This window comes from Catharus ustulatus, chromosome 12 (assembly GCF_009819885.2).
Source record: "Catharus ustulatus isolate bCatUst1 chromosome 12, bCatUst1.pri.v2, whole genome shotgun sequence".
In the NCBI taxonomy this organism is placed as follows: Eukaryota; Metazoa; Chordata; class Aves; order Passeriformes; family Turdidae; genus Catharus; species Catharus ustulatus.
This window is the reverse complement of record NC_046232.1, coordinates 9818022-9890110: the sequence shown is the minus strand read 5'-3', so window position 1 is coordinate 9890110 and position 72089 is coordinate 9818022. Positions and strand designations below refer to the sequence as shown.

At 39.9% G+C, this 72089-nt stretch overlaps 1 long non-coding RNA gene across 1 annotated transcript; it reads right to left on the bottom strand.

Annotated features, from left to right (window-relative positions):
• Positions 1 to 16876: 16876 nt before the first annotated feature.
• LOC117002190 lies at positions 16877 to 68487 on the bottom strand. Its single transcript, XR_004419229.1, has 3 exons — positions 68453 to 68487; positions 66371 to 66505; positions 16877 to 17045 (listed from the first exon to the last, which is right to left on the bottom strand). It is a non-coding gene; the product is annotated as an uncharacterized LOC117002190 (long non-coding RNA).
• Between the last annotated feature and the right edge of the window lie 3602 nt (positions 68488 to 72089).

Genomic DNA, 72089 nt, shown 5'->3' with positions numbered 1-72089 from the left:
ATGGATCTATGCCTTAGCACAGCTTCTAGAAAGATCTGCTCCCTGCTCTTCCCAGGCACAGAGCTCAGCAGCCCTGGTGCAAAGTTTCCCTTTTCCCAGTCACCAGAGACTTGAGCTGCCCACCATGGCTTCTAAATACCCTGGAGAATGGCTTAGACACTCCATTAGAAAACTCCCCCAGGACTGGGAGGTGTTTCTCACCAGGTGCCACAGATTTATGTATGCCCATAAGGGGGGCATGTGTTGGATTCCAGAAACCTGGCTTTTGAGCTTTTTGTGATTTCTGGCACTAATTGGTATGCCAACCAAACAGGTTGAGGAAGGCTTTTCTGGACTTGAATTTGTTAAACAAATGGTGTCCAGGCCATTTTTTGAGAAACACTTTGAGACTGGGACAAACCACTCATTAAGTGATGCAAGATCACCCAGCACTGTTACAGTCATGACCCTGATCTGCACTCACATGGGAGGGACTCCTCCCCTCCCTGTATCCATCCACTCCAGAAGTTTGGGGAGAAGTTGTCAGAGAAGGCACAGGAGTTGAGTACCCCAGCCCACTCTTCATCCATTACTGTTTGCCAGGGCTGCTCATGGAGCAGGGGATGGGGCACATGCTGTCCCTGAGATTCCTTTTCTGTACAACATTGCAGTTGCATTGAGACACACACAACTAGCATCATCACTAGTCCCTTACTAAAAACTCTTCATTCTCAGGCAACTCTGACTCCTTTCCTCACCAGCAGCCCCACACAGCACTGACTCCTTCCCTGTGCACATTCCTTCTTCCTTCTGCACAACTGGCCAACCCCAAGCAGTCCCTTACCTACTCCCTAACCCTGTCTGTCCCCCACACAGCAGCCTCTCACCTTGTCTGTCCGTCCTTGCACAACCACACGTCCCTTCCTCCTCCCAGCACATCCAGCAGCCTCCAACTCCCACTAGCAGCTGAGCAGGTACCCCACTGTTTTATAACCCCGATCCTCAGGGGCCAGACAAGGCTGTTTCCACTCCTGGGTAATCAGTACAGCTGTAGTTCATTGGGAATTACAATAATTTCATTGGGAAGGATTGGTTCCTGCACTATCCTTACCAACCATGTTCCCACAGCCCAACACACCTGCAGAAACCCCTCCTGCTGCTCTTTACTTTCCTGGTGAGGTTCATGTCCATCCTATGCCCTTCCCAGGATCTATGTCCTTGCTCCCACTGCCTGTGCACCCCCTCCTTGCCCTTCATTTTCCCCAGCAGTCCCAGCTCAGCCATGCCAGCCTCCTGCCATCCTTGCCAGCTCTGTTCTGCTCCCCTGGCCCTACTGGCAGCTTCCCAGGGGGTGCAGGAAGTCCTGGACTCTAGCTGGGGCTACATGAAGGTGGACCATACTGTTATATATGTCAGAGGACAAGCAAATTTGGGATTGTGTCATCCTATTTTATATCTTCAGTCTGCTTTTTTTATTTCTGCTTACAAATGCAATGCACTTACTGACATCAGCTAGCTGATGATTTTATTAACTTGACTGGACAGAACCTGTGCACACTTAATGACAGAATCCAAATAATGTTTTATTTCAGGAATCATGTAAAGTCATACCCCTGCTTGCTGGTCTCAAATTACATAATTTAAAATTCATCAGCACTCCTATCCCAGCTCATACTCTAGCAATTACAAAGTCATGGTCATGCTCTTCTAATTACATTGCTTATGTCAGGGAACAATAAATTCATTTGTTTTGAGTAATTTATTGTTCAAACATTATCAAACTCTTCATATCAAAACTAACTACAACAATTTGTATACATTTAGTCCTGACACTTCAGATATTGACCAGTCTTCTTTTTTTTTCAATATCTTTGACTTTGATCCTAATAGATCTGCTAATAGAATTATGTCCCCCCTTCAGTGGGACAGGATCTTGTGTTTCAGTCTAGATAACTGGGAAATAAAATGTTCCACAAAGAATATTCCATAAAAACCCTTGTAGCCCATTTTTTAATGAAGAATTACCTTCTTGGAGCCAGACACTTTTCCAACCAGCTACTTATTTTAAAAATAATCATAACAAAAATAATAATTCTTGTGGTTTATCAGCCAAATCTTCAGCGAGCAATATTAACGTATCCATGGGCAACTTTCATGCTCTCTTCATTAAGGAAGTATTGCATTAAGGGATGTGCCAGCCACAATAACAGTGTGCAGGCAGAGGGGTGTGATTGAAGTTATGCTCTCACAAGCACAAGCTGGGCAAAACATTGAAGGAATTTCAGGGTAAATGAGTTACAAGAGTCTGATTTTTTAAAAAATACTGTTTTGGGGAAAGAGTCTCTGGCTGCCTTTGTGTTGTCCCCAGACTGCAGAGCAGAATTTTCAGATGGTGACTGACCTCAGGCACATGCACTTCAGGCAGTTTGCTCTCACACAGACTGCAGTGCAGAGATGAACCTCCTTGACTGTGGAAGTTATCTCATTTTCCCTCTCTGCCCACCCTTCCCTGGGCACTTACATTGTTCTTACAGGATCCTGTGGTGTATCAGATATCTTGAGTAAAGGTGGCAACACAATGCTTTTACAGAAGTATTTCGCTGTAAATTCTCCCACAAACCAAACTTTCTCTTGATTATCAGCTTTTTAAACTCAGGAAATACAGAAAAATCAAAACTCCAAGTCCCAATCTCAGTGAGGACTCTCCTTACCCTGTATCTCTGTCCTCCTGCTTGACCTACTTGCATTTCAGTCTGTCAGACTCAAGCAGTTTGTAATGTTCTGACCTGACTTAGCTGTCCTGAAATTCATTTTGATCATGTTACCTCTTGGATTAAGAAGCTTCATCGACCTTTTTCTTTTTCTTTTTTTTTTTTTTTTCCTTTTTTGAGAGCAGGGATATAATTTAAAAGTTTTGCTGTTATGTTCAAGGTACTTCAGGCCTCTCATCCATGTTATTTATAGGAACAGATCAATGCCTATGTTCCATCTTGGAGTTTGTGCTCAGTCTTAGATTACTGTCTGCCTTGATCCCTTATCATTCTCTGGTAAAATTTAAGCATTTTTCATTTTGCCTCTTGTACATTCTAATTCTTGCCAGGAACCTAAACCAACAACCACTGTACATCAAAAAAATCTTAACAGTAGACATGTTCTTAATTCTTTTGCTGAACTGGGACAAGTGTCTGTGAAGCCCATGATCCCCCTCAGTGAGCTCCAGGCCAGCAGAAGTGCTGCTGTGGAGTGGAGCAGCTCCTGGGATTCAACATTGCAATGCAGGTTTCAGAGATTTACTTTGGATAAATTATGCTGGTCCCATGGATTTAATGCTCATCAGCATTTGGAGTGAATAAGGCACATTTCTAGGTCACATTTTCAGTCCAGTTTCATTGGAATGAAATCAGAGTTCACTCCAAGGCCATCCCCCAGGGATCAACAGGGACACTCAGGAGGTTCCTCTCCTGAGCCAAACTGAAACATTAATGCAGATGCACTTCTGAGCTCACCAGTGCAGGCAAGAACCATTACTATTTCCTTTTCCTGTTTTCCCAAATTTACTCCATGCAGGGGAAGGTTTCAGAAGTGATTATTATCCTGTTAACTCCACACAGAACTGGGCTCTTGGGCTCACAGGCTGTTTTTAACACACATAAGGCAATGCCAGAGAGACAGTCCCCAGTTACAGATTGGTAAAGCACTTAGCACAAAATGGAATGACAAGGCTTTCTCTAGGATCTTCCTTCAATGACCACTATTTATAACTAATAGACACTGCAGAATTGGCTCTTTGGCTACACCATTAGAGAGAGGAACTTCAGCTCATGTAACATGTCCTAGTTTAGGGGAAATGAAGTCATGCAGATATGGCAATTAATAACAGCAATGTTAATGTTAATCTTTGCAGAACTACCCAGTAATATCTGGCCCACCATAGATTTTGATCAGCTTGACACTGACTTTCCACTTATCCCCAAATATTTAATTACTGTTGGATATGTTCACAGTGTTGTCAAAACACAGAACTCCAATTCCCCATGCACATGCCTGGGACTGAATCTTAATCTCACAGATGTGTAAATTAGAAGAAAATATAAAGATTCTATTACTGCTGCATCTTCATCAATATCAACCAATTAACTGCCTGAAGGAGAAACATAAGCACCTGCAGTCAGAAAGGAGGAGAGAAGAGCATATTTATTCTATTACCAGAACAAATGATGAGTGAAATAAAGCTAGAACAGAAGAAACACTTTTAAAATTACACTTGCTTTTTTCTTCCTTACTGAATAGCAATATATGCCATCAAGGCATCAGTTTTTCCAATTGTTATGTTTTGGTTTTGTCAGAAAAATGTGAATATTACTGCTGGAGGATTTATCTGGCACGAGCACAATCACTTTTTGCTACCTCCTAGGCTCCTGACTGCTAAAGTAATATGGGTTTGTTCAGTAAAGTGTGTATTTCTGTATATTCAATAGATGTACATCATGACTCAGAGAGGAATACCTTGCTATTTAGTTATGTAACATATACAGAGGGTACAATCATTTTCAAAACCTCTTCAGGTTCCTAATGAGAAATGTGATATAATTTGGTCTTTTGAGCAAATAACAGTGAATTGCAATAGTGGGCAGCTCTCTAATCCCCTCTATTACTGGGCAGTTTCTCTGCTTTTTTTGGACCCATCTGACAGAGGAAGGATAAGCATAAATCTGCTAAAGAAGGAGATGACATTTATAGATTACTCAGAGGAAACTCTGATTGTGGTCCTTCCTCTATTCTCTGAGAGATTTTGCTCATCCTGTATCCAGCACACTGAGCTGGTTCTTGTGCAGTTTCAATAGCAGATTAGCATATGCCTTTCCAACATCCTTCCCTGTCCTTTTCCTCCTTGCTTCAGGGTTAAGCCTCATTTATTAATGCTAGTATCAGCTATGACAGTGATTGTGAATCCCACAGTTTTGGGGGCTCCAGATTGAGACACTTCCAAGAGCCCGAACTCTCTGAAACAATAATAATTGTATTTGTCCTCAGCTATCACAGCTTTATAAATGCCTCAGAGTGGAAAGCCAAAAACTGAAACAGATCAAGTCAATAGTCATTTTTTAAAAGATCTTCCTGTAATTTCTTAGGTCAAATCAAAAAATCATTTCTCAGATAGAACTTATTGGAATTGATATAAAGACTGACTGTACAAAAATCAATAAGAGACAAATTCACAAATCATGTATCCAGTAAAGAGCAAGTTCTTTAAAGTGTGAAGTTTTAATTGGACCCTCAAATGATGAGTAGTAATCTTGGAAGAAGTTACAAAGCTATTGGGAATAACATGATAGCAGAAACTCACTACAATTTCAGGTGCCAGAACACCTACCCCATACTACAAGCACGAGGGAGGGAGGATGAATCACTTTAAGACTAAGACTGATGAGAAGGAAGTGACATTTCCCTGTGATTCATCCCTCATTGAATTCTATTGAGTGGTGTGCTTCTCACTCAGAATGTCTTCAGCTCTGAGAAGGAAATTATTTGAAGAGAATCATTCTACTCTCCAGTTTTCATGAGAGTTCAGCAAAGTCACCTGGGAGAACTGGAACCTGGCCATGCTGCTCTGTTACCTGCTGGCAGCTGCTGATGGTGAGTGCATATTTAAGCACAGTATTTGCATAAACACATAACTGGGTGATGTGTGTGTATAGATGTGTACACACACACAGATCAATAAGCAAATAAAGGATTTCCAAAATGTGCAGCACAATCCGCACTGCAGAAATTGTTAAGAATTGTTCCAACTCTCCATTCTGAAATGTGAGATTTATGGTGCTCTAAATCCCATTTATATTTTTATCTGAATCAGCCTGCTCATCCCTTGCTGCTTTGCCTTCCCAAATCAAATTCAGTCAGTTCTCCCTAGCTCTGTCTGAATGTTTCCTGTGATTGAGTGATGTTATTTCTAGAAAAAACACTCAAATCAATTTAATGCAAATTCCTTTTCACGTCCTGGTTGACCCATCAGGACATCGACAATAATAGATTGAAGTAGTTACTTCCTGAGGCAGATGACTCATTGAGTGCTTAGTAATCAATTTTCATCGGTGTGACTGCATAATCTGTCTTTGGGGTTCTGTTACATGTCGTGACTAGAATGCCACAGAATCCTGGATTGCCTGATACAGAAAATGAATGGTGAGCCAGCAGCCATCAGCCATTTTAAATTGCACAAATCACCCCAACAGAGCCACATGGAGCACAGAAAGGCTCTGGCTGTTCTCATGCACACCAGAGAAAGGCAGGAGTAAATCCAGGAGAGCCAGTGGTGGTGCATGAGATGCAATCCACAGCAGCTGAGGTCAGAATTTGATCCTTTGGGTATCAGCCAGTTTAACATTTTTCTGAAATCAGAAGCAACTCACTGCATTCAAGCCTTTTCTCATCTCTGCAAAAATCTGCTTCATTGCTCCTAGACTGAGAGGGATGTAATCAAAACAAAGGGAATGAGTTTGGATCTACTATAGAAAGGATGTCAATTCATTTAGGAAAACTTAGGGTAACTGGGGATTTAGATCACCTAATTAAACACATGATGGGTCTACACTCACACCATTGCAATGTTTCATAGCATCCAAGCTGCATCCCATACAGGAGATGGCAGATGATGATACTGCATTGTAATGACTGCATAATTTATAATGCTCCTGGAAGATCAGCAGGAATGTGTTTTTCCAGCGCAATGGCAAACTCCACACTCTTTTCCCATAAGGTGTCCTGCAAGAACATATTCCTGCATCTGGGTGTAGGGCTAAGCAAGCTGACATCAGAGCTGCTCCCTCAGAGCTGTAGGGTGAGCGATGATTGGGAGTCTCACGCTGTGCTGTTACCACTGGGTTCAGATTCCTTCATAATTACACTGTGTGGGGAACAAAACCAGGGCAGAGAGCACCTGGCAGAGTCTGTGCACCATTTCAAGGCAGGAACTTTAATTCTCAAGATTCATATCAGTTTGACAACTTGTTTGGCTTTGTTATACACTCCTCATTCTCTCTGGTGTGTCCTTGAAAAGCAACACTTGAAAGATTTAATATTTGTTGACATTGTAGCTTTCTGACAAGGGAACATTGCTCTTTCTAACAAATTCTGTGTTCATGACGAGCACACAAGCCTGTGAAGAAAGCTGAGGGGCAAACTCCATAAAGTTTGGAGGCATGGCTTGCAGTGGAGCAGCCACCAGCATCCTTCAAGAAACATGACAAATTCAACCAGAGAATGAGGGAAAGTTCTGAGTTCAGTCTGGTCCCTAAGCTGTGAAATAAGTCTGTTCTTTGGTAGGAAAAAGTCTGATTTCCTGTTTCAGTTTAGATTTCAGTTTAGACCCCTCTGCAGTGGCAGAACAGAATTACTGCAGCAGAAGCACCCGGGGATGGATCCTGCTGCTCCCTGCGCTCCATGGCTGGGGCAGGGTTCCACATCGAGCTAGGGGAATACCAGCAGCTGTTTGCTAACTAAGAACAGATTCAGCAGGGCCTCAGGGCTCATCTCTTCAGCACTAACACACAATTAGATGGCTTGGACCCGGCTCCCATTCGGCTCACAATGGCTCTGTAATGACCTTAGCAACAATAACTCTTTCCAATCAGGAGCTGAAAGAGAGAGGGGAATTCTGGTAGCAGAGCTGTAAATGAGCAAAGCCACAAACAGCTGCTCCCTGGAAGGATGCTCCAAGGCCTCTCACTGCTGCCAGCCAGTTCTGCTCATTCCATGTCCTTGTATATATTCTCCCTAATATACAAAAACTTACAGTAGTCATGACCCAGTCAGTGGTAATTTAGGTGTCCAAGTGAACGTGTAGTCGCAGCATGATCTCAGGAGTGAGCTCTGATATTCACATCACATAACTGGATGACTGGTAATTATCAATGCACTGACTAAGACAAAAGACAGCCTTTCCTTAGGGAAAAGCACATACAGAGGTTCTGGAAGGCAGAGCCACATGTACACCTAACAATAGCACCTGTCTTTGCTCTAAGTACAGCTCCTTTTGATCATGGTTATTATCTCCACAGGTAGCTGCTCTTTTGCCTTCATGATTATCCATAGTGTACCACTAAAATACATTCTCAAACAGAAAGGTTTTTGAGACTGTTGCTACAATAAAAGAAAGTCTAAACAAAAAGCACAAATACATGCTGGGAAGAGAATGGATTAAGGGCAGGCCTGAGGAGAAGGACTTAGGGATGTTGGTTGACCAGAAGCTCAACGTGACCTGCAGCCCCAACCTGTCCTGGGCTGCATTCAGAGCACGGTGAGCTGCAGGGGAGGGAGGGGATTCTGCCCCTCTGCCCTGTGAGACCCCACCTGCAATGCTGCACCCAGCTCTGGTGTCACCTCATAAGAAGATCATGGAGCTATTTGGACTGTAAGAAACAGTCAAAGTTTGCTGATCACAATCCATAGACTGAAAATTAGCTGGCAGACAAGCAAGAAAATGTTAAAAAATAAAAAAATGCACTATCAGAAAATAAAGATCATTTACTGAAATATTTGCAAACCAGAAATACTCTATTCAGAATAATTTATAACAAATATGTTTCCTATCTTTACTTTTTGAGTATAATAACTTATTGTAATTGATGTGAATAATTTTAGTTCTGCATTCACATAATTCATCTCTGCAGTAACACATCAGCTAAAAAGCAGCATTAAGCACAAAGTCCCATGAATGTAACCATAGCTGCAGTGGAGTGGAATACAATTAACCTTTACATAGTTCAGATGTGCAAAGGTTATGACACTTGTCACTTACAAAGTACTCCTGGCTGGTCCTGGGAAATTGGGTTTCCTGTAGGTACCAGGGTGATTATTCTGAACCTGCATATATACACCCATACATCTTGTTCAATATCATTTCCAAGAGCAGCACTTCATGGGGTGATCATTAGCAGACGTAAGCAAACATCACAGAGCTGTTTTAAATACATTCCCTCCTGGGGCTCCCCTCTCCTTCTCCCTTGGCACTTTGAGGAGGGCTCTCATGTGCCCCAGCCCAGGGCTCTGTGTGGTTGATGCATTCTCCTCCCCAGGAGCCTGTGGGGAAGGCAGAGCCCTGGGGGTGCACACACAGGGATTCTCCCCCAGCCCCAGGGCAGGGTGCAGGACCCTGCAGCCCTGAGTGACTGAGACTCAGCCACTGCCCCAGGGTGCCCATGGTACTGGAACCTTGGTTAGTGCAAGATCACTTGGGGCACTAATAATAGTCCAGCAACTTTAACAAGAATGTCATGCTTAGATGTATTTTTAGATGTATTTTGGGCTTTTTAGATGATTACAGATCTTAGTCAACCTTCAGTACACACAGATTGAGAATGTTCTCTTGAAAGCCCATCCAAATGTTTGAAAGGAGATGGATTTTACCTTTTTTTTTTTTTTTTAAGTATTCCACATAGAGCAAGCAAGGTTCAGAGAAGACATCATCTGTCTAGAGGGATACTGATGGCAGAAAGAATCTGATCCATTAGGACAAGGTCTTGAAGAAAAAGTTTGTTTCGTTTGTTTAGTCACAAGCTAAATATGAAAATTAGTTCTATAATGACAACCAAATGACATCATATTCACCATCACTGCAGATGGAAAAGCCAAAAGAAGAAAGAAAAAAAAAATCTTTATCAGTGACAAATCACCTTTTTAAAAGTTTTTTAAAGGAGAGAAGGCTTATTACAGAGAACAGCTGAAAGTAAAATTCTTGCAAACAGCACAGACATTGTTTAAAGGCTTGATATTAGATTCTGAGTAAATTTATATCTGCTGGTAAAAAGGACTACCAAACTAAGCTAACAGATTATATGGGGAAAAAAAAAAAAAGAAAAAAAAAAGAGCTAAATTCTGTGACCTTAAATCTAAAACTTTCCAGGATCAGAGGATACTCACCTAAAAGCAACTAAGAGAATGACTCTCTGCAGCATCAGTTACTGCCCCCACCCAAACCCTGTCCTGCTGCTGCAAGCGCTGGGCTCTACTTGCTGGGACACAAAAGTGCATTGCTGGGCTCTCTCTTATCAAAACAACAGGGAAAAGGGGTACAGGTTACTGGGGACATTGCAGTTGGAATGAAAGGAACATTTTTTTTTACAATTAGGACAATTAGCTGCTGGAATAATTTCCCTGGGGAAGGGGTAGATTCCCAACACTGGATACTTTTAAGACCTAGCTGAAGAGGGTGCTGGGTTATCTTGCCCAGACCATGGTTTTGCCAGGAAAGGCTGAAGCAGATGATCCCTGACATCCCCTTCTAACCTGGTATCTCTGATTCTCTGCATCTTTCTCCTTGGCTGCACTGCACATCTGCCCTGAGTGGGACCTTCACACAGCACTGCAGAATGGGACAGAACACACTTCTGCTGCTCTGGCAAAGGCTGTGCACCTGGAGAAGTGCACAGGCACTGATATTTGCTCACTTTTAGGATGGTGATGGTAAATTGCTACAATCAGAACAGTTGGTAACAGCAATTCTTATTTATCATTAGCAGTCTAAGCAAAAGTCAAATACCAAATGGACACAGGAACCAAAAAACCCAGTCAAGATAAGAAAAGAGCTCCAACAGTGCCATGTAGCACACTGCTGAATGGCACATGCTGTGCAGTACTCAGCATAGCAATGCACCCAAGAGATTGCTGCAAACAGCAGCTGGCAAACACCCCTGGCTATTACATCTTGTTCTTAACACTTAATCCCTCAGAATCAGACTTTAAAGGAGGAGCTTTGTTCTGTGGGGTTTTGTGCTCTCAATCTGGTATTTTTGTGAAAATGGAATATTCCCTGTAAGTAAAGGGAAATAAATATAATGGCACTTATGATGGCTGGAGATCTAGGTAGGTTTGTCCAAGTTGTGACTCTGTGCTGGGGTTGAAGTGACAGAAAGAAATGGAGATCCTACCACACTGATTCAGTAGGCAGCCATACAGGAGTGTGGAAAGGGTTTGCTTTATCATGGATTAATACATTCATTCCCCTTCTAAACTTATGAGAATTCTTCTCCTTTAAATCAAAAGTGAAAGAAGTAAAACACCAGAGTACATCTGAATAGAATTTAAGATGTGGATCAGCACAGAAGGTAACTGCTAAAGTTTGTGTCATTAACTCAATTAAATTCTGTGGCAGAAGGCATATAGTGGAAGGTATTCTGTGAAAGAAGCAGTCTGAAAAGGTAGACTATCTGAAATATTATGACTGGTTTACTAGACTCCTTAGTTATTTTTATGCAAAAATGCAAATGGTATATCAGGCTCTTTTTCATTGGTAAAGCTTCAGGGAAAATTCCTAATTAAAATTCAGTGAGACAAAGTACTTAATACCCAAGCTTATGTCCCTATCAGGATATTTTTGTTCTAATGTGTTTAATGTTTTAAAAAGTACATTATTTTTAATGTTTAAAACATTAAAACTACATACTTAAAGTCTAATCATTTTCTTACTCCATATAGGAAAAAATCAGTGCCAAAGCCTAGATAAATATACAACTCCATCATCTGATCTTGCCAGCAAACTGAAACAATGATTCCAATTTAGCAGAGGTACAAAGGGATAACTCCATGTTTCTGTTTGCTCCTATTTACCCCTAACCCCAGGGTCATTGTACATAAGGACCTTTTGCATGTGCTTCTGTTTGTGTGCCTGTCCTTCACTCTCAGTCTTTCAGCTTACTTATGGAACTAAAATATCATGGCTTCTGTATCCTTTGCAGAAACTCATGAAAGATTATAAAAGAAGAAATACATATATGATTGAATATACTTGGTTCACATGAACATGTTTATAAACTGCTAAAAACAAGCAAGACAAAGTTTAAGTACTGTGACAAACACTTGTCTCTGAAAGAGCTCACTGGTATTAGCTTGACAACAGCAAAGGTGTTTAGATGCAGCATCAAAATTATGAACATTCCATGAGGTTTGATGACTCTGTCACCTCACCTCACCTGAGCAATACAGAGAGGAAAAGAGGTAGACCCCTTCTTTAGTTCAACCTTAAATAATAATCTTACTACCACTTACAGAAGTTGTGTTTAGTTGTTATGTCTCTGTGCATTGTTCTAAGAGAGCCTTTTACAGTAATGAAATATCTGCAGTAACTGACCTGCAGTAACACTGACACATGTTGTCAGTAGAAAGCAGAATCCCAAGGAAGATAATGGGATTTCTCTTAATTCAATTTGCCACAGATGTAGTTAGCATGCCAGCATTCTCCTTGCAGAGATGCTTCTCTTTATGGTTGGGTTCCTAATTAACGTGGTCACTTGGAGCTACACAGTGCTGCTGGCTCAGCTACCATTTCACACAAATCTAATTTGGCCCTGCACAGTGGTGTGAGCTCAGGGGATGTGAGGAGCTGTCTGACAGACCACAGCCTAATGCACCTGGCAAAATGTGAAGTTCTGCAGCCCACTTGGTGCTGGCACAGCACAGCAAGGAGGAACAGCCATCACTGCAGCTAACAAAGAGATATCTCACAAATGCTCCTCTCATCATGGCAATTCAGTGATCATAGTTTTAAAAAGAAGGATATGAAGCCTATAAATAAAAGATTTTAAACTGATTTTGAAAGTTTCTAAACTAAGCATCAGGATGAGTGGTCTGGGTCAAGGCAAATGCAAATGCACAGTCTAACTCTTAAGACTCTATGTAGAAGTGGGATTTTGATTTCTCTCAGCTTATGGAAACTTGATTTTACAGTTCCAGAACTCAGTCTTTGAGAAACATCTTCTAGCAGTTACAGTAAAGTATACAGATCAAGGATATGAGCAACACCAATAAGGAGGCACTAATCTTTATCCTCTATGAAAACACAATCTCAAATCAGACTCCATCCTGAAGAGGGAAATCATATTTATACTACACGTGAATAGGAAAGATCAATTTTTCAAAAAGCAATTAAGAGCACAAATATTTCTACTTGTGCATAGTATTACCAGAAAGTGACTTACAAACATTTCAAAGGAAAAAAAAAAAAATTAGCATAAATAAAACCACAGATTTAAAAAAGGTTAAGCTGTCATTGAACAGAATTAAAACAAAAAATAATTAATTTGAGGGAGCTTTAATTCCACTGAACTACCAGATCCTATTGACAAATTGCACTAGTGTTGAAATTTCTCCTTTTTATTAGTTCCTGCATCCTTGCTTACAACTGTAACTGCACAAGGTTTGAGGGCCTCAGCAGAATTCAGCTCATAAAGTTCTATTCAAGCTCATACCAACATAATTTATGGTCACACCCTCTGCCATAAAGAACATAATGTTAATGATCTTAGAATCTGTTAGGCCTCTGGAACTACTGAGAATTACAACTCTTTCTGCGTGCACATTGGAAACTCCCCAAGATTAAAGTCTGAAAAATGAGCTTCTGTCATGTTTCACAATCCAATTAAATATATCAGTGTCTCAAGGGCCAACAGTTAGGTCTCAGAAAAATAGCCCAGCACAGGCAGAAGTACCAGTGTTACAGCCTGGTTCATCCTGAAATCAGATCCTTAAGAGATGCCACATCATCCTTCTAAACAGGGCACTAAAACTGAAATAAATTGTGGCAAAATGCATTTACACAGGTAAAATCCCCTCACAGGCAACTTTTGCTTTGTGGTCTGTTACAAAAAAATACTGGAAACCAAGAGTGAGATTCACCCAGGTCCTTTTTATTGTCTGAGCCCTGTCTGTGTTAGCTATCAGTGCTCATTCTAGGATTTTATCTAAAGGCCCTCTATCTGTGAAGTGCCTGTCACCCATGTATAGAAAAACTGCCTGGGTATCACAGGTGCCACTCCACTTCACAGCTCCCCAGGTCTTGGTGCAGGGGGTGCATCCCTTTCCCCAGCAGCAGGAGCTGGAGAGGGAATGTCACAGAACACAATCACAAAATCCATTGATAAGGTGGAACACAATGCATAAAACCCAGCAGTTTGCCACAAGTACCTGATCATTAATAACTCCTAGATACACTAGGTAGCAACAGAGCATGGAAATGTTTTAAACAATACACAGAGAAAACCTGAAAATACAAGCATGCAGTGACCTTAAGTAGGAATGGAGACACAGATGCAGTCAGTGAGGTGAGAAGCATTACAGATCATGAGTGACACAGGCACTGGTGAAGGAAGACAAATCCCGTGGTTCCACAGCACATGTGGCAGTCTGATCTCATCCCCCATATGTGTCCTTTGCCTCTGCACTGAAGAGCACTGCCAGCACAAAGCTGCTGCAGGATGTGACATTTACAGCTGAGATAGGAGGAGTGTTACAAGTCACTGAAGTGCTGCCCATCTCCCACCCTTTAGTTGGTTTAGAGGTGAGAAGCCTCTCTTTCTTCTAAGTCAATTCAGTTTTGTTTTTTGAACAGAAATGAAGGAAATGAATAGAGCCTGGTGGTAGCTGATAAGACCCATTTGAACATGATTTTTCTTTTAAAAATGGTATGTTTTACACAAGGTCATAAAAAAGGCTGTAATTTGGGGTATAAGACTCTCCTTCATGTGAAAGGACAAAGCAGTTTCCATCCCAACAAAGCTTCAGGGTTTGGGTGGATCTGTAATTTTTCATCTTCATCATCATCATTATCCATTGTTAATTCCAGTACCACATACCAGCATCACTTCTTCAACAGAAAATGGTAATAGTTTTATGAACCCCATAAAACTTGTTTGTTTATAGCTTAAGGATCCAGATGCAATGGTCTGCTTATCATTTCTGTTCAAGCATTTTAAGATCCACTAAATTTCTTCAGACCAAACTCCTGTAGTGTTGCACAGGGACCAAATCAAGTGAGCTTGTCACTTGTCAGCCTTGTCATCCACACTCAGCTTGGCAAAATCACTGCACATGTTCAGTCCAGCTCAGAGTAGCTTTTGTGACAAAAGTACAAGAAGAGATCAAACAATTCATGTGACAAGCAGGATAACACAGGAAGATGTGAGCAGCTGATGGCAGCACAACAGGGGAACTGAAAACACTGCAATCAATAGGTAGTGACTAAAGTTCACAGTTTTAAAGTACAAATACAGATAGTACTTCATGATCTATCTCCTCTCCTGCGTTCCAGTCCCAAAGGGTTTGCATTTGTCAAAGATCTTCTTGGCATTTTCTCCATTACTCAGTATCAAACCTTTCCTAGCCATAAAATCAATCCAAATGCCAATCAAGGTTCTCCAGAGCTTCCTGGAGAGCTCTGTGCATTGAAACTCTCCTTCAACTTATTTTACCATTGCTGTTCTCCCACTTGCTGATTCTTGGTATCAAGATCTGACAACCAGAAAACTACACACATGAGGACTCCAGAAGCTGGGAGAGATGTTGTAATGGATGTCTGGAAAATCACCTAAAAGATACCTGAATGCATTCCTATCACTGAAGATTTCCCTATGTTTGTTCTGTAAAGTTTTCACTTTTAGAAATTCTGTTGAAGAAGAAGAATTCTACATAGCAGGTTAGTGTTTTAAAAATAAAAAATTATTCAAACATCTGTCATTCTGAAAGAACAAATAAATGTGGCAAACTCCAAATTTGAGCCAGTCAGACCAATCATCAAGCTCTGAAACAGCTCAAAATTTAAAATATTGTTACAAAACATTTCATTATTTTGGCCACAGTCAGTCATTGAAATATCTTCAAAAATACTTGAAACCCTAATTCTCTTGCATTACAATCTGAAGTGATACCAGTAAAGTTTTCTCTTATGAAACTCACAGGTCAAGAAGTAGCAGATGATCATCTGAATTTTTAGATTCTCATCCTGAAAAGATTACAAAATTCACCTATAGCTGCTTCTTATATTTCTCATATGATTGAATCTGTCAAGGATTTGAACTTGCACAATCAAAGTACTCTGCTATCATAGGTCATTTTCTCCCCAAAGACAGATACTCATTTTTCCCCTCTTCTGGAGAAGAGGCCTTTAACATTTACAGTCTTTAAAGACTAGCAGTGCACTTATGAAAAGCATTAAAGCCTCATAGAACATCACTTTATGGCTCCATGTACCGTCATCAACAAAAGAACACCTGTCAGAAAAAAAAAATAACTCTATCTTTCCCCCTAAACCATGAGAGAGTAATTTTCAATGTAAATGAGACCTGAATATTTTACTCTTGCCTGGCAAGAGTCTCACATGAAAAGCAAATGAAGCAAAAAAGACTGACATTATTACTCACCAAAAATAGAAATGTCTCAGATGCTCAAACATTTTCTTAGAATAAACTACAAAAAAGCAAGATAATTAAAAAAATATCTCTCTGCCTTCTTCCTACTGAGCTAAGACAAGAATAATTCTTGACACGGAAGCTGTGAATCTTGGCCTTATGACTTAAGTGCTTGAAGGCCACCCAGAGCCTTTTCACCTGTATTTGGAAAATGCCATTCTAATTTCAAATTTTTTTCTGGATGCTGATTTCTGAACGTGGTGAGGTTGGCAGCTGGCACAGCAGTGTGCGTGTTACAGCCCTAAGGGAATTTTGTTGGCACTACCCACCCAGCACACCAGTGTGCAAAAAATAACAAGTGTGTTTTCCTGCAGGAGAGTGTCACAGGAAAACTGGGTTTCAAACCACAGGAAATTTGAAAGGAGGAGTGATACTTTCAGAGACAGCTGGATATACAAGGGTAGTACACACATAAACATCTGCATGTGTGTATTTTATGTATTCATGTATCACATCCTATCTATATCAAAATAATATCATGCCTGCCAAGTTGAGCAACAAGAAATTAGGACATGAAAATAAGTGAGGGTTTCCTCTGCTGCTGAAAACAAGGAAATATCTGTTTGCTTGAGCTTTAAACAGCACACAAGGCCTAACATTCTTGGCAGTGTAGTCTATAGTAACACTTACAGTGACAAAGATAAAGACATCATTCCAGAGAAATTGCAATATTTTTTTTATTCTAGAGTCAGAATCAGTGGCACAACCCAATTATTTCCAGACTGGGAGAGGTAGAACTGGAGAAAATACTGATTTTCAGAGGACAATATATTTAGAAATATCTGCAGTAGCACCATCCTGAAGCCATTCTTCTGGAGATGATTTTCTCTGTGAAAGAAGAACATAAGAATAAATTTTATTGTATCCATACCCAGGAAAGCAAAAACAAAGTACAGGTTGCAGTCTCACCCAGACTCCTAATGTCTGAGGATTCTAAAAAGCTGAAGGAATAGACACCCTTCTATTTTTTAATTCACAGAGTGCTATTTCAAGGCAATTATAATCTAACTAAGTGGTTTCTTTTTTCCAAACAGGGTAGAACCAGAGAAAATTTACAAAGCTTTAAAAATGTAAATGGCAGAGCCTTACAGGGAAAACAATTCAGGATGTTCATACTTAAACTTCAGGTTTGATCCAGACACATTAAGAGGATTCCTGGAACAGTTCTACTGCTCAACTTTATTCAGATGTGCAGTGTGGTTTCCCTTTCTCTCTAGTTCCTATCTCAGAAATTTTCTTCTGAATTGGGACTGTATTTCAGAGAAGAAAACTAAGCAATGCAATTGTAAATAACTTTCTCCTGATCCATACTCATGGTCCCAATCCCTCAGGGATGTTGGTGCATGCCCAGCTCCCAGAGCTCAGCAGGGCTGTTCCCTGGCTGAAGGTCCAGCTGTAAGTGAGCATTTGCAGGCTTGGCTCATTTTTACTGAGAAACTGAGATGGTTCATTCACGATATTGAAAAAAGAAACAATGGGCTGAAAAGCAGAGAGATTTAAATGAAATTGTTTCACTGCCCACTGCAGTGATTGGAAATACTCCCACAGAGTCCAAGAGATACTTATTGGGATCAGATGTCCAAGTGTCTCAAAAATTATACAGGTTTCAAAATAAAAATAAATAACTGACTTCTAAAGACAGATTCAACAATTTGTGTTAGGGCACAAGAAAACTTTTCTATTTAAATTATAATCCATAAAATAATTGTTTTCTCTAACATGAAAACCCTCTTATTGTTTTGTTTATGAATATAATGAATACTGACACAAATTAAAATGTCCAGATTACCAAACAAATTTGAACACTTCTTTTTAAGCTGACATTATATTTTCTCTGGCACCTCAGTCTGTAGCTATTGCTCCTTTGATGATAAATACAAACACAAAAAATACAATGGAATCTATGAGGCTTCTAGAGTTTCCTTAGGCAAAGAAGTATAAACATGTCACCTCTATTTTTAAGAGCCCAGTTATAAAGAATTGTAGAAGGTTTTTTTCTCTCCAAAGCCTGAATTTCTCAGAAATTACAGAGGAAAAAATACATTTAAACGCACACAAAGCAGTAGCAATTTCAGGGCATGGGTATTATTTTAGCAAAACAACCATATGTTTATCCATGAGAATAAGAGAATGAAGTTTTGATGTGCACATAAATTTATTGCTGCACTGAGTCTAGGTTTGAGGTAAATACTTTAATTCCCTTGTTCTAGAAGCCTATTCTAGGCATTAGGACTGACTTGCTTTCCTTAAAATCTCAGTTCAAACTTCATAAGTAATCAAGAGAGAAATTGTTCCATGGAGGGAATTACATGTCCTTGGCTCTCCTGCCCCAAAGACTGTTTTCCTAATAAGAAATTGGCAAAGTTAAGAAAACACACAACTGTGTTTTGGGCTTGATCATTTAAACATGAAAACTCATTTTGGAAACTGATATATAAAGTTGCGTTTTAAAAATGAAACCACATTTTAAAAAGAAAATAATTATTAAGTTCATTTCTTCATTAAGCAGTCTGTGTGCACCTTTTGTTCCTCACTGGAAAACTGCACTAAACATGGATTCCCCATTAGTCTTCAGTTAGCATTCTACACTGCATAAATAGGGTCATAAAGCATGAGGGATAACTTTAATAAAGCTAACAGATAGCAAAATATGTACAAATTAGGTTATCAGAGCATTTTCAGAACACAGACCTGACAAATAGGATTCCATAAAGAATAAAGGTCAGTTCAAGAGGAGCAGGCAGCAAAGAGGGCTCAGCCAGCTCTGGGCACAGGGCAGTGGTGCTGTGCTGCAGCTAGGGCTTGTTTGGCTCCCTGTTCTTGTTTTATACAGCCTGAATCCCTGTTCTTGTTTTATACAGCCTGACTCCTTGTTTCATACAGCCTGACTCCCTGCTCTTGTTTCATACAGCCTGGTTCCCTGTTCTTGTTTTTACAGCCTGACTCTCTGCTCTTGTTTCATACAGCCTGGCACTGGGTCCCAGCAGCACTGGCTGCTACTTGCACTTTCCCACTCCATGGATTAAACTGATGGATGCTTCTGAGATCTGCCACCAAGTATTTCAGCTAAAAAGATGCTGAAGAGTCATAAGGTTTGGTATCTCTTGTGTATTTGGCTGTTAACTGTGTTCACTGGACAAAGACTTCTATTTCTCTTAGAGCAAAACAAGCAGGTTAGCAAGAAAAGCAAGTCCAAAGGATGGAGGGCGTGGATAGGACAAATTTTGGACCTTGAGCAGAAACAAAAGAAAACAGTGCTAGCAGGAGCATTGTGCTTTCCTACTGGTATACCACATTTTGAGAGTTTCATGATAGAAACGTCTAAACTGAGAATTTGAAGGAATGATTTCATCTGTAATCACATTGTGCAAAGCATGAAACCTCAATGATGCCAGATGAGCTTCAGGGGAAGGAGTCAGTTGGATTTAATGCTGCATCTTGCGACTTTGTGACAAACAAACTGTGGCAAAGGTGCCAGGATTTATCAGAAAGGCTCCATCCTTCTGTTTTGTGATGAGAAATGTGGACTTTTCCTGCAGGAGCACTCTGTGACTCAGGATGGGAGCAGTGGGAAGCAGGTTCCCTGCCCTCAGGGGGCTGGCAGAGCCCTGGGAGAGCAGGATGGAAGCAGCTGATGGGGAAGCAGAGGGGAGCCTGCAGTGAGTGCAGTCACTGGGAGCACCCTGAAGGAGCCAGCCAACAACGGGAACAACAAACTCCTCTGGGGCAGCCTGGTGGGAGCAGTGAGGAGAGGCAACGAGGGACGGTGGCTAAGGAGAAATACCAGGATCAGGAAGTCTGGAGAGGCCTCTTGCTGTGCCTTTTACTTGGGTTTTGCTGTGTAGTCTTTCAGTATTACACAGTTTATTAAAATCAGATCTCTGGTTACCAACAGGAAGGCTGCTTGGAGAGGAAGGATGTACTCATCTTCCCAGAGAGCATCAGCATGTAGAACTGCCTGGAGTCTTCCAGGGCACAAAGCAGGTGATGAAGGGATGGGGAATACAGTGAATTAGCCTGAGGTAAGAATGTACCTGGAAGAGCAGAAATGGCCAAAAGTGAGAGGACCAAAACTGTGATACCTCTGCTAGAGACCCATAAAGGTCCTTAGAAAGTTTGTTGCAGTGCAGGCACACATAAAAGGCTTTCAGTTTAGGAAAGAAAATGGGACATCACCCCAAAATGTCAGAGGGCAGGACTCTCACTGAGAGAAGGTTATAAGCTGTTATTTTCCTCTCCATAGCCAAGCTGAGGTTCAGTACAGCAAATCTCTCATGCAACACCATTGTAGAGACCTGCAGTCCTGCTGATTTGAGCTCCACCCTAAGTAGGAGCACCAGTTAGCTCTACCTCCATGTTCCAGCTGATTCAACATCAGGTCCCACCTCCCTTGCCAGATTCTGAGAGGTCACAGAAACTCAGCAGTGCCCTCAGACACAATCTGTGAGTGTGCCATCACTGCAGAAGAAAAGAGAGCAACCAGCTGACAGGTGCCTTATGTGGGTGTTTGGGCATTGCTGTTTGTCTTGGGGCAACTCTCATGGCATGTTCTCATGGTTCTCATGCTTCCAGCACTCCAAAAGAAGTTCCTTGTGCTTAAGTGCATTTGATTAACTCTCACAAGTGAGAAACTATCACTGAGACCATTAAATTCATCTTCCCAGTTTCTGGATGATGCTTGTGCCTTTGTGGGTTATTGTTTAGTAAGGACTCCAGAGGCTCCCATGACAGCCAGTGAAAACCTGGCAGAGGAGTTACAGGACATTTACTGACACTGGTAAAGGAAGCTACAGGTGGGAAGCAAAATGTGAATCAAAAACCAGGTATTTCCCTTGATCAAAATAGCACAATAATAATAGCAGCTTCACTCAAGCCTTTCTCATGAATTGAGGCCCAGGTTCAAAACTGAAATTCCTTAGGCCAATATAAAATGATTCTTCTTCCCTTAAGCTAGGAGATGTGTTTTTTATCCTTTAAAGAGGCCATAGCTGTACATATTGATAAAGTGTTCCTTCTCCAGCCCAAGGAAGATTTTAAACTTTCAAGGGATTACAGGATTTTATTTTGTTAGTGGATAAACCTAATCTTCCTCTACCCATGTTCTGGAATCCCTCATAATGAAAAAAGAAACCAAGGATTAAAAGCTAGTGGTATTACAGCTGTCAACACATCAGCCTTAATTTTTCAAAAGCTTTCATGTAGGTACATTGATGTGTCTGGAGTCTTTTGCTGAAAGTACTTGATCAGTTTCACAGTGATAAGATAACCAAAAGTTACTTTATTTTTATAAGCATAGCATATCCCAACACATACACTGGGTTTAAATTCTTCCTTCTCCCCTGAGTTATATTTATTTGGAAATATATGATCACCTAGGATGGAAAGGTATTCAAAGGTACCCTGGTAAAACTTCTATTACAATACTGGCCACTGTTAGGTGTGTCACAGAGTTCTGGCAGCTTGTGAAGAGGGGAAAATGAAAAACTGCAAGCACATGATTACTTTTTTTCTCATAATTTTGAAGTGGCAAAACAGATCCCCAAATTAGCAAATTGCAGTGTTTCATTTCTTGTATTTCAGAGCTCTTCCTTCTGCAGGGTAGAACAGCTGGGATCTGCTGGGGCTCTCCCAAACCAACATCAACATTTACACTGCATGACGTGACTGTGGCCAAAGAAACCCAACAGGGTGAAAGTTGATGTCTGAAGTATTGTTGTTTCCAGCCTCCTGGGAATTGTGACAGAAGAAAATCTTTAAAGAGAGGGAGGCCAGGATACATTTTTTACTGCTTTTATTAATTTTAAATTTCTTTTTTATTTCAAGAGTCAAGTTTATATGAAGGGAAGAACTTAAAGAGATGAGAGTTGTTGAAATGTTGGGATCCCACAATTCTTAGATTTTTCAGGGAGTTATAACTCTGCTAGATAAGCTACATACACTAGTCCAGATTTCTGACACCTGGGGAACCTGAATGAACCTGAAATCTGTGAGACCTGAAATGCATCCCAGAGCTCTGAGGGAATTGGCTGATGTAGTTGCCAAGCCTCTCTCCATATCTGAAAGTCCCAGCTGTCAGGTGAAGTCCCTGCTGATGGAAAAAGGGAAACATTGCACCTATTTTTTAAAGAGGCAGAAGGAAGGACTCTGGGAACCTCTGACCTGACATCCTGACCTCTGTGCCCAGGAACATCATGGAACAGATCCTCTTGGAGCTCTGCTAAGGCACAAGGAGGACAGGGAGGTGTTTTGGGACAGCCAGCACAGCTTCACCAAAGGCCAGTCCTGCCTGACCAGCCCAGTGACCTTCTATGATGGAGTGACTGCATCAGGGGACAGGGAGGAGACAGTAGAAGTGTTTTCTCTCTGGATGTGACACAGATTTGATTTGACCCCTTCCCTAGAACCATTCAAAGTCAGTTTGGAGGGGGATCTGAGTCACCTGCTCTAGTTGAAGACAACCCTGCCTATAGCAGAGGCACTGCACAAGTTGACCTTTAAAGGTCCCTTCCAACCCAAGTTATTCTGTGATTCTACAATATCTACCTAAAATGGGTGCAGTGCCCCAGATACAAATTGTGAGCAGCTCATGCTGTACCCACAGTGGCAGAAATTTGCATCCATATGAATTATCCTATAGATATGTCTGAGCATTAAAACATAACTTCCTTAATAGCCAGTAAGGTCAGGGCTGGTTTAATAAAGCCTGTTCTAAAAGTCCAGCTTGCTCATCTCAGCTGGTAACAAATGCAACTGCACAGGGAACCATTTCATGTGTGATGGAAAACAGAGAGGAATTTAAAAAAAAGCAATAGGGAGTGGACAGGGAAATACACGTATATGGGTTCCATTGACTCCAAAATATTTGCAGAATACATTAGTGGCTAATTCAGCTCCCCATAGGAGAAAGCTTTAAAATTATGTAGAATCACTAAACCACTGGAGGCACAACACCAAGGCACATGGGAGAAGCTGATAAAATGCAAAAACTCTTCTCAGTGACCCTATACAATGAATAACCATCAACTTCCAGTGCAGAGCAGGAAAAATTTCCCCTTTTCTTTCACCAACCTCTAAGAAAAAGTACTCCTAGGCAGCTGCTTGAACTGAGTATTGAAGTTTCCTCTCACATAGGTTATTCTTGGATAAATCAGAGGAAAGTGTTCAAATAGAGCTGTGTTGGGAGGAAAAAAAAGAAAAGAGACTTTGGAAAAATCTTCACATCTCTCTTTTACATTGATCCAAGAAGCTAACAGGCAATTAACTGCTGCAGTGGTACACTGCCACCTAGAAAAAGCACTTCAAGAGATCACAGACATCCCATCTGATTATTAAAGAGCAAAGATGCCATCACACTGGCCAGATCTTTGCAGTCTGACCTTTGAATATTAAGTTGTCGCTGATACACACACCTACCAGACAAATGCTTAGCCCAGTGAGAGACTTTATAATTGAAAAAAAGATACAGACTGATGCCAAAAAAGGTAGAATGCCTTTCCTATTAAAAAGTTAACCTACATTGATTTACTGCATGTGCATATCTTGCTATTGTGATAATAAATTGACAAAAGAGCCTTTGAGGGTGGCCAAAAAAATAAACTTCCTATGGAGGTTTCTGCCTGTGAAGCCTTTTCAGAAATAAAAAAAAGTGCAATTAAAAAACCAAGACAGATCAAAGAACTCAACAGTAAAATATCATCTTATAGACAGAATTACTGCACGTTTGCTGTTCACAAAGGCTAGCCAGCATGGCTTTGTTATTGGGTTCCCCCCTGATATCACTGTTGTTAACTGTGCCCAAACGAAGCATCCTGTGAAATGATCTGACTGCCTCAGCCTGGGGAAGGAGCCTGCAGCCAGGGGGACTTCAGCATTTGATATTTGTTGTTCTGTGGAGCACAATAGTGGTTTTTCCCTTATAAACAGCAAGAAAACAAAAGGCAAAAAAAGCCCAAAAGCTAAGTACATAATGTTCCCCAAAACACCCTGATCATCTGATGCATCTAAACAAGAATGGTTTAAATTAGACATTACAGAGAAGAGAAGTTTTGATTTTCACTGATTAAGATCTTATTTAACCAAAATCAGGACTTCCTGGGAACACACAAATCCTTAACCTCAATTCAAATACAGGCACAATGATTCTGTGTTTCTCCTGCACAGAAACAGCAAATCACTGAAAGCTCTGAACTGTCCACACTGCAACCTGAAGTAGTTTCTTACAATATATAGTGGCCATGCCTCCATGTATAATTCAACTTAATATTTACATTGACTTTAATCCATTTTGTCAGTTTTATTAATGAATGAATTTTCCCTGTGAAAAAATGGAAAGTTTTTGTCTTATGTTTGCAGTTGGTCATTTAATTAAAGATTAAATGAACTTTAACAAAGACCCTCAAATCATTCAAAACAATGGATAAAAAATTTTAATATGCTTTTTATCAAGCCAAAGAAAGTGGAATATTTTCATTTCTTATTCACCATCACTTTCTACTGCTGGAGCATTCAGTCTCTGTTTATCCCTAAGAAATCTCTGCAAGACCACAATATACTCTGTGCACAGACTTGATAATGCAAAAAATATCTCCCTATGAATATTTACACCAGCACAGCAAACACATTAGTGTCACTCACACATTGAAGGAACTCCATTACAGAGTGCTGTCTAATCTGTGAATTAAGCCACAAACTGGTCTTTCATCATATAATAATAAATTCAAAGGAACTTTGGGATGAAATTTTTTATCAAAAACAATGATGATTATGCTGAACAGTGCAATGAACCCTTGGCTGGTAATTCCAGTGCTGGAATAAGGGACACTTGCATGCTTTCTGAACAATACAGATTGTCTTAGAGAAATAGATGAGCTGCTCTGACCAAAACACTTCTTTTCACCACACACTGCACAAAACCATAACAGCAGGGAGCTCCAGGGGAGGTCACTGCACAGCTCTGATGGCTGAGCTGCCCAAGGCAGGATCGATTATACTGCCATCATTTCTAAAGCACTTTCCCATCCCTTTCCTAGAGAGCTCCAACAGCTCAAAACTCCCCGAGGAGTGCATTACCTTTGCTGTAGGAAGCATTCTCTAAACAACCTTGCTCTAAGCTCTGTTGCTTATTATGGTCACAAACTCCCTACATAAACTTTTTCATTTTGCACTAATCCTTATGTACATAAATATTATCAAGTCTTCCTCAGATGACTTTTCAGTTTTACTATTATTTTGTCTCCAAACTGGACAACAGCAGAAGGCATTTATAGTGTGTTGTATAGCTATAGTCTCTTCTTTCATGGTTCATAAAATGTGTGGTTTAGAAATGCTCTTTTCATTCCAGAATTGTGCTCCATCTTTTTGCAAAAGACCTCTGATTTTTGAAAATTTATGAAACACCATAATCCCATCACTCTTTTCTAAAAGAAACAAAACAAAACCAACCCAAAACAATGAATCCACCAAAATCAGCAGCTTCTCCTCTTACACTTGTGTTGATTACTCCTGTGGAAATGGGTAACACAGCACTATTTATTCCTGTTAAATTTCATCATACCTTTTCAGAACAGACTTTATTCAACTAAGAAAATTTTGATTTTTAATTTTGTCCTGCAGACTGTTGCCTATTCCTCCCACACCAATGTTTCTTCCCAAAAAAATCTCAATCTTAGTCCTTGCTCCATCACTAAGGTCTTTCATTACATCATTATTCATTATGTTTACTGCATAAAACCAAATCAAGGCAGCATGAGATGGAATTTTGACCAGTACCTCCTTAATTTTGACCGAGATCTTTTCTTTGTTAACAATGCTGGTTATCTTACCCAGTTTTTGAACAATTTTTCTACTTCAGGCAGTTATATAACAGGAATAGAACATTGCTTTTGGGTTCCTTTCCTTGTCTGCCCCTTTTATTTTCATGAGAGATTTTACATTTCATCTTTTCCAGTCTTCTGCTTCCGAACTCATGCTCTGTAACCCTTCAAAGTCAAGTAATGTCCTGAGTCTGCAGTAGCATTCCAGCTCCAGCCTAGATCTCACACCCTTCTAGCTCCACAAAAGGAAAAGAAAGGCATTTAAGTGTTGGAAGGAGACTAGCAATGGTAAAAACCAGTAAAAATGGTACAAACTGGTATTCACAAGTTCTGTAAACACACCAGAGCACGAGGAGGGCTCCTGTGTTTGTAGAAAGGTTTGTGGATCCTGTGATACTGAGTTCCAGGGGTACAGGGCACTGCAGAGTTGGGTGGGAGGTGCTGAGGAGTGGAGGCAGAGACTGCAAGTTGCTGCTTTTGAGAGGACATTTCTTCCTTTTTCCTCCCTCTCTCTGATTGTTTTGACTTTGGAAGGATGCATAATGAAGAACTCCAGGCATTTCATCAAGGAGTTTTTTCTGCCCCTCTGCCCTTCTGCCACAGAAACCCCCATTGAAAATAACAGCATGGTCCATGTTCAGTGAGCAACAGTAGCACCTAAAAATATATGCAGAGTGTTAATTAGGCTGAATTTTCCATGTATTCTCTCTTTCTCTGTGCAAGTTACCAGCAGCCACCGAGAATTCCAGTTTCTCAAAGCTGACCAGCAAACTTCTGTCCAAGAAAAGGTATCTCTTTAATAAATGTTGTTAAGTTTGGGTTGGGTTTTATTATTTTCCTCTCAAATGGGCTAACCTGTCAGGGTTTTTAAGGGGCACTGGAGGTTGTTTGCCAAGAAACTGGAGGGTGCTTTCATTTTTATGCCCAAATATTTCATGTGAACTCTGGACTTCTTTCACACTCTTTATTCTATTAAACTACCTATTAGAGCATCTCAGCCTCAAACAACCTCAATCTAGTTCTATCTACAATATAAAACCTTTGAGATTAGAGAAGTGAATCATGAGCCAAACTGCATCAGCAGTTCAGACTCCAGCTACCCAAACTCATACCTGAAGACAAGAACCATATCATTTATCTGTTACATTCATGACAGAAAAACAAATGAAAACCAAACACGATGCCTGCCCAGACTCCCCTCCACTGCTTTGGGCTCTGAGCACAGTGTAACAGAGAATTAACCCACCAAACAGTAGAAAATTGGGCCACAGAGTGCTCAGAAATTTAAACTGCAGGGAGAACAATAATCCATGGGCATGTTGAAAGGATGAAGCCTGAATGAGAAAACTGCATTATTTATTAGCTAATTATGAACATACATATTTTTTACCACTGCACTGTGACCTGGGGCTCAAGTGTTGAGAAGCCTTGAAAAGACATGGTGGCTCAGAATGGAATTAACTCTAAAAAGAGCATTTTCACAGCTTCAGGTCTTTTTATGAGCATCAGCAAGTCTAAGAAAAGAACATGAACAGAGCAAAGTCACTAGAGGAACTTTTCTTTCCAATAAAACAAAGGTTTATAAAAGATGCTGCACCCTCAGACATTAATCCACCCTGACAATAGCAATAAATAACAATCACAAGATAATCAGTGCTCAACCTTAGAAACATAAAGGATATATATCCTTGTCTAACACACAAACTGCAGCAGACAGATGGGGTATCCAGATCTCTAGACTTTGACTCTATGCCTTTTACTGACAACTCATCAAATCTTTTGATGAAGATTTTGTGCCACAACACAGTTGTGCCCCTTCTTCTGGCACACAGGGACTGCCTACCCTCACTTTTGGAGTGTGACAGTCTCAGACTCACTTCAAGCCATCACATCTCATCTGAGAGGAACAAACTGCCTTGCATAAGTAACCTTTTTCTCTTTTCCATGCTCACAGAATCATTTAGGTTGGAAAAGACCTCTGAGATCATCAAGTCCAACATCTGACTGACTGATCACCAGCACTTTGTCAACTGGACCAGAGCACTGAGTGCCACATCCAGTCTTTTCCTGAACACCTCCAGAGACTGTGACTCCCCCACATTCCCATGTTTAACAACTCTTCCCATGAAGATACAACTCCTGATGTCCAGTGCGTGCTCCTGTCAGTAATGATGCCCTGCTGAGATATTCACCAGGATGAAAAGATATCTCTATTCAGAGCATGTGAGAATTTTTGACTACGGAAGCACAGAAGAACTCAGTAATGTCTATACCATATTCTAAGGACCTGTTCTGGACAGAAGGAACCTCCAGCACTAAGTCCTAAACACCAAGACCTAGAAAACTTTTTTTGGATGATATCACAATACAGCCTTGGCACTCTTCAGTTTCTTCTGCTGTACTTCCAAAAGTACACAAATCCTCTGTTCTTGACATTTTGTGCAATTTCACAAGGAAACTATCTGGAAAACATCTGGTTTGTCAAAGGACCTTGAAAAAAACCAACCCCCACGCATGTGCTATCATATCTTGCAGTTCCTTCAACTGGAAGAAACTGCAGTCAGCTGCCAGAAACCCAACACTGCAATCCTTTACAGGAGGGCACAGAGAACTCGGGCAAATATTCCAACCCTTACACCCATTCCCTGAGTGCATGTGTCCCCCTCTGCAGTCCTGAAGGCAGCAGTGGCCTGAACAGCCCCAGCATCACTGCATGTTCTCTGCACATACACAAGCTGTGGGTCACTCCTTCCCCACCAATTTGCAAGAAAAACGTACAGAACTGGTGGTTATTGGCCAGCTACCAATTACAAAATTAAAAACCCGTGTGCCAAATGGGCACAGCTGCATCAGCCACTGCTGAGCAATATGCAGACCTGCCAAATAATAGCCACCTCACAGGCTGGGCTGGGATGATCAGAGCCAATGTCAAAAGCATACTTAAGAAGTCATTTTTTTTCCCATGGAATGAGTTCCTTTTCAATTACCAGTTAGAAACAAATCACACAAAACATGGCACACAATGTAAACTAAACCACAGAGCCAAAGAACAACTTGTCCCTGTAGCACAGTCACACCTCAGGCACAGCTGCTCATGTGAAAGTCACCCTCAGGACAAAAAATATCTTAGCATTTCTTGGTATTAATAAATTAAATTATATATGCACCCTACAGGTGCTTTCAAGCATGAGAGGATGGATAAGACTGAAAGAAAAATAAAAACCCTTTAATTTTACCTATACCTACTTTTTGTTAAGTTTTATATAAACACTGTTTTCTTTTCCCTGTCTTTTCAGGAAACAAAAATTTTGAGCTTTTGCATTCAAGTAACAGAAACCAGAGACAGAAAGGCACCTTTTTATGTGAGATGTTTTCTTTTCAGGAAAAAAAAATTGACATTTCTAATGGAAATAAACCCTGAGTAGATTGGACTAGGCTATGCAAGGATCAGTGAATTTGTCTCAAGGTGTCCATCACTGGATTATAACAACTGCATGACTCCCATCAAATTTGTTGCAATTTTCTTTCAGGAAAACAGTAATTTGCTGTGTTTTTTTTAAAGTTAAGAGTAGTTAGATTACACTATCTGTTTCAGCACAACCAGAAAATTTTTTCTGACTGCCAATCAAAATTTTTCTCAGAATCTGTAAGTTCTGTTTTATTTAAATTACCCCCATATATTTGTTTCTGAGCAATGCCCAGAACTGCTTCTTGTAATGGCAATAAGTCACCAAACTTTTTGTTTGGCCTGTGCACCAATAAGATGAATTACAGCTCTAATTCAAAACACCATTGCTTCCATAATCACAAGCAGATAAGAATAGGGAAAAAGTCATAGGAATTCTGTCTGGAACTCTGCTGTTGGCTTTTATCTCCTTTCTTGTCAGCCATTTACAGGAATCTTTTTCCTCAAACACGACCTATTTTCCCCTCTTTGACTGTAGAATTTCATCATCTAATCCACTTCTTAGCAACAATAGTTGCAATTAGCTTTCTTAACATGTATGCTGTGACCATCTTTCTTCTTTTCACAGAATGTGCCCTCATAAGCAGCAGCCCTGCGTTCCTCCAAGGAGAAGGCAGCAGACCTGTCTCAGGAGAAGGGGGCAGAGTTTTCAGCCACCACCACTCCCCTTCCTTTCCTGAAAGGACACAGGTGAGTCAGTGATGCTGTGCTTTATTTCCCCCTCCTACAGACCCCAGTATGTATTCACTAAAGGGTATGAAGTGACTCTAATTGCAGAAAAGTCTGAGCTTTTTCCTCAGTCTATAGTGTTTAGAGTATTTCTATCTGGGCTATGCTCTTATGCCCCACTCTGCCCAGGCAGGACACTCTAGTTCCCAAAAGAAATTCATGACATTACCTCAAATCTGAAACAAAAAATAAAAATTAATATTTTAATGTGTGTCTGTGTTTGTTTTAATTAAACTAATGAAATCTAATATATGCTAAGATTTGCAGTAAGAATAAGGATAGAATAACAAACATCTTGCACAGAAGTTCCTTCAGATTTTACTTATTGTTTAATGGAAAGAGCAGCAACTCCATCTATAGGGGAAACCCATCCTGACAAGGAGGCACCAATTAAGTATCATCCTCCATCTTTTTATCTTAATCTGAGGGTGTTGCTTTGCACCATTGATTTTTAAGCAGAAATCCCCACTGAACTAAATGGGAATTTCTGTTCAAAAATCAATGCTATGATATAGCTCAGCATATTTAAACTCACCCTGGACTCTGCTTTAGTCTACTTTCTTTCCTGCTTCTTCAGCATGGCAAGAAAACTGTTATTTTTATGTCTCTATTGACTCTATTTTAAGATATTAAATTAACCAGACCTCACACAAGCACCAACAGTTATTATTTTTTCTGTTTTAAAGATAAACCTTGATATGCTGGTTTTCCATAAAATGTCACAGTGGTAGCCAAAGTGCAGCTCAGCTGTGTTGTGGGGGAGAAAGCAGGATGCAGCAGACTCGGAGTGAGTACTAATACACTGGGAAAACTAAGAGTCTATTGAAACCAACCTAGAAATGTGGTTTCTTTCCAACCCTGTGTATTGCTTTTCATTTACTTTGTAGTCAGGGCACATGAGAATTTGTTTGAAGGATGTTTACTGTACTTTTGCAAGCTCCTGTGTGTGATGCACTGGCTTTCACTCAAATATAAATCTTCTGGCTGTCTACAGAGACTTTGGGACTACTGGGACATGAACACACACAGAAGCAATTGTTTCTTACTGAAGGAAATTAGAAATGTCATTTTTTAGAGTATTTGAGGTTTTTTCCTACAGAAGAAAAAGGTTTCTATAAACTTGTTCAATTAACTTGTGGAAGAGAGAAAACATTCCTACAGCTCCTCCAGCTGCTTCTTGTAGCTCTCCTAAACAGCTTCCTCATTCCTCAGCCATGCCAAACTGCATCCCAGGTGTTGTTCTCCAGGTCCAAGGTCTCAAGTAATTTTGATGGACTTCAGTCATGAATTGGTTTGCCCTGGATCATTCAGATTTGATTCTACCATAGTCCCAATGAACAAACAAGGCAGAAAGGGATCCAGTTCTACACGGTCTGATATTTGTTTATCAGTTTGGCTGAAGGGACCCTCCAGCTAAGGAACTAAATCAGGAATCAGGGCTTATCTCCTTGCCACCTTGGAACATAAACCCTTAAATATGCTTTAGAAAATAGTAGACTTGTTCATGGGCCAAACTGAATATAAATATATAGAATCAAAAGGAGTTTTGATGGATGCTGGAACAATGTTGAGGAACCAGACTGCACTGCTCTAAAGCACAGAGACAGTTCTTACAGTAATGTACAGAATGTATCATCCTGAAAAAAGCCAAAAATTTGCAGTAATCACCAGCAACTTTCCTGAGGTCTGCTAAATCCACTCTCCAATTCCTCTTCCACACACAAGTCTAAAAAATGGAGAGGCTTTGGGGCTGCAGGGACATGCAGGGGAAGACAAATGAAGTCTTTGCTTTAGAACAACTTCTTTCAGAAGCAGAATGAAACAGTCTTTAAAATGTGTGCCTGCTCTGATCCTGTGAAAATCGATGTCAGACTCTACTGATTTCATGGGAGATACCTGGGGAAGCCTTGTGATACTTTAAAAGGACAAACTGAAAGATCAAGAATGGGCTTGTCATAAATATGTATTTGTGTCAACTGTAGTGGGTCTCATCTGTGTATCTGGCTGAGGATCTCAGTGCAGCCTTGACTTCGTGTCTGTCCTTTGCACTATGCCAGTACATATGCAAAATGCAGTTGGTAAGTGGAGTCCTACCCCATGAGCTATTTTGGGAGCTAAAACATCTTGCAAAGATTCTGTAACCACATCTCCTGATACTTCTTCAGAACAGGTGAGATAATTTTAACAGCAAATATTTTGCAATATTTGTTGTTAAAAAAGTAACTGATACAGTATTTGGTTACATAGACCATCAAGCAAAACTGGGTTAATACAAATCACAAACCACAATTTTCTGTGCTTTCCTGCAGGACTCTGCTCAAGAGAGCTTTTTTAGATCAACCATAGTCGAGCAAGTTTGCTGTCACTTTGTGATATAGTAGCAGCCAGTCAGCAGCAGATATAGTGCTCATACTGTGAATAATGCTGCAGGCACTGATGCCTTACCACCTTCTGAATTGAGCACTGATGTTATTACACTTTGTTCTAATACAGACTTTAGGGAAACAGTACAGAGGCCATTATTTCTGAGACTGAACACAGCAAGAACAGAAGGCTGAAATCGCATGATACAGCCTTAAAGTCAGGGGTCCTACAGAAAATCCATAATATGGCCATTGTTCCAAGCTTTCTAACAAGTAGCTGATAGAAAAGGGGCTGTTAAGAACTGTTTTTTCTTCCTAAAGAGCTTCAAAATTCAAACAGTCTTCTATTCCACCTGTTCAGAAAAAACAATGCTCATATTTCAATAGGAGCTTTCACATGAGAAAGTACTCAAAGTACTTGCAGAGCTTAATTTGTCACACCTAATTGCTTACTATTCTAGTAAAATATCTCACCATCCTAGTAAATGTCTCACTGTGCCAGCAAGACAGTGAGATATTATCCTGATCTTGGACAGAGGGAAAGCAGGACATTAAACAGGATGCTGTAAAAGTGATGAAAAGAATCCAGATCTCCTGGTTAAAAGGCCAGTTAAAATCTGCAATTTCCAGTACACAGAGAAACTTTAAATTTTTATTCATTTAAATAATAATGATAAATTCTGTTCTACTCTACTTCCCCAAAGCCTAAGAGTTTAAATACATTTCATGAAACCGTGTTTAAATTTTAACTTCCCCCTTTTAATAGTACTGTCTTGGTATAATGATACAACATGCCCTCAGTTTTCTATCACTTTAGGTCCACAAAGCAGCTTCCTCCTAATAGACAGTGAATATTTTTCTGTTGATGTTGTAGTGAAACTCATGTTGCCAGTTAATAGACATTACTCCTATAGATAACTCAAGAAATAATTTTAAATAGTTTTAAATCGCGAAACTCATGTTGCGGTGCTAATTATCATTAATTAAACCAGACAGGCACTCAGGAGAAATAAAACTTTCCATTAAGGTGTGCAAGAGTTGGGGGTCACAAAAGGAGCCAAGGACTTCTGGAGAAAGACGCGGCTGTACAAGCAACGAGCTCTGGGGAATGTCTCTGGGAGATGTTTGCAAACAGCCAGGCAATACCCTGTGAGAAACATCTGCTTTGCCAACAGCAAGGTAGCAGTAGGAAAGATGAGACTGCAAGGATGATTTCCACACTTTGTGTAAACTTGTGTATAATAACCAGTCACTCAGAACTGTCTCTTCCTTTTTCGGTCTTTAGGAAAACACAGCCAAATACTCATCTGCAGCTGACCCAAGACACAGAGCAAAAGTCCTCTCCTCATGTTTCTCTGCAAAACTTTCACATCAAAAAATGTACAGCTGCAAGTTTTTTTTGTTTCCCTTTTTATTTTTTATCTTGTGGATCGATCTCCTGAGAAAAGGAACACATGCTGTACAAGCCATCTCAGGTGTTCTCCCGCTGGTAGATACAAAATTTATCATTTCTGAAAAGCCCCATGTGAGGTTGGGAAGGAACATCTAGTTACAATACAGAAACCACAGCCATAAACAATTATACTCTCTCAAACCAGTAGGATCTACCCCAGTTCCAGTTCAAAATTCCTACCAGAGTGCCTGTTTTCCCTTTCTACAGCATTGGGTAATGCTAAACACTACAGAGGAATTAATTGCACAGGTTTTGAGTTCAACATATTAACATCCAGCTCTTCAAATATTTTCCTCAGTAAGTCTTCAAGAAAGTTTCAGTTATCCCTCCCTCATCTTCTGCCTCTTCTCTGAGAGACAAAACTGCAATTTAAAATACAGTTCATATATTCTAAGTTACCTATGGTGAGCCCAAGAAAGGTGACACCTGATCCCCTTCCAGCTGTGTTCTAGGTCTGGTACATGGCAGAATGGAACAAGACCTCTCACAACAAAGGGTCTTCCTAGTAATTTAAGCTTCAGTTTTTCACAGGACCATTCTAGAGCCATACAACTTCAGGGACACTTCTGACATATGTTACCTGGGTGTTCTGCATTGCAAATCTTTCCTCTGTGTTGTACTCTGAACTCTGCCACTAATCTACTGCATAAGTGCAGCAAATTTAAATAGGGACTATTTTTGCTGCTGGCTTCCCCCAGGAGCATTTCCTTCTCCCCTTCCCATCTGCTGCCTCCATTAGCAGAATCTGCCTCATTCCACTCAGTACCTAACCAAAAAGCCATAGCCTGAGAGCTGGCACAAACAAACCTGAGCCCAGAACTCTCATGCCTTGTGGCTAACCTTGACAGTGCCTTCTGGGGAATTCAGTCTCACAGAGTAAACATTCCCAGGTTTTTACTAGGAATGTTCATGCTGCTCTGGAGAATTCACATTACAAAGCTCAAAGTTACAGTGTTCATTGCTGTGAGCCTTGTACAGTAAGACTGAAAGAGCAATGGGTAAATCTTCTCAAATAAATTAACTGAAAATATCCAGAGACATTTTATAAACAGGATTTTCTCTCTAGCACAGCATCAAGCACATGATGTACCATACACATTAGTCATTTGAAATGACCTGGACAATGATCCTTTCTTTGGAGTGATTGCATCATTCCCAGCACACACAGTAAATGTAAATATTATCTCATTATGAGGGTTTTAAGGGACAGAAAGAAACTTACTAACTTGGATTCAAGACAAACAAATAAAGTTTTATTAATCAAGTGATGGGCTTCTCAGAATTGCATCATTTTCAATAATGAACAATTGCAGGTTGTTACAGGACACAGTTTTGTCAATGACTGGGTGCTATTAATCTTAGTGTGACTAATGAATAATTGAAATACTTTTTTCAGCTATTCTGATGCAGGAAGATTTAGGGACACTCTCTTTCCTTCAAATTATATGAAGCAAAAGTAACTTGGACATATAATGCAATCCATTTTGTAATAGACAAGCATGATTGCAATTTTGCAATAAAATACATGCCAGGACTTCAGCAAATTATTGCCTAATGTCATATGAATCTGGCATTAATAAACAAAAGTAGCAACTTTAAATACAAAAGCCATCTATACATATTTGAGAAAAATGTGATTAAGCACAACATGATGTGTGAACATAGATTGCCTCTTGGTTCAGCATTTCTCATTTTCATACAGCTTAAAAGATTGCAAAGGTTGCCTTTTACAGAATAGCTAACTTACTTTAGAGATGTTACATGCCCACTCTATTTTCTAAGCAGAGCAATACTTATATTCTAAGGATTATATTCTACTAGTGCAGGCAGATGAATTTTTTAAACTTGTTTGTTCTGGGATTAGGTGAACATGACTTTGCAATATTTTAAAGCCATCTACACATTTTGAAATTAAGTTAAAGCTTACAGAATTAGAAAAGGTTCAATAGGAATAAAGAATCATTCTTTTTCTTGCCAGTTGGGAAAGGATTAGACAGTGTGTGAGCAACAAACGAATCTTTGCTGTGTTGTTTCAAAACTGGAAAGTGAGGGGGGCATGTGCAATTCCTAGGGAACCACCCCACGTAGATGACAATGAGGATGGGTCACATGGCTTTGAAAAAAATTGTGTTCATTGAGGATGTCCATATAATTATGATCTTTCTCCAGAAGTGCACAGAATGGTGTTCTGCAATTAGGAAAAACACAGGTAATAATGTAAAACACTACACTGAGATGTGAGTCTCTCTGGAATACTATGAGATTCTAAAATGCCACTTTAGACAAAATTAGATTCTAACTTAATAGGCAGGTTAAAAGTCATTCTTCAAAGGCTCTATATGGTCTTAAATTACATGAATTTAATATAAATTGAAACTGAAGGGGGAGGAGGGCAGAAGGCTCACCATGTGAACAGCAAGATTCAGCCCATGTTAGTATCCTAAGCCAGAAGAGCTGGGATTTTTTCTTGCTGTGCCTCTGCAGATCATGGTATGTACAACACAGATAAGTACAGGACTGGGCATGATCAATACCCCCAGCTCAAAATGTGCCAACAGGTGATCCTTGAGAGACATCCCTGGTCTGACACCACTAACACTACAGAACTATTAAAATACTGCAAAAACTCTACCAGCCAAAGACCATTTTCGTTTCTGGTATTATGGTATCATCTAAAAATCGTAGCAAACGTTCATGTTCCATAGGGCAAGGAAGGAACATTTAACATAAAGTCTATCATTATAATTAGCAAAGGATGGGTGAAAAAATCCTACAAGTATTATCCTACTACTAGAAGAGAAGAAATTTGTCAAAGTCTATGTCTTTCCACTGACAATAGAAGGAGCCTGAATCAGATAACTTCAAGGTCTAAAGCTGCACAGGATATCTTTCCCATCTGCACTGTGACTGGATTAGCACACTGCCTCAAGTCATCCACATACACTTTCAAAGTGGTGGAAAATGAAGCTGGAATTCCCTATAAATGCACCTAGTTTTTTCCTGTTTAATTTACCTTCTAAAAGTCTCATATTGTCCACATAAACCTGTTCACATTTTTAAAATAAGAATAAAGAAAACAGTTTTGTTAATGGAGGCTATGCTGGTTTTGTGCTGGTTTTGGGGACACAGTTTATTTTCACCCAGCAGCCAATACAGGGCTGTGCTATTTGTGCTGAGGACACAGGGATGTTTCAGTTCCTGCTGAGCAGAGCTTGCCCAGAGCCAAGTTCCTGCTGCTCAGCCCAGCCCTGAGGAGGCTGGGGGTGCACAAGGAGCTGGGAGGGGAGGCAGGACAGCAGATCCCAGCTGAGCAGGGGATGTCCCAGACCCTGTGGTGCCATGCCCAGAGTGTAAAGCTGGGCAGGAGGAGGAAGGGGGATGCTCAGTGATGGTGTTTGTGTTTCTGTGTCACCATCAGCTGTGATGGGGCCCTGCTCTCTCAGGGATGGTGAACACTTGACTGCCCGTGGGAAGTGGTGAGAGAATTTCTTGCTTTCCTTTGCATATGGGAATGGCTATTGTTTTACTATTAAAACTGGTTTTATCTCAACCCACAAGGTTTTTCACTGTTACCCTTCCAATTGTCTACCCCATTCCGTGGGAGGGAGGAAAGGAGTGTGGGGTTTAGTTGGGGTTAAATCACAACAGGAGCCCATGTCCCAACTTTGCTGATGTGTTAGTCAGGCAAAAGCAACATTTTCAAGGCTGAGAGCTGCATTTTGTTCAGCTATATCTAACCAAGGCATTGCCTTCTGCAGATTGAAACTTATGTGACATTTCCTTGGTTCACTTCCCTGGACATTCTGTCTGGAACAAAAATATGCAGCTCAAGGAAATAATTTTCAGTGTATAGTGATTAAGCCTCTCCTTCTCTTTGCCATTTTTTGTAAAGCACTGTGATGTGCCATTGGGGTATTTACTGCTTAGTTATGTATATCTAACTTCTTTGAGGAAGAAGTTTAGCTGTCAGGCAGAAAGTACCAAGGGGGCTGCTAACAATCTTCTTTTAAGTAGGAATTGACAGTCTGTATTAGTGCCTGCTTTGAAAGCAGCAAGTTAAAACCCACCTGCAGTCAAGAAGGAGGGCTTCTTAACAAGTTCCCAGCAGCAGGAGCCAATTTTCATTAAATCAGCATTGTTGAAATTAAAACTCTACTTGCTATACAATGATGAAATTTCCATTATGTTCACGACTTCTCTTTCTTTAGGAGAAAAAAAAAAAAAAAGTTTATCTGTAAACTGGTGCTTAGCAAGTGTTCAGGACTGACAGCTCCCAGCAGTAAGGTCCTTTAGTTATGGACAAGAAAGAACATATGAAAAGTAGCAACAAAAGCTGCTCCATTACAACTTCTCAACTAAAATCCCACAAGGGACACCATTCCAGCTTTCAGCCACTCACAGATGACACCTTGATTTTGGGTAATATCTCAAGCCCAAATGCCCACATCTATGGCAGATTGCTGCAGCTACCTGAGTCCCAGAGCCAGCACACACAACCATCTCTGTGAGAAGTATGTGTTAAAGAATTAGGTCATTTCAAATTCACTTGTACATAATTACTCACTAGATGAAAGAATACTGCTGATACACAGATGACCCCAATTATTTCTGTTAATGAATAAAGGAGCTCCATAACTACTTCCTACTATTCTGCACTCAGAAAAACAGTGATGTTGGCAAGAACAGAAGTTTGATTATGAGCTTTGCTTGGCCATTAAAATTATAAAGCCACCACAGCCCAATATTTCTTTTAAAACTCAGTCTGACAGCCACAGTCAGAACCATCTCATACAGCTCCCAGCTTGGTTCTGGAAATCATGTTCACTCTGCTCCTCCCTAGTACAGCCCCAAGAGCCAAAGGGGCTGAAAAAGGCCAAAGTGCCTGACAGAAAAGCCAGGGCTCTGTAGACAGCACAAGGAACCTGTCCCTGGTCCCAAAACAGCTCCAAGCAGTGAGCAGCTGCCACTGCCTCACTAAAGACTCCTTCAGGAGGACTGAAGTAAGGACTGTAACAGCTGGAGGATGCAAAGCAAATGCAGAAGTAAATGGAAGAGCCAACTTCAAATAAAGAAAAAATACACACAGCAACTGGAATGAACAACTGGTGAACCCCCAAAACAAATGAAAGCTGTCTTGGAAAATGTGCAGTCTCTACAGCTCCCAGCATCTCTGGCTGACTAGCAAAACCTTGTGCAGTTAATTTATTTACCTCATTAAACTCATTCATTAGAGGTCAGATTGCCTTCATAATATTTGCTGCTCACATTTATCACTTTGGTAACATGTTGGTACTTAGAAAATATTCTGACTAAACACCATGGTCAGAGACTGCCACACTTCTGATCACTGCTTTGCACAAATGTGGGTGCAATACTTGTATTCCTTATTCCTTTAATACCAGCTCAATCAATAGCAGGAATAGCTAAGGGTGAGCTACTGTTTTTAGAGAACCTGTTTGAAAAGCTCAAAAGCAAGTCTAAGTAATTATTGAAAGTTTTGTAATACTTAAAATTTGTGTGCATACAATAAAGTAAAAAAGTATGAAAGTAACTCTTTATTTTCATATATTTTAATCTTTTGAAGCCCAGATTTGAAACAAAATCTGTTTCAAGCAAAATATCAATTTGTTTTAAAGTATTAAAAACTGAAAGTCAAATGATTTTTGCTACTTTCTTATATATTCTATTCAGCTGATGCTATTTCTACTTTAATTTTCAATTGACTTTTGCCAATCTCACACTCAAATTTCCACATTAAAAACTTCAAGCCTTTATACATGTATCTTACCAGGGCACTTTTTATATTTCAAAGGAAGAACTCCAAGGCCTTTCAAATACGGACACAGATTTGGGGATGTAGGGACAACGATAACATTTGTAGGAAAAGGATCTTTCACCCTACAAATTCATTGTGTCTGATTCCACAGGCATTGACAGAAACCTGCACACAGAGAAGAGGTATGTGTGAAAAAGAGGAATTCTGAGAGGATCACTGAGACATGGCAGACTTATTATTGCAGCATTCTGTCTACCAGCATCTGAAATATCAATAAAAGCTCAAAGCTACTGACAGAATGGTTTAGTAAAATTTTCCCTAGACGAGTACAGCAAGAGTTTGCTGGAGAACTTTTCAATTAATAATAGAGCAGGTAGCTTAAAAAAAAAATAAAATTGGAGTGCAAATCATAGCAGAACAGTGAACTACAAAATGAAATAAGGGTTTTTTTGTTTTTTCAGAACTAAGTATTATCTTTCTACAAATTGCCCAGGATAGTGTGCAACTCAAAATAAATAGAGAAATCACTGATAAACACGACTCAATGAGAGGATAAGGGAGTCTTGATAATCCAGAAAATAACAAATTATTTACCCAGCACCTGGAAGGAAAAAGGAAAATAAAAAAACCACACAGATTTCCTGAAAAAACTAAATAACCCTCTGGGTCAGTGAAGTTCAAGATAGAGGATTAAGGTCTTAACCCAATGCCTGTCCATGGAAGTCCTCAAAAGGTCTGAGACTAAGCCCTAGGAGACAAGAGACTGGGGGGAGGGTCTCAGCTTATTTATTTGGTAGCATTTTTACTTGCAGCTGCATGCCTCTTTCTGTATGTGCTTGCATCTTCCCACTGCCCTATTTTTAAAACTTGTCTCCTTAAAAAACACTTAGCTTTATTATATGGAAGAAAATATAGGAAAATAGGACGAGTACTATAGATCAAGCGGCTAGGCTGGATATGACAACAATGAAAATTACACAATTCATCATTAGGACAGACAAAAGAGTTCTTATAAAATAATTACCCCAAGCTCCTTTAACATCTCAGAGCTAATGAGTCCAAGATGGGCTTTCTCTCCCATGGAGTGTCCTGGGCTCTCCAGCACATCAAACCCAGCCAAGCTGAGCAAGAGCACGGCAGCTGCAGGTGCAGTGCTGCATGCACTCTCCATGCTCTGGGGCTTTGGCTTTGTGCTGAAATCTGTGCAAAGTCCTTTGTAATCTTGATCATGGTCCACAAAAGAGCTGTGTACAAATGGCTGCATGAGGACACAGAGCCCAACAGGAGACAGGCAGCCCTTCCACAGGAGCCACTACATCTGTGGGGTTTTCTGGCACAGGGGATCCCCCCAGTGCCCCCAGAGCTGTTAGAGAAACTGAGCTTCCCCGAGACCTTAAACCCACTACAAACCTGAAAAGTCTCATGAAACAAAGGATTCTGTTCCTGTCCATGCCAGGGGGGTTGGAATGAAAGGAGCTTTAAAGCTCCTTCTAACCCAAACCTTCTCTGGGTGTGAGAATCTAGAGAAACAAAGCAATAAAAAATTTACTAAAAACTTTTCTCATAAATTATGCAGTGTGCCAGTCATCTGCGCTTCTCCAACTCTATGTTCTATCAGGAAGGATGTAAAGTGGCATCTGTATTGATACTCCAAAGCAAACAAGCCCTGGCATCAGAGGAAAGAACCTGAACTACTTAATTCACAACCACATTACTCCCAATTCATAACCATGTAACTCTATTAGTTTCAAGGGAATTTATGCCAGCATAAAACTGGAGTATTGGAACAGTAAATCAAGCCCAGAATCAGATATTCACACTGGTTCAGCTCCATTTTATTTAGTGCAGGTGCTCACTTAATTTTGATGATAGGATCTGGAGGAGGGGATAGTTTGCCATTAATTTATTTCTGCTGCCTGGTGAGCTCAAGTCAGTACAACACTGGCCCTGTATTTGTGTACTTCACAGATTGCTGAGTACATGTTTTCTTTTGCCTAAAATCCACATTGCCTTCACTTAACCTTGTTTTTCCTTTTCACTGCATTTAGAGTATCTTAAAAGTGGCAGCAAAGGGTATGAGTATAGTAATTAAAAGACCACACAGAGATAATATAAAAATAATAGTAATAGAAGAACCAGGAGAGAATCTTGCAAGGAGCTCACAGGAGAGAACAAAGACACAGCAACAGGCAGCAGCAGCTTTAACTTGCCTGCCAGTTTTCTATAGTGCAATCAAAGCCATTGTCTGCAAGCCACAGGTGCACAGCACATGGAAGGGACAAAATGCAATGGCTCAGTTAACTTCTGAGCCCCTGCTATATTCATCCCAACGTTCATTTGTGCATCTGTTGTGCTGAATTTTAGGCTTTAATTATTTTTCTTCCTCTGATATCAGAGGCATTTGAGCAGCTGAAGAAATGTACTAAAAATGCTGTATGATAGAGAGGGCCTGGGCTTTAGGAGGAAGAGCTTTATTGGGGAACCTGAAATGGGAAGGCAATCCCAGTGTTTATCAGGGCTGCTGACTCTGGTGACAGGTGTCAATTCAGCTGCAAAGCAACTGCCAAGGAAGGTGCTCATCAATTCAAATATCAATAGAAATGTAACAATACAAGTATGGATTTTGTGTAGAGGCCAAAAAGAGGCCATAGGGGGGAAAATCATTAGCTACATTAAAATAATGAATGGTAATATTGCTATAATGGCTGATTTCAGTGTTTATCACAGCCCAGGTCTGTATGGATTACACTTGGCTGATGGTCTTTTGATCTCAGATGTTCTCCCACCAATAGGGCACTTTGTGAAATTAGATGCAGTCTGACCTCTTACTCTGTGTTTTCATCACTCTCCAATCACTGGGAGGAAATTAGTCCCCTGGGAACGTTTGGTTCACATTGGCTCACTGTGTTATTTCAGCTGTGAAAGATGCTAATGAGCTAATATCAACTTTCCTGGTGGAACATACACTTGTCGCTTTAAATTTTTGGCCAGGAACCAGCATTTCATCATTTTTGGCAAGGTCTATCATTACACAGCAGCAAAAGAAGAAAACCCAAGAAATTAAAGACAGGTTCAATCCACCTAAAGGGCAGAATCTCATGCAGTCTCCTTCCAATATGTAATGCAGATCAGCAGACACATAATTTGCAGTGGAAATTAGTTTTCCCAGTTGGACAGAACAGGGCAGCATCCCAAGAAGCTTTGAGGATAATTGATTTCTCAAAGGAAAAAAAAAAACATCACTGAAAGTTTTCAGTTGCTCTTGAGGAACTCACCTGTGACCCTCAGACAGATAAACAAGTGTCTAACAAAGGGCAAGGGCACACAAAGGGGAAAACTTCACAGTTCGGAGGTTTCACTTTCAGGGTGAATCCTCATCTTCAACACATACAATTAGAAGAATCAGATCACCCCGAAGAGGCAAAGAAACTTGCAGGTTTTTATAATAAAAACACTTTCAGGTTGGCCATTCAGCTGTTAGGGTTTTTGCTGAAGATGTATAAGATAATAAAAATCATTGTTCTCTCTTTTGTCTACCAGAGTTGACACTTTTGAACAAATTTTTAGGTCACTCTCACTGATTGCTACAAGATTTTTAAGTCTTTCACAAAAGCAGTAACGCTTTCAAGCTTTCCAAAATCAACCATTACATTTAGAAAAGAGGACATTCCAATCTCTACTAATTCATTTTTAATAAGATATCAATTTAAACCTGAATCTTTAGGTTTCAGGTGCTTTTTTTCCCCAGTTAGTACATTGCTCTTCCTCAGATAAACTTCTTCATTTCAGAAGAGGTCTGCAGCACAATATTACTTGCAAATAAAGTGTTGATGCTTTGGCTTTGGACTATTCTGAGACAGAAAACTTCTAAGTTTTCAAGATTTAAAGCAAGGCTTAGGGCTTTTCTTTCTTCTCTTTTAGCAGCCAACTACTCATCACATATTCTGCTTCTCATAAACCCCTCTGAGAAGACTGAAATACAAGCATGGGAAAAGCACAAAAACCTGTTTCACCTACCAGAACAAGAGTGACAGAATTTGAGGGTGATTTTTCTCCAAGACATAAGGAGCAGCTTCCTTTTTCTAGTGCTTAAAAGCAATAAAGAGTGAAGATTAACAATCTGACCAGATCTGTCCAAAAGGTTTCTGTGAACATATCAAAAATTAAAACTTACTTTTTTCCCTCTCTTTTTACCTTACTATGCAATTTTTGAAAACATCATCCCTGAAAAGTGAGAATGACAGGCAGGGAAATGATGACTTTGTCTAAAAGCAGTGAATCATCTTTCAAGCATTAAAGATGCAAATTGGACAAAATAGAAACAAATACCAACTGTAGTAGTTGAAAATGGAAACATTTTAAGTTCATAAAACCATTGAAAGTTTAACTTTTAAAAATCTATAGACATCATAAAAAGTATCTCTACTTCACTGAAACAATATAAATATATATTTTGGTTTTTCTCAGTTTGTTTTGGGCTTTTCGTTGATTTATTTTTGTGGTTCTGTAGATGCTTTTAACAGGAATTAAGTTCTAGACTGTTCTTGGTTATTTGAGTAATTATGCAGGTGGTGGAAGGCGGATTCAAATCTTAATATTTGAATACAAATTTTTGTAAGTTTTGAATTAATTTGAAGCTTGAATTTTTGTGCTGACATCTGAACTGCCAGCCTCTCCTAATGATCATTTTTTGCCTGTTTTTAACACAAAGAAAGGAATTCTAGCATTTGGTATATTTTTCCAGGGTCTTAATGTGTAAGAATAATTTATGCATTCCAGAATAGTTTATACTTTCTAGACAAACTATTAAGACTCACAAAGGAATGAATGAGATTAGTCCATTTGCCCCAGCTCTGAAGCTGCTACATAAGACACTGATTGTCAGTGACAAATCATTCTTTGTCTCTGAACCACTTTAGAAGCTTCCTAGAACTGTCTGTTGACTACATAAATAGCAAATACATCATCTGGCACTGGCAAACCAGCTCTGTACAATGCCAGTGAGTCACTGCTGATCCTCCCATATGGCATTTGCTTTATCGGGTGTGAATACAGCCAGAAGGGAGAGAAAAACCCACAATAATACTTACAAATTATGCTTAACATGTTTCAGTGCATTCTTATTTCCAACTCCTCTTTTTCTAACATTATTTCCTTTCTCTGTGCTATCATAGCAATACTGAACTCTGATGAGATGATAGCTCAGAGTTGAAATTCCAACCTGGCATTATCTCCAAAAACCAGTCAAGGGACTGTCCAGAGGTGAGACACCTGTGTGAGTAATTTTTAAAAGTTATAGTGATTTAAAGCCTTGTTGATTTACATTAAGTAGCGTCTGAAAAACATCTGAGGAGAGAGAATTTTGGAGGTGTGTGTTGTGTGATATTCTTCCTGTGCTGACAAGCAAAACCCCTGGAGTGAGCCCAGCACCAGAGGCACCTCAAGAGGCAGTGCCAGGCTTCAGCACCCTGCAGGCAAGCCTGGGGAGGAACACTGCATTTCTGCCCCTCAACTGATGCACAGCACACACACAACAAGAGCCATGGGTACAAGAAATAAAGAATAGTGATAAGATTTTTCTGGAGGCAGGTGTCTGTTGTTTAGCTTTTAGAATAATTTCTGGTAAAGAGAGAAGTTTTCCCAAATAAAATTATCCAACATTCCCAAACACTATAAAACCAGACAAACCCACTTACAAATCCTGTCATTATAAAATTCTTTAACCAAGAAAATATACTTTTTTACTGCTCCATTATTTTTTATTGGCTGTTTTCAAAATAAGCATGTCCCTGAATGTATATATTACATAGTTGTTACACTACCATATCAACTCCACTTTATTAATGAATATCAATACAAATGGCCCAGAACATGGCACAGAGATGCCTTGCTCATAAATGGCAGTATGTTTTTACCGTGATTGCAGTCAAATCATGTCCTTTTTTTATTTAATTTCACTTCTGCTTTGAATTCTGCACTCCCTCTCATGCACAGAAAAATAAACATTTGTGTAAAAAACAAAGAAAAATTGTGTCTGTAGCCCTCCTTCCCCAACAGGACATGCAAACACCACCATCCATTTAGTGATACCAGTCTGAGGTGCTCCTCAGGACACTGAAATTTCAGGACTGAAATCTCAGCCACCTTGGGATCACCGAGAGCTGTGACAATAAAGGCAGCTGGGTTGGAATTTCATCCTTAATCTCTGCTCTGTCAGTGCAATATGCCTCCCTTCAAGGATTCTGTTTAGGACCTCTAACAAAGAATGACTTCTCATTTTGATATCACAGTAGCATGACCCTGACATTTCCCAGATCTGTATGAACATGTAATGGAAACAATCACTGATCTGAAAACACTAATCACCCCCATTAATGACATATTAAACCCCTGGATTTTACATTATTATTATTATTATTATTATTATTATTGTTATTATTATTACTATTATTTTTATTATTGTTTAAATAAGCTGAGTCAGAAAAGAAGATGAATCCAGATTTCAAGTAGCTTTTCTGATGCCCTCACTGCCAGCATTGCTCCTCCCTGTGTCTCAATACCTCACCACATTTCCAGTTGGTATTTCCACAGTGGGCCAGACCCCACCTAATGCAGACACAGAATGTAACATTTCTAATCACAATTAATGTTGACAGATTCTATTGCTGCTCTTCTGCCCAGTGCAGATCAAAGCTGACTCCCTCACCCCCACCTGGTTTTCTGAGGCACAGCTCCAGCTCTCAGCCACCATGGAATGCAGGACTGAGCATAAACTTATTTGCACTGCATCTCCATCACTGCTCTGAGTGAAAGGTGTCAGTTTGCAGATTGAAGGGAGAGCTATAACCTTGTGGAGCTGCATTTATTAACTTCTCCATCAGTTCAGAAATATTTTAGAGCTTCTGGTAATGCTAAAACACACAGTACTTTCTCTACAAGTCTTTGCTGCTAGAATTTATCTGCTTATCCCAGTAATAAAGTCTGATTTGCATTTTAAGAAAGGATAAACTTCCAAAGGCTACTAAGTCAAGGGGACTGATGCACAAATATTTAAAGGTAAGCTCCAGATTCTCAATTTTTCTTTAGAATTTTGCACTGAGCTCCAAAAGCAACTGTGGGCAAGATTTCACTCAAAAAGGCCCAAGAACAAACTATTCCAAACCAGCCATTTTTGCATGTGTCATGATGGGATAAGTGCCACGTGCCACTGCTCCAAACACAGCCTTTGCCAAAGGTCTCTGCAGCACTTTGGCATCTCCAAGACACTCTTGATCAGGCCATGAGCCACTCCAGAGGCTCTGTTTGCAAAGATTTCTCGGAAACTGAAGTTCAGATTACTTCAGTGGGAACATTAATAACCCCTGTGGAGCTAACAGCAAGACTGATTAATTATCTGCAAGTTATTATCTGCAATTAATTATTATGTGCAATTAATTATCTGGTCAGTTCTGAAACTTTTTTTTTCAGCTGTACCTGAAGTTTGATGTATTTGTTTTGGCAGGAGTGCAGATTTCAGTTTTGGTTCCAAACATATTGGGGAGAAGCTATTTTTCATTTTGTCTTTCAGATAGGAATGGGGAAATTTGAGAGGAATATGGTTATCTGTCTGTAGTAATAATTTTGTTCCTCATTAGTGTAAAAGGTTTCTGCCTTCTGCCAGTAGAGGAAAACAAGTGAGCTTTACCATAACTCTTATCATAATGTGTTATAAGCAAAACACAGTTTCTAAATAAAGCAAATACTTACAATCAATACAGAGGGAAGGAAGTTGTTTTCAAATCATTATGAACACTCTAAGTCTGCTTGGATATTTCATGAATAGAAAACAGGCTTAATTTATCAGAAAATTGACAGTTTAATAATGATTTACCTACCTCTTATGGCCAACAAGTGGCACAATCCTAAAACATATTATTTATGTATTCTAAACTAGAAATTACTTAAGAATAATTTTTACTTAACATAATTGTTTGTTACACTGCAGAGCAAGTAAGAAATAAAATTTATTTCTGCAAAATTCTTCACTGAGTTTATTTCCTTTTATAGTAGTTAATAGCCAGACAGCCTTACATTCATCATCCTGTGTTATGTTTCTGTTCTTAACTGTTGAAAGCCCACAAAACAATGTATGTTCTGCTTCATCATTGTCCTGAAAATGGATGAACACTGTAACATTTGTAATGCAAGTGTAAGATGCTGGCAGAAGACCACAAATATCGACCCATATGAAAACAAGAAGGTTTCAAACCCTTTATCCTAATAAGTCCTTCTAATCATTAATAGCAGTTCTAAACCCTCAGTCATTAGTTTTCCTAGGTTACAAGTCTGGATGTAATTAAAAATAACACATTGCTGCCTACTGGATGAAGAAAATGTCACACTGATGTGATTGATTACGTTTATTTAAACTGGAGGTGGCTGACACTTCCCAGTGATACTTCATTCCAGTTGTATTATTATTTTATCAGCATAGGCTCTTCATTTCTCCTGTTGTAATCCACTTCAATAAAATTTAGGAAGAATCTGAGAAGCATTACATGAAAGATTATTGCTGCATGTTTTTGAACCTCTGGGCTATACAGGACTATGAAAAATTAATTTTTTTAATATTTTCACTTAACACTATTGGCAAGGATTTAGTTGGAAAGCCAAGTCTAAAATTTAGCTATAGAATATGCAAGGCATATAGAATATATCTTAAAAGTTGCTGATCAGATAAATTAGACTGATTGGGATATATGTGCTATTTTATTGAATGTTCTTTCACTGCAGTAGCAGTAAACTTATTACTTTATACAAATTTTTTGTTTAACTATGAAAGACATTGTGAGACAACAGTAAAACTGAAAACATAAGACAATCTTTCTTCTTCTTTCATTCCTAATCAGAGAGTAATTAAAATTCTCTTCATGCAACATTTGAAAGTATTAACTAACCCATAAATGTAAAAATTTGCCAAACAACAGAGACAACAGCAGAGAATTCAAACCTAGCAGAAATCCCTTTAAAAGTGTCTTGCTGTTTTCATTAGAGATAGGAATAAGAAGTGTTTATGTATGGCATTTCTGCAGAGAATCAGCAAACTCTCCTTCAAGCACCCAGGACTGTTCTGTGCAGAGGTGCTCACAGAGCCAGTGCCCAGCTGCACTGGGCACCAAGGGATCACAGGCCAGCTGCAAAGATGGAACAGGATTTAAAGACACATCAGAGTCCAGGATGAAGTTTTCCAGCTGAGTCTGAGGGGCCCCTACAGCTCCAAGCAGCAATCCCAGGGTCCAACCACCTCACATTCTGTTGACTGAGTGGTGGCTACCCAGAGCCCCAGGGCAGGGACCTAAAGCACCAGAAATGCCTTTCCAAGGCATCATTTTCCTGTCTCTGCTTGGATCAATGTGTATAATTTTTGGGAAATAGATGGTAAAGGGCAGGAAGGAGAACACTGTCTTCCCATTTCAACACCACCCCAACAGCAAAGCTCAGAAAATTATTGCACCCTGAAGTTAACCTGGAAAGAGGGAAGCATCTACTGTGATATGTGAAAGATGAGAGGATGAAAATGTTGATGGGAGGAAATGATAGTTAACTTTGCAAGAGAAAAGATGTACTTTGAATTTTAAACTACAGTTTGACATATGTGCACCATTTAGGGTCAACACATCACCCAAAGGTGACTCCTTCTACCACATCCCCAGCAGGAATGACATTCTTTAAGAGGTGAAACCATCAAAAGGTGAAAAGTATTTTTTATTTTCATTACCAAAACTGTATTTATAATCACAAAGCCCCCTGGAAAATGTTGTTTTCTAACAATTCTTTTGGGCTAGGCCTGATTGTGCCACTTCTTCAGGCATCACACTCCACTCATGAATTCTGACCTGTGTCAAGGAGCTGCAAACCACGACATGAAATCTGCTGAAACAGGTTACACTACTTCCAGATAGATTTTGTCATTCATCACAAGAACAGTGTACCTGGCAGTAGGGTAGCCTTATGAGAAGCAAATTGAGAGAAATTAGCATTTGAATCGATGCTACATGAAGATAACAGCCTGCAATAATCCTATTTAACAGCTGTTAATTGTCTGCTATAAACCACAGTTCAGCAAATTTTGATCACACAACTGAAAAGCCTCCCTAATATACATGAAGAAAATATACCAATTGATGCACAGAAAGAAATATTCAGAGATGAACATCTTAAATTTATTGTAAATATAGATTTCATGTAGAACCCATATTTCCTAACTGCATGTTAATCATAAAACATTGTCTGTATGCAAATTTCTGTGTCATGAAAGATTACACAAGTATATATAAAATTATTTCTTTGCTTTTTACCAAGAAACATTAAGTTTGTAAATCTTAATGGCAAAGAATGTTCTTCAAAGCCATGATCACTTTGCTAAGAAAGTGTTTGTGTTTCTGTTTTCTGACCACATCCAGGTGGCCAAAGGTCTGAGCAGTTCGACCACATTTCCCTGCCACATGGAGTCTTACAGAGCCATGGAAACACATAACTCCAGCTGCAGGATGGATATTTCTCCATTGCTCAATCTGAAATGCACTCTAGAAGAAAGTACTGTTCTGAAAGTCAGAGCATCCTACAGAGAGAGGCCAAACTACGTGGTGTTTAATTCTTTTATCTGTAGCCAATCAAGGATAGATCCTTACTGGTTTAGAAAGAAAAACCAACCAAACAAAAAAAAAACAAAAACAAAATCAGAGACTAAACATTGAGACATCCTGGCAATGAATGTGTCTATTATGAGGAGTCATAATCAACACAATGAAAAGAAATTTTCTTGACACATCTGAGATAGGACAGCAGGAATCCATGGCTGTCTATCACATGATAGCAAAATAGCTAATTTTACTTTTTTGAGGAGCAAGGAGACATAAATACTTCATCTTCCAGGCTCCAATATTCTGTCCAAGAGCTCAGCTGAAAGGGAAGTGGTATCATGGGTATCTTGGGGAGATGAAGGTATTTAAGACGACTTGCTCCAGTGCTTTGGTGGTAATAAAGATTTTACAGCTCTGATTGTTGGTTTCCAAAGAGACAGCATGCTGAGGCATTTATCAAATTCTGCTTAGAAAGTCTCCAACATGTTAGCATAAAGGCAAGAGGTTGTCATTTACTCTTTCATCTATCAAATTGAACACAGTACAGAGGTAAAAGTGACAACTATGATGTTCCCTAATTAATCAGCACTCAGATAATTGATGGGGTGAATATTCCACTATGGTGTTCCCAGGAAGTTAGACTTTTCCTTATATTCCTCATTCCCATTACTTGAGTTTTCAAGACCTTGTCACCCTTTATAAAAGAATGAAATGTGGAATAGACTCATCTCAATCCCTCCTACATTCTTACAGAAGCTTTCCTGGGCATGTTCTCTGACACTCTCACCCCTCCTGTCCCTCTCTGTTCCAAAGACTCTGCTGTTGTGATCACACTAACCTTCCATATATTTTTTTTAGCCAACAGGGTGCTATAATAATGATCTTTCCTATTTTTTATATCTTCCTCACACATTTCATTCATTACTTGCCTTAGTTGTCAGATCCCACTCCTGGGTCTCATTCATTCAACTTCTGATGCACATTTTTCTTCAGAATGCCAACAACATAATTTCTGGCACATTTGGCCAAACATCCAGTTTAGTTAACTACTGCCCCCTTTACATTCAGACTGGCAGTCTACTCATCACCTGCTACCATGGTGTCCTTTGAGTTAATGAAGGAAGAACTGAGCTAAAGTTTTGGGTTTTTTTACTTTTACATTCTTCTTGAAAGAACAAATAGATGAAAAGTTGCAGTTTAACAGCAAAGGAATTCTTTTTCCAAATTTTGTGGATGCTCAGGGCTTCCTTCTGTGCAGAATTAGAAGTTGTGCAAACTTCCCACACACTGCTGGTGGCTCCCCAGATCATTCTTCAGTGCACCTCAATTTAGTAAGAAACTAAAATTGCATTTTTCATTTACTGTGAGAATGACAGTGAAAAATTCCTTATGCCAACCCAACCAAAGCTGAGAATACTAAGGGAGTGCCCCCAAATGAAACAGGCCTTAATTCCAAACAGGCATTTGGCCCTCTCAACACAGCAATTTCCAGCCAGATCCAGCCAGGTTGTTGCATCACAGGCTCACAAGACAGTGATGTACCATTAGAAATTTCAGCAATATTTATTTAAGATACAAATTCAATTGTCAGTTGCATTTCAGGGCTCGTATCCTGTCAAATACATTCACTGTGTTCAGAATGCTGTTTCAGAACAATCAGACCAAAAGTTTTTCTCAGCTCAAGTCACACCTGAGGTTATGGTGCTGATGCTGCTTTGCATCTAAGGGATTTCAGGGCAAGGAGAAAGATGCTGACTAAGGCAGACACCCAGTACCTGGAGCTTCTCTGCCTGTTAGATTAATGATGAGCTGTGAGGGACTGCAGATTTCCTGCAGGTGGGATGAAGACAAAATACAGATCATCTAGGATGTAGCATCACAGCTGACAGATTGTTTTTCCCTATTTGACTTTTAGACTGCCCACAGAGTGCCAGTTTGACAGACTGAGCCAGTGCAAAGGAAGTGGACAGGAATCTGCAGCCAGAGGTGCATGGTGCAGACAGGACAGGGTGTGCCCTGTAACTGGACACACAGTCCTAAATTGACTAGTGCAGGATTACAGAGGGGACTTTTAGGGCAAGTGGCTCATGTCAAAATGTGTCATTGTGCCTCTGAATTTTTCACTAATTCATGAACAATCAGAGTTCTGCCATAACACTTTTCTAGGCAAGGAAAATATACTAAATTATATACAGAAAAAGAATGATAGTAAAGCTACAAATAACCCAAAAAGGAAGAGAAAACATTTTCCTTTTAAATGGGAGCAGGCAAGGACCTTTGTTACACTTCAACTATTTTGCTTCTTGGTTAGGTTTGTGTCCAAGTTTCTGGTATCCAGTTCAGATCATATATACTTTTCTCAGAATTACCAATGCAGGATGTATTCTACACAAGGAGAGAGTAAACAATTTCTAGAAATGGTTCTATTTATAAATGCCATGTGATTTCTTTTGCTTGGGTAATTTTTAAACCATCAGTGATCAATATGCACTTGCTGGTGTGGACATATGGACAAGAAACTCCAGATTAATCTGATAATGGATGTAAAACCCATTTATTGCTTCAGACCTGTGAACAAGCTCTTGTGCTACCAAAAAAAAATTTAAAATGAAACAAAATTACACAGAGAGAGAATGGGCTTATCCCTCACCTAAGTTTTTGTCTGAAAAGGGAGGAGGTGATTCATGACAAATCAGCTGATGGCTTAACACACAAGGTCTCTTGCTTGTCCATGTGCCTTTCCTCTGGCTCAGATTGAATTTATCCAGGAGAAGGTGTACTGAACACAGTCAGTCCACTAAGAACTAATATTAGGAGGCAGGCTCAAAAGGCAGCTACTTCAACCATCCTGCAGGGGTTTGGGGCAGACCATTAAATGAGGGAAATGAATACAGCAACCACTACAGTCACTGATGTGTGCAGTAGACTGCCCCTGTGTTAATTACTGTATGGCAGAATACATTTCCAGAAAAGTTCACACAGAACCTGGGTTAAAAAAGCTTCCTGGCACAGAAACAGGGTTTTCAGACACCACATTCAGATGTTATGCAGTAGGACAAGTTGCAGAAAATAACCCCAGACAGTATGATGCCCAGCAAGCCCTGACAAAGCACTACAAACCTGGACATTCTCCCCAGCAGAAAATCATTATTCCACAGGAGGACACTGTGTGCCCTCACCTCCAGTGCTCAGGTGCAGGAGCAGAAGTCAGTCCCCTGACAGCCTGGTTACAGCCTGGGGACACACTTGCTTCACTTTAGTGCCTGCCAATCAAGTCCTTTGCATTTCAGCCACTGAACAAGCACACAGAGCCTGAGGCTGCTCAGAGCTAAGCTGGCTGTTGCTTCTCCTGTGCCAAGGATGAGAGCAGTGTTCGTGGGTTAGGTCATCCACCACCCAGCTTCCCTGGAGGGCCAAATCCATTAGGCAGGCAGGCTTTTTGTAACCCCCTTTCTGTGTTCTCCCTATTTCCAAACTCTTCATAACAAAGGTTCCTTTCTTCTGATGCTCAAGACAAAAACCAAACCCCGATCCATCATCTCTGAGAGGATGAAATTAATAAGATATTTTTTGGACCACAGAGAAAAGTGAAGACTTTTTGGGAGTTCAGCTGTGCTGAAGGTGACAGACAAGACTCCAGAGATTATTATTCATAGAACATTGAACAACTTCAACAGAAAAGACTGGAATAGATAAATCTCAATGTGTTTTATGGAGAGATTTTAATGACAAATTGCTACTTGTACTTAAAAAAAAAATCTTTTTTTAAAGTATTCATTAATTTCAACTCACATATAATTTTGAAAATACATATGTATTGCAAAAGGCACAGCATGCATAATTCCCATTTGGGGTTTACTATTTTAACAGCAAACTGATATTGTAAAATTCATAAACTGCTCCTAATTCCTGTTTATTTCTTCATAATGCCTTCTAATTTCCAGCAGCTGAGTAAGATCATAATCATGGTCATTTTGCTTGAATAAAAGAGATTTAAGCAATAGGGAATAATCTCCCATGGCAGCTAAAATATTAATCTACTTCAGCATTAGTGACTTGTGAGATCTATATAAAATCTGAGTCCTGTTCCCTTGGAAAGTACACAACCCTAATATTGTGGAGGTTACAATGACCTTGACAGAGAAAGGCTCCATTATTACCTGGTAGATAACTTGCAAAGAAAGTGTGGATTGAAGAATATGAAAGAACTGACACTGCTTCAACCATTTTTGGGAACTGGTGAAAGAGTCTCTTGAAACACCATCCTCCTGCTGCATGTCCACCAAACACAGCCTTTGAGTCAGCAGCATTAAAGATGACTTTCAGATAAACTCTATTTGGGAGTAGCAGTCAGGACTGAAAACAAGAGAACCCTTCCTGAGGATCATTATTTTCCCACCTATATTTCGACTCCTAGCTGCATTTGTGACTTTTAATACCCTTCTGTTCAAATACTGATAAGTACTTGTTGTAAAGCAGTAACAATAAAAGAAGAAAATAATTAACCTATTTAACTTGATAGTGCATCATGGCATAAAGTCAATTGGCCATGGAAATGTTATCTGAGAGTTCCAAAGCAGCACTGGCATGGGAACAACACCGAGATGGATTCAGCCATCAGCAGAGACCATCACAGCAGCACCATTATTCTCTTATTAAGGGAACATGCTTTCAGGATGTAACTCAGATTCTATTGATGAAAAAACTCATTTAAAAGATCACAACCAAGCTCTCTTGAACGTTCAGTTAAATAATATGTGTTTTTCTTCAGCTTGTGTTAAGACAGAGGGAAAACAGGGTAGTTTTGAAAGTGTAGGTCATCAGGAAGGAAGCACTGACTGTTGGAGCTGCAGACCCAACTATTTAAACCTTTCATTTTTTCCAGCAACTCCCAAGCATCTGTCTGAAAACACACCATGTTATTTCCAGAATTTAACTCCTCTGTCTTTGCTTACTGAGTATTTGTTAATTATAATGACCACTGTATCCTTAGGGGAAACAGCAGAGTACAGTCAACCCAGATATATTTTCTTCCAGATATATTTAAATGAAAATCTTTTGTTTAAAAAAGGAAATCTGTTCAGTGCAGGTATTTCCTCATGAAGTTTCACATATTTTTTTCCTCAAATGAAAGTACCTTTAAACATGAAACATTTGAGCCACACTTGATGGTGATGTCAAGGAGGCAGTAGAGATCCAGAGAAAGTTAGATTTTAAGAATAATTTAGATTTGAAGAATACCTGGGGCTACTGTTAGTTTTTAAAATCATTTATAAATTAAAGCAGTAGCAATATTCTAAAGTTTGGTTGTATGAACCCTCATGGGGAGGTCGTTGGAGGGAGTGTGGGAATGATCTGTCTTTGGAGAAGATATTTCAGAAGAAACAGGGAAGGACAAACCTGCTCAGGCAGGTAGGACAAGTCTTTGTGGTTTCCTCGTGCCCACTTGGGGTTCACCATGCTCACTAAGCCAGCACAGTTTAGTGCAAATGGGAGATCTCAGTTAAAAGTTGGAATTGACAGTCTTGGAGGGTTTTTCCAGCCTTAATGATTCTATGATCCAGAGTGTTTACCCTTCTGGACACTGACTTTGCATCAAATCATGACTACAAAATATGGGAATGTTCCAAAATTCACATTATTTCCATAAAGGTGGATATCTCCTCTTCTGAAGCTCCAGCTCTGAGTGTAGGCTTTGGAGATACAGTACAGAATTGTACAGAAACATCCAACTGATCTCATGTCAGATCATCCCTGTTTTGCATGGACTGACAACAGAATTTAGAATTCTTTCATTCCATACACACAGTCATTAACTTCACCAGTTGAAAAAAAGTGATGTACTTAATCTTCCCAAGGGAAAAGCATATTAAAGCAAATAGACACTATTTTAACAGAAGTTGAATTATTTTCAACAAAATGCCTCACTAAAGGATAATATTCATGTCCTCAGCTCATCTGCTGCCCATTAGGTGCTCTCTATTAAGTGGAATGAACAACAACGTGCAGAAGTGCATTGATTCCTTTCCTCAGTGAAGTTACATCAGTTTTATGGCTTTTTCTATGACACAGTCAAAAGGGAACACTGAAATTGCTGCTCACTACTGTTTGTCCTTGTACTCCATCTTATTAAACCTAAAGGACAGCCCAGTGTGTAGGCATGTGTCTTTTCCTCACTGGTAAACTCAGGTCACACTTTCCTATTAGCTAATGGACATCTGGGTGACTCTTGATGTCAGATTTAATTTCAGTTGAAGTGGTTGGAGCTCATTCAATGGGTGAAACCGACTCTGCAGGCTAAGCTCAGTCTGAATTTTAAAGTATCCTACTAGAAGGTGCAGCAACCACAGCCTTCAACTATTGGTCATCGATCTTAATGTGTGACTGAGAGCTGTCCCTGTCTGCACCCAGTCTGAGGTATCTGTATGGTTTAACCACAAAAACAAAAACAAAAGAACAAAACAATAAAAACACATAAAATCAAAATAAGTATGAAGAAATGTGGGCGGGAAAAATAGTTTGTTTTGGGAAAAGCACAGACATGTAGACAGTACTATCTGTACAAGCAGCAGAAAAACAGCTGGTTTGTACATTTTAATTCACGTGAATCAGAGAGGGAAATTCATCTTAAGTTGTCCAACCCAAGCAGAGGCAATCCAAAATATTTTGGCTATGGTGGACTGTGCTATACCATGTGGGACATGTTTTCCAGAGACTACACTGAGAGAAATGAGTGTAAAAACTTTGAGGTCTAGCACTAGATTCAGATGAAGTCCCAAATACTTATCAAATGCTTATCAAAGCTGCCTTGAAATATTTATTTTGATTTCAGTTGGGGTTGCTTCTTATAACTCATGGTTATCTCTTAAAAAATTTAGAAATCAGCAATCATACCAAGGCTGCTGAATTTTCAGTGTAAGGAAATAGTCTGAAACAGTCCCCATATCAGGACTAACTCCTCATTTATTTTCTTATTTAAGGGAGCACTGCTCTGCATGCAAATGGGCTGATGCTTACAGCAGCGTTTCACTGATGGAATATCAACATATGTTATGAATACTGATGAAATTCATATTCTCTTATAATGCAGGACTGCATTTTTCCAATCCCATTGTTAGGTGCCTCCAATTCCAGCACAGGACTAGCACATATGCCTTTTTTGCCATTCATTACAGACTTTCCCTCTCCTAATACCTTCAATTATATTCAGCCTGTTTCAAAATGGAATCCCAGTATTTTCAGGCTCATTTCAAAGGGCATTTTAATAATGCCCAGGTTGTGTACAGAACTGTTAAAGGTAAAAACAAAGTAAATGAGACTTTAGATAAGATTATCATATTTTCAAAGACTCTCAGGAGATTGGGATGCTGAATTACCCTTAGTTACAATGTAAATTGAACATCCAAATTCCTTCTGTGAGACCAAAAACATTTTACTCATGCACAAAAGAAAAAGACTTGAAATTAAAGATGACCAGCTTCATTACCTACAGTATCTTTTGTATCTTGGCATTCTAAGACATTTCCAAACCTTGCATCATCAGTGCATTAACAAATATATTTTCTCTGCAGCTCCTGAAACACAACAAATGGCAGTTAAAAAACCCTTTGACACGCAAACATGAATCACTTGGATTTCTGGGTGTGCTGAATTACAAAATTACCTAAACATATTCTTTTCTGTTTAATTTATTTCATTCTTATGATGAAAAGGCATTTGATTTGGCAATATTTCAGTTTAAAGTGTAATGGTTTCTCAATAAACCTACACTAAAATTAGTTTTTTGGTACATTCAAGCATTTTTAGATTCAGCAGAATTGTATTGAAACTGAACCATATTCTAGTTTTCAAACTGTTTTAATATTTTAAAAACTACTATTTTTCCAAAGTGGTTGAAAGAAGTTTAGAAATAGAATTGAAACAAATTCACAGTTAATGAAAAATGGACTATTGCTCTTGATTCCCCGTTGACATTTCCAGCAAATGGACAATTTTTTCCTGTATGCCCCACAGTACTTTGTGAAAGATAATCCCACAAACATTATTACATCCTTGTGAGTGGAAACTAACCTCTCCTATCAGAGTTTTAGCTATCTAATTCAGCAGCTGTAAGCCTGCTTTTTGACAAACCAACCCATTCTAGTTCAGTATTTACCAAAACTGATGGCACTGCTGCCCTAAGTTCAAGAGCTTGGAACATTCCCTCCTTCCCTGCTAACAAGGATGCCAGACCAGGGAGTGAGAAGCAGTCTGTGTTCCATACATGGGACTGGACACTGAGAAAGGGAATGAAAATGTTGAAACCCAGGCACAAGCTCCTGCTTCTCTCCATTTTTCAATGTGGGACTTTTCTTGGAGAAAGGAATAAGGGTTGATTAAAAGCTCAAACAAGTTCCAGTCTGGTTCCCTCATCTGCAAAAGAGCTGTGGGAGCTGCAGCCAGGCCAGTGCAGCCACTTTGCAGCTTTCCCAATTACCAAGATCGTTTTCAATTTTTACTCTTTTTTAACAAGTTTGAATTTAAAGGTTTTGAATTTTTTTTAATTTACCATTTTAGACATAGCTGCACCTTAACACGCACACACAAAGAGGAGTATCCCAACCTTTCAGTAAGCAATGACCCTCTGTCAATTTAAGGACAGAACACTACCATTTTCCATAAACCCAGTCTGTGTGTTTCCAAGTGGAGATAAGTACATTAAATGTCAGGCTTACTCTTTCCTCCCACTCACAGAAAACCTATTTCTCCCTTTTTACTATCTATTATCCCCATTATGACCTTTTCTTATACAAAGGTTCTTGAGGATTTTTTTTTTTTATTCTATACTCATATGACCAGCTGCAGAAAGAATATTTTCATGATCTCTCAATAGGACATGTGGGTGCTATAAAAATAAATGTTCTGTGGTTATGAGAAAGTTCAAATTATCGTTGGCTTTTTAGATAATTTTTTTAAACAATTTTATTAGTATCATCTCTAGTTTTAGCACTAAGTTGAAAGCTATTCCTACGGTGCATATGCAAAGCCTCATCAATTTTGCAGTATGGCTATGCAAATATTCTCCCTTCAAGTACCTTAATGAATAATTAATATTGTGCTTAGAGATCTAGCTGAAAGCACCAATCAGAGGGTCCAAATAAATTGGACCGGTATTGAAGAAATTGTTCCCCATGCTCATCAGAAAGATTACTGTTTCTTTTAGAGAGTAGCTTTAACAATATGAAATAAAGCCCTTTTGGAATAACCTGCTGATATCTGCATGAATAATCAGAGCAGCTATAAGTTATCTGTCATAGTGCTGGCTGGTGTTCAAAGACATCTGCTGCAAAGGTATTGTTTTGTAATGACAGAAATCAAACTGATTTGGGGAAAAGTAACAATCTCTTTTTGTCTTACTTTTCCTTCATCTTTGAAATAGATACTTCCAGCACATCAGTTTGAAATTAAAAACAAGTGACAAAAGCCATTATTTTACTGCAGGAAGGACAGAAGGTAACCTGCCAGGAGTTGTCTTATATCAAAATAACTTTGGATTTGCCTGAAGAATATTAGCTCTCTGTATTTATGCCCTTCAACAACTTGGGTTTCAGCATTGCTCATGAATTACGTTTTATAAAACTGACACATGTTGGGCATCCTGGTACTGTGGCTGTATTTCCATGCTAAGCACAACTCTGGCTGAAAAAGGAAGCAGTGAGGGGGAATTTTGGAAGGGAGAACTGGGACCAAAAAACACTGGAGGCATTTTTTCTTTCCTTAACAATGACTACCAGGTGCAATTACCCACACTGAGGAATAACTCACTCCTACCTAAATACAATGAAACCTTTATAAAACCTCTTATTTTTTTCAAAAATACTGAAACCAATTTTACATAATTTCAGATAAATCATGTCATTATGAATCTGTGGCAATTTTTCTAAGCTAGTGTGTGCAATCAGTCGTAGAACATTTCAAAACCAAAAAAGAGCATTTATCACTCGCTGATTAAAGGTGGGGTTTTTTTATTCTTGAGAAAGGTGATCAGTGAAAAAATGTCAGGTTTTACATCCTCCCTCCCCAAAGTAAAAGGTCACCAGTTTGAAAAAATGTTTAATACTTCCTTTCATGCTGTACACAAGGCTGTTGCCTTCAGAAATTAGCACTTTTCTGATGACTGTGTGTTACCATTTATTTGGATACTGGGAATGCCAGATTCAGATCCCTTGTACTTGCTTCCTAATTTTCCAGTAAAGGAAAGGTTCTCTGTTCAGAACAGGTGTTAAAACATTACTCAAAGCATTTTAGAGCATCTGGGAGCACAGAGATTATGCCCTTTCTGAGAAACATTAGAAGCATGTAAGGAAAGCAAGCTGGGATCCATGTGTGCACGTGGACATCTGCATCCATGAGCTGCTCCAAATCCAAGGAAGCCTCGAGTAGAACTCCCAAAGCCAGACTGGGGTGAGACCTCTCATCTGTGCCATGGATTGTTCATGGATTCAGCACAAGTGTAGCTGCATCCCTTGGGCTTTCCCAGAGCAGAAACAAGGAGCTGCTCTTCTGTCTCAGCTATTTGCACAACACTTCCTACTCAGGCATCAAAATAGAGGGTGAAAAAACAAACAACAGAAGTAAAACTTAAACTGGCACTTCTAATGTATAAAATAATTACTTTTTCCCACCTTGCTTGCTTTTCTATAAGCCCTGCAGGACCAACAGATTAGTGTGTCAAATGATGGATGGCCACTCCTCACTGTCTGTGCTTGCTGCTCCACATCCCCATCACAGAGCTGTACTTGAAAACTGCTCTTTTCTATTGTGGGAAAGAACTTCCATCCCCTTCCATCCAAAAACTGACCTGGCTTATGAGACAGCTTCTTTGTTTCTATACCTGAGGGGTTGCAGTGCCTGAATCATCCCTAAAGAACTTTTAATATACAGTAATTTCACGACTATAAGGCGCACCCTTTTGACTAAAATTTTCCCTCGAACCCGGAAGTGCGCCTTATAGTCCGGTGTGCCTTATCTGATGTACAAAGCGGTGAAATTTGCCAAACCGGAAGTGTGAGCTGAGAGCCGTGGGGGGAGCCAGAAGTGCCACAGCAGCCGGCTGGGGGCGGGCCCGGAGGCCCGCGACACTGCCCCTGCCGGGTAGAGGCGGGCCAGGGGGCCCGAGGCACCGCCCCTCTCCGGTCCAGGGAGTCCTGGGGCCCCATGGCTGCCGGGTGAATGCGGGCTAGGGGGGCCACGGCACCCGCCTTCCCGGGTCCAGGCAGTCCTGGGAGCCCATGGCTGCCGCGTGAATGTGGGCTAGGGGGGCCGGTGGCACTCCCGCTCCTGGGTCCAGGCAGTCCCGGGGAGCCATGGCTGCCGGGTCAATGTGGGCTAGGGGGGCCGCGGCACTCACCTTCCCGGGTGGAAGCAGTCCCAGGAGCCCACGGCTGCTGGATGAAGGTGGGCTAGGGGCCCCGCGGCACCCCCGCTCCTGGGTCCAGGCAGTCCCGGGGGCCCATGGCTGCCAGGTCCAGGGGGGCCCGGAGGCCCGCGGCACCGCCCCTACCGGGTACAGGCGGGCCCGGGGGCCAATGGCTGCCGGGTTGAGGTGGGGCCTCGGCCAGCAACCACACGGGGTGAGCTGGGGGCGGGGCCTCGCTGCAAAAAAAAGTGCGCCTTATAGTCCAGTGTGCCTTATCTGATCTACAAAGTTGCGAATTTTGCCGAATCCGGGGGGTGCGCCTTATAGTCGTGAAATTACTGTATATATGCTATTTAAGTTTCTTTATGATGTTCTTTTTGAGTATTCTACAAGTATGTGTGCATAGGCCATTAAAAAAGGACCCAAGGCTCTTAGAGCACCTGTGAGATCACATGAGATAATTATAAAAGCAAGCAAAAAGTTTAAAGGCAGTTGACAGCATTGCAATCACCCAAGTTCTCACAAGTGCTAGTGACTCGATATCTGGCAGAGTTTACATCCTAATGAGACACTTGGTCTCAAATCAAAGTTTTCAGAATATTTAGGAGGCAAGAAGATATTAGATAAAAGAATTAAGAGCATGACCTAGCTTACTGGAAATTACAGATAAATGCAAAACTGTAGATAATATATAAATTGGCTAGACATTAAAAAAAAGAAAAAAAGGAAAACTAAAAGCAGATTTAACTTTGCCTATTAACAACTGTCTGGTAATATGCCTAATGCAGAAATTTATATTATAAGCAAAATGTTAGAAACAATAACCAAAACATTTTACCTTTTTTTATACCTAATATCAGTGGGAGCGACTGGCAAGAATGAACTGAAAACTAGAAAAAAAATGAATATAGGAAGGAATAGCCCTGATTTTGACTGTTTCCAATGGTTATTGCCATGCTTAGAGTTCACGGAATCATTTTAGCACTTTCTAGTCCTAATGAAACTTCAGAATCAATTCATATGTGACAATTTATATTATAAAATGTAAAACAACCTTGATTTATGCATTCTCATCCATAATCATCACTGGAAAATGTAAATATTTTGTTGATGGCTGTCTATGTTGTTGATCAGATGAGACACTGAAAATGACATCTTATTTTCACTGTCAGATCCACATATCCTGGCAAGAGAAGCAAATAAATTGTTTTCACCTCAATGAAGTGTGACAAGAAAAACACAAAGGGGAACGAAAGTATGCAGGCACTGGTTTTATGAAATAACTGTTTAATGAATTTTTTAAGGCTAAGTCTTCATGTCTGAGGAACCATACCAAGAGGATTTATATGAGATTAATACATTACACTGATACAAGACTAAAACACCATTCCAGGTTCAAAAGCAAAATTGCAACCACTTCACAGTACAAGAGGCAGCAGGGGCACCCCTGCCTGGCTCTGGGGCTCTCATCCAAGGGGACATGTAAATACACCTGATGGAGTTTTTTGAGGAAAGCAGAACTGCATAACACTAACAGGCTCAGTAACAGAGCAGCACTTGCTCCTGACAAATATTCAAAGCCAGGCAAGCTGAAAGCATTTTGCTCCATTTCATTCTCAGGCACACCTTCCCTTTCACAACCCAGCCCCCATGCAAATAAACACAGCTTTAGCAAAAAGGAGCACAGTCAAATTTAGGGAAACAAAACCAAAAAACTTTGCTTTGACCAAAAATTAAAAGTCCAGTTTACAGCAGAAATAGATCAAATCGAGTAATTCTGAAAATGTCCAATGAGTTTTGCAAAATAACAGGAGGCAAAATTCTGACACAACAAACAAATCCCCAAACCCCTGTTCTTGTGAAGCCCCAGGCAGAGATGCCTTGCCCAGGCACCATGGCACTCCCAGCCCAGCCTGCTCCAGCAGCAGTGTCGGCAGCACAGGGAGCACCCAGGCTCTGCTGGGGCACACACAGTGCCCCAGGGCCAGGCTGCCTCTGCTCCAGCTCCCCAAACACAGCAGAGCTGGGATCCAAGCCAGCCACTCTGCCACTCCAGTGCCCTCCAGTTGTGCCCTTCAGTTGTGCAGCTCCTGCTCCCATCCTGCAGCCCCTGCAGTAGGAGCTGCTCAGTTACCTCTCACACACTTATCCCATCTGGTTTAACTCTGGTTTTACCCTCTGCACAGGCAGGAGAGCTGCCTGAATCCATGATCTTCTTCCAAGTGTATGCACTGTTGGCACAAGGTCCCCTCAGATGATCCCTATTTAATGGCCTCCATCACCATCCCCTATTGCTCTGCTCACAGTTATATTTTCCTTAGGGAGCACACAGGACATCAGTTGCCCCTGGAAACTCCAAGAAGGAGTCACAAGTCTCAACTGGGTAGCTAAAGTCACATGTGGCTAAGGCCAATGAGCTCTGCAGTTGTGAAAAACATTGTGTGAGAGATGCTATTCTGAAAGGCAGCAAAGAGATTTTTCTTATTTATTTATTGGCCAATTATGCTGGCTTTGAAGCCTTTGGTGAAAATGCTTTATCTTTGCTTATCCTATCACAGAAATTTATTTAGTTATTTCAAAATCAGTTTATTCATATCAAGCCACCAGGAGCTGAGAATGCAGCCCTGACCTCCAGTGTAACCCTGCAGGTATGAATGAGATCCTAAAAGATTGTCAGTGCACTGCCTTTTCAAAGTAAACAAAGAGCAATACATCTTAGAGAAGAAAAAAATGAAATAAAAAAGCCAAAACACAGAAGCACTAAGAAATTACATCCCCAAGCCTCTGGTGGGAATTGTTTGTTAAGAGTTCTTGTCTAGATGATCTCTTGCTTCATTGAAATGTCTCTACCTGTACATGCCAAGTGTGTGCATGAAACACTCTGAATATGAATGATCCTAATTCTGAATGACACTCATCATCATACTGTACTTCTGCACAGAATGTGCAGCATCTTCTGGAAGAGCAGCTTAACAAGATCAGCACAATTATAAATTTCTGTGCAGTGGAACTAAGGTTATTTTGCATTCATTAATTTATTTTTTAATGTGTTTTGCTCCTTTCCTTCCTCTGCAGACATAGATCACATTCTAGTTATTTTCTGCAAAGGGTTCATTATACTGTGCTTAATAACTCAGAGAACCTGGCATTTTAGTAGCAAACATCTCTAATTCTTAAGCACAGAATAAATGAATAAATGCATTTACCAGTACAAGCATTCCTGCAAAAGAAGTCAAAATGCAAAGCACTGGCCTGCACCTGAATGTATTTTTCCTTCCTCTCTCCCACTGTGCCTTTTCTCTCTACACAACACAAAATCTGCTGCAGGAGTTCAAACACCCACATTTCCCAACTCAGGGGGGACAAATCTGCACACTGGAGTCAAAACTGGTTTTATCACTTGCACTACAAAACACACAGATATAATTATCCCAATCCACCACAGCAGCACAAGAGTTTTAGAGACACATGTACTTATTAGCTTAGGTCCAGGAAGCTAATTCTTAAAACCACCCTATGCCTATACAATTAATTTGATTTTAAAAGACAAATGGATGCACTACACAGTTAATTTTTACTAAAAACAAAAAAAATATATTTTTTTCCTCAAAAATTAATTTTTTGTGACCACCTTTGTCAACAAAGACTTCAGAGGTCTTCAAAAACATGGGATGCCCAAGCAAGGAGGAATTTGAAGAGCCACAGCTCTAAAATTTTAAATCCACAGTTTCCACTTCCCATGAATGTTTCTGCCCCTGGGTCCAGACTACTCGGGGTTCTTTACTCCTAATTTTTCACATGAAACTTTCTGACTAAGGAGAACATTTTCAGTGCCACATAGGAAATACTATGAATCTCAAGGTTTTCTTAGTGCATATCACAAAAAATGCTATTTAGGATGCAATTGATATTGTATATTATTTTTCAAGAGAAGGTGCAAGCAGGTTGGCAAAAGGGGAAACCCCCACAGTGTTACTTTAAGTGTCAATTCTATAGAGATATCCTTTTTATCTTCACCCTTCTTTTTCCACATGGAACAAAGCTCCTGCTCTCTTGCAGTTTTTCCCATCTTTCAACTATTTTTAACAAAAACCCTCCAAAACCCCACCAAACAGGATGTGTATATCCTGTCTAGCTGTTCAGCCAAGGGCACCTTCTACATCCCAATGTACTTCCTTGGAGCACTGCAGTTAACTCCTCTGCACTCAAAAGGGCAATGGCACAGACAGAGAATGGCTGGAGTCCTTTCTGAGGTTAACTCCATGAGATCTGGCTGGGCACTGCCTCACCCAAGGTGGATTACTGAGCTGTGTTCAGAAGGTTGCTCCTCTGTCATGCTGTGCTGTGCCCCCCTAGGGCTGCTTCAGGTACCTCTGATCAGCTTAGCTCAACTCTCCCTTAGCTGGTGAAAACAGCACATGTGAGCAAGACAACATTCACCATTTCCCATTAAATGATCCCAAAAGTTATTTTTGCTGCAAAAACTAATGACATTTTACAAACTCCTAGTACCTTCACACGCTGTTTGTCCTACCTTAGGTTTTATTTCTGCCAGCTGTGTCCCTGGTGGTTTAGCAGATGACTGTATGGGCAGATGGACTGCAAGTTCACACTGTAAACATGCAGCAAAGGACAATCCATGAGTTTGCACTGCTTCAGTTACCAGGATCTGCAGAGATGTCAAAGACATGTTATTCCCCATTTGGCAATATGCTCTGATTGCTAATTAATGCAAACAGCTTGTTGTCTACAGTAATACACAATTACTTCTCAGTGACCAAATGGCTCACAACAATTTCAACAAGCAGTTCAGGAGCCAAAAGCATTCCATAAATAAGGTGCTGACACTAAGCTTGTGTACTTTTATTTAAAGATACAATATTACAGCCATCTGGAAAACCATTTATTTAATATCATGCAGGAACATGGGGCTTGCCACCTGTAACTGGAAAATTATCAGCAAAAGAGGTGGCCAAAGGCTTGAGTGGATCCAGCAGTCAGGACTAGGGAGGAACAAAGAGACTGACTCGCAATGGCTTCTTTTTTGCATCACTCAGTTTTGAAAAGACAGACACATTTCTGTGGAAGACCATCACAGAACAAATCCAAACACCAGGAAGTTATTTTACTGTCACAGGAAGGAACAGAGCTCTTCTTTCCACCTTTCTTGAAGAAAGCAGAAGAGCTTTTGGTTAGTGTGTGCCAAAGGAAATGTGTTTTCATAGTGGCAGTGTTCAAACACATCACCTGCACAACACAGAGCAAAACTCCTGCAATTTCTATCCTTCCACATTCCATTTGTGAGCAAGACAATTTGAGATGCTGCTGACATGCAGGAATTCAGTTCTGAATCCCTAACCCAAATAATGTCACAGATAGTTTCAAAGATGTAGCTACCTGCAATGGTTTGAAACATAAACAGGATGTACAAACACTAATTTTCAGGGCTCAGTCATGCCCAAATCTGTACTACATACAGAGATGTAGCTTAAAAGTACTGCTCATCACAGGGGAGATGACAGCACTGCACCCTACAAAGGAGCCAATCTTCCAGTCCTAACCTGACTCCTTCCCTCCTCTCTCTACAGCCATAAATGCTTGCTCTGTTTCCCATTAGCAGCCCAAGTCTGAGCACCATTTTTCACCTGTTACTGATGCTTTCATCAATATCTCCCTTCCACTGCAAGTACTACATTTCCAGTCACCTTGTCAGTGGAGCTGAGCGTTTTTTCCTAGCCTACCCACCACTCTTTTGTTAAAAGCATTATTCCTTCCCTTGCTGTGTCTCATTTAAACATCCAAACTGACAGTCTATTAGGTGTTCTGGTGGCAGCTTCTTAAGAGATTGAGGCCTTTTGTGTGTCAGCCCCCTGACACACAATCTACATTTAGCAGGGAGGTGGCAGACACAAAGAATATCTTTTTAAATTAGAGAGCAAGGCAGAGATTTGCAGAGAGTAAGTGAAACTGTTCTGGATACATGGCTCCTCTGGAAATGGGCTTGCAGGGTAGGCAGCTATTTTTGAATTGCCCAAGCAATCCCCATATCAGGCAGTTCAAGAGGTGACACATCTAAAGCAGGTGTGGAGGAGTTTTAACTGTAATATCTGAAGGCATGAACATTGTGATAGGGGTCCCTGGCATTTCCCTGTGCTGCCAGTGCTGCTGCTGCTGCAGGTGGCAGAAATCAGAAACATCCCTGAAGTTATCAAAAACTGGATGTGGAAAAGTGGGAATAGCAAGAAATTGATTCCTAGTTTGATAATGTGGCTTGTTCAAATACACATTTCTTCAGGTAAGAGACACAGCACAGATGGAAACTCCTGAAGGAGTTTTCACTTACTCATATTAACAGTACACAGTGACACAAACAGCTCTCAGAATAAAATAATGATGCCAGCATCTCCATAAAACCTATTATTCTTGAGAACAATAATTTCTTGTACTTCCCAGATTTATGATCATTTTTATTATTATTACCTTTTAACACCATCCAACAATATCTATTTATCTTTGTCCAAATATTATTTAAAAAATCACCCTTCAGCCACTCCTATTAATAGCTTTGAACACCTAAATAAAACAATTAAGAAAGTAACTGAAATGTATTCTTTACCTAGTTCAGATGTCACACATTTGTATGAAGCCCAGATTCTGGAAGCAATTTAACAGATGCCACAGAAGGCAGTGTCTCCCTATAAAGGAAGAAAGAGGATGGATTAAAATAAAATATTTTTAAAATACAGTGAAAAAGGACTGTAAGTCCAAAGCTCTATTTCAGTTTCAGAATACTATTGGAAAACCAAGTGCTAATGATTCTATCTCAGAATGTAAATGAGATTTTGTAACTTGAACTGGAACTCGTGCTAGTATTTACTATTGTTAGTAGTTACTCTCAAGAAGCAGATTCTTACAAAATAAATCACAGAAGAAAGCTGTCACCTCCTTTCAGTAGGTACAGAGAAGGAAATCATGCACTTGGGGTTGACCCTCACCTTCCTTCCACCCCCTCCTTTTCCCCCTTCAGTGGGAATGGGGATCACTGAGGGATTTAGGGCAGAAACATTCTGCTTTCCCCCTTCCTCTCTCTTTGGATTTTGCCTTCTGCATTCTTTCCTCATATGCTGAATGGCTGTTCTTCTGTTAAAGGCATTTTTTTTCTACTGCTGAAGATGCATGCTGACAGCTTTTCTCTTGTATAAAATAAGTTATTCTGTCTTCTTTTCTGGGTGCACACACACAAATATTCATAATATCTATCTAATATTTATCTTCTTGACTGAATTTGCTGCCATTTCAGTACCATTATAATTATATTTTTCTTAACAAACAAAAATTCAGTTCTAGATTTTATATGGGCCATTACTAGTCCCAAAATTCATCTCAATACTACATACTAAAATGAATTTGTTTTTTCTATGACTTCTCAAGAAGAATCAAAGTCTCACATCAACATTAAACCACAGATCAGTGCAAACTTTAATCTATATGTGCAGTTATAGATAATCCAAAAGGGATTCACAACTAACCAAGAGATTAAAATCAAACTCAAGTGATTTAAAGAGTTGAGCTTTGATGATCCTTGTGGGTCCCTTCCAGTTCATAATATTTTATGAATATATCCTAGTTCCTTTATTTACCTGATCCCACAAACCATTATTTTTATTGAAAGCTTCTGCACATTCCTACAAAAGTTGCTCATATCTGTGGACTGCCAACAATGTGAAGCCTTGTTACCAGTTACATTTTATAAAGTTATAATTTCAATGGTTACCTATCCCATTCTTCTTGCCTATTAAATTCTCTGCCATTTTGAGTGCCATGTCTTCAACCTTCAATCAAAACATGCCCAAAAATGTGCTGCACTTGTTCAATTTCTTCACAGATATATCAAAGAGCACTGAGTGAATCTCTCCCCTTAGCTCTGCACTACTGGCAAATGAAGGGATATTGCACACTCAAGAAACACTCAACTATTTGAACTATGAGCCACAGCTATAGTATATTAATAATCTTAATAGGCACTTTAATTTCTTTCAATCCAGGCTTTTCCTCTAAATACTTCCCTTTCTTGACACTTTTAATAACCACTCATATATTATAATATCCCTGCTTTCTGCTGAGCTTGCCATTTCTTGTTACTGTCACATGGAATGGGTGAAAATTATAAAAAATAACTTATTATGAGATAAAAGTAATTGTGTAACCAGCATTAAATAAGTTATTCCAGGATTATTTTTCAACTCCTTCTATGGCTCTATATTTTATTATAATTTAGTCTGTTTCAGAAAAGAAGAATCAGTGCTGTCAGGAAACAATCAAAAGCAGATTGCAAAATCTGTTTTGGACAAATGTGTGAGCTCTATCTACCTCTTAGATTCATTCATTTCAAGAATTAATATTAAAGTAAGTGCTTAAAGCATTGCAGTTTCTTGTCTTTAAACCTGTAAGCATTGACATAAAGGCTTTAAAAATTTTAGCTCCATTGCTTTGTTGAGAAAAAGGTGTTGTACTGCTTATATTCATGTACATTAAAAACCCCACACTCTACTTAAATTCCAGCATCCTGCACATTTCAACCAAAAATTCAGCACCATGCATTTTTCTGCTAGAAGGTGACTGTGTTAATAGCTCCAGCCAGTACTGAAAACTCTGAGATCAGTAGTCAACAGACAATATAAAATGAGATAGTACAATTCTGAAGACTTTCAGTAAAACTGAATTATTCCAAAAAGCCTGGAATTATTTTCCAGACAGATATGCTACTAAAAACAGGCCTCAAGTTCTTTCCACAGCCAAAAGCCAAGGTTTGCATTATGCAACACCTTAGTTATCTATAATGTGCATCATGCTGAGCCATTCATCCAAGAATATCCTTTGCCTCCTTTAGGGTAAGAGGTAATTTAACCTCAGTACTAGCTCATTTCTCCCAAGATTGCCAGTCTTGTGAGAAATTACAAGATTAGCTTTATGATGAGAACAAATGTGCATTAGACAGTGAAATTTAACCCTACCTTCACCCTAGGGCTGACATACAACACTAAAGGAACAGTTTTTCTCCTAACCTATTGCAGTTTGATAAGGTGGAGTATCTTAGTTGCTATTAAATGGTAAAATGTAAGTATTTTACATTCAGTAATGGAAGCTTAAATACTTTATTGACAATCTTTTATTCCATCAATATACTATTTCATTATAATGGCCAAATCATTATGCAGAAATGCAGGAATACACTCCAGGAGTCAACCTGAGTAATTCAATATCCTTCACTACCAATATATTATTTCCAATCTCATCTAATATTGTATCTCTCTCTAAATCATCTTTGGAGACCATAATTGTTCATTCATTTGGTGAGGACAAAGCAGTCTCACACACAAGAGCTCTAGAACAGATCCACATCAGTGCCCAGTTCGAATTTCTAAGTGCTCTTAGGACAAATACATGCAGTGGGGACAGTATTCCCAGAGTGCTGAGCAGAGCCAGCACCATGAGTCAAACATGAGTGGGTTTGTGCAGCTCTGAGCTGTCCCTGCTGCACAGCTCTGGGTGAGCCAAGGTGCTCTGATGTTCCTTTGGGGCTTGGTGCTCAGTCAGAGGCACTGCTGTGCTCACAAACTGCCTGCTCTGGCTGCCCACAAAGGACATTCCTTGGCTGGGCAAGGGACACTGGAAAGGACAGAATTTTCCTTACAGGACTGAATTAAGCTGCCTGTGCACCATGACACGTCAGGCTGGCACATGGAAAGTGTCAGAGCCCTCTCTCCCAGTGGTGACTTGGGGAGAAGAAGCAGTTTGGGATCTCTGCATATTGTGGGGGAATGACTCAACTAAGTTCAAGTGTCTTTCTAACCCCAAAACTTCAGGGCTGAACAAGTTTAGAATTCCCACCCATGTCTACTTCAGACTTCAGTGCTTTATTTTCCACCACACTTGAGCTGAGCAGCCTTTCACTCAGAAATTAAAGAATACTTCAATATGAAACTGGCACTGAGTACAGGTAAATGGGGTGATCAAAATGAATGAATGAAATCAGGCACAGATTTATTCTCTGTTTGTTCAAGCTAAATGCAACTCAGTCCCAAGTAATTTGATGAGATTTGTCCAAAGAGTGATTACATCCCAGCTAATTAGAAATAAAACCCACAATATACCAAATTTAACACATCATTTTAACTAGGTCAACAGAGAAAAGGTGAGTAGCTCCAATGCCACATGAAACAATGTTAGGAAAGCAATAAAGAGTTTAGAAG